General features: G+C 36.5%; 4 protein-coding genes and 1 pseudogene across 10 annotated transcripts; 2 read left to right on the forward strand and 3 right to left on the reverse strand.

Annotated features, from left to right (window-relative positions):
* The first annotated feature begins 3,103 nt into the window (after nucleotides 1–3,103).
* On the forward strand, nucleotides 3,104–8,936 carry LOC114173492 (WAT1-related protein At3g30340-like). Of its 2 annotated transcripts, XM_028057941.2 has the most exons (7): nucleotides 3,104–3,334; nucleotides 3,937–3,993; nucleotides 4,340–4,456; nucleotides 5,460–5,720; nucleotides 5,805–5,862; nucleotides 6,680–6,831; nucleotides 6,928–8,936. In XM_028057941.2, exons 1-7 carry the CDS (start codon nucleotides 3,168–3,170, stop codon nucleotides 7,148–7,150), a joined length of 1,035 nt encoding a protein of 344 aa, XP_027913742.2. In that variant the 5' UTR covers nucleotides 3,104–3,167; the 3' UTR covers nucleotides 7,151–8,936. The 2 variants fall into 2 exon arrangements, with proteins under 2 accessions (XP_027913742.2, XP_027913741.2); XM_028057940.2 differs by having other exon boundaries at nucleotides 5,460–5,862; nucleotides 6,928–8,930.
* A 741-nt stretch (nucleotides 8,937–9,677) lies between these two features.
* Nucleotides 9,678–28,467, reverse strand: AUG3 (HAUS augmin-like complex subunit). 6 transcript variants are annotated; one of them, XM_028057934.2, is made up of 20 exons: nucleotides 28,275–28,467; nucleotides 27,807–28,048; nucleotides 27,680–27,716; nucleotides 27,480–27,583; nucleotides 26,947–27,142; nucleotides 26,565–26,631; nucleotides 26,044–26,147; nucleotides 24,866–24,950; nucleotides 24,289–24,346; nucleotides 23,610–23,741; nucleotides 23,068–23,137; nucleotides 22,044–22,101; nucleotides 21,879–21,934; nucleotides 20,612–20,764; nucleotides 19,633–19,744; nucleotides 19,384–19,525; nucleotides 13,345–13,420; nucleotides 12,861–12,956; nucleotides 10,079–10,218; nucleotides 9,678–9,957 (listed from the first exon to the last, which is right to left on the reverse strand). In XM_028057934.2, the coding sequence occupies exons 2-19, from the start codon at nucleotides 27,980–27,982 to the stop codon at nucleotides 10,087–10,089; spliced, it is 1,854 nt and encodes a 617-aa protein (XP_027913735.1). In that variant the 5' UTR covers nucleotides 27,983–28,048; nucleotides 28,275–28,467; the 3' UTR covers nucleotides 9,678–9,957; nucleotides 10,079–10,086. The 6 variants fall into 6 exon arrangements, with proteins under 6 accessions (XP_027913735.1, XP_085525867.1, XP_027913738.1 ...); XM_085669741.1 differs by having other exon boundaries at nucleotides 9,678–10,218; nucleotides 27,833–28,048; XM_028057937.1 differs by having other exon boundaries at nucleotides 9,678–10,218; nucleotides 26,044–26,144.
* A 21,965-nt stretch (nucleotides 28,468–50,432) lies between these two features.
* On the forward strand, nucleotides 50,433–50,975 carry LOC114174374 (uncharacterized). The gene has a single exon (XM_028059213.1). The coding sequence runs from the start codon at nucleotides 50,433–50,435 to the stop codon at nucleotides 50,973–50,975; it is 543 nt and encodes a 180-aa protein (XP_027915014.1).
* Nucleotides 50,976–62,479: 11,504 nt separating this feature from the next.
* On the reverse strand, nucleotides 62,480–67,223 carry LOC114174375 (endoglucanase 17-like; annotated as a pseudogene).
* A 1,487-nt stretch (nucleotides 67,224–68,710) lies between these two features.
* On the reverse strand, nucleotides 68,711–70,660 carry LOC146888215 (uncharacterized). Its single transcript, XM_085670005.1, has one exon. It carries the CDS (start codon nucleotides 70,658–70,660, stop codon nucleotides 68,711–68,713), a length of 1,950 nt encoding a protein of 649 aa, XP_085526131.1.
* Nucleotides 70,661–72,089: the final 1,429 nt, after the last annotated feature.

Consider the following 72,089-nt stretch of genomic DNA (forward strand, 5'->3'; position numbering starts at 1 on the left):
TACTAAACAAAACATTATATCATGATCAAGCAAAGCAGATAGTGGAAAAAGGCCAATAGAAAGTATTCATACAGTCATCCACGTAACCATAGGGAAATACCAGCTACAAGCACACTATACCAGGAACAGACCAACAAAGGTCCCCTTTTACAAATCACAACAAGAACTACTGTCAAAGCGCCATACTACTGTCAACTCCTATCTAGGAGAGGAGTATCTTCACCTGCATCTTTCTCTGCTCACACCCATTAATAAATGATCATTGCAAAGGAGAAATCACACTAAGAGAACAGACACAAGCAAGAAAGGTAAGCTAACTTAATTAAAAGTAATCATGCAGTTCAATTATGAATACCAAGCAAGAACTTTTCCATTTATCAGAATTACTTAAACCACCACCACACAACACAGATACATGACTATAGACTCAATATCCGGATTATGTAAGCGACATTGGATCTCTTGGTGGCATGCACCTGTGACGGTTCCCAAACTCTACAGAGTTTGGGCTCAACGGGTTATCACCCAACCACTCCCAGGGTAAGTCCCCTTCGCATCTAAGACTGATCAAGTCTAAAGACTAGGACTTCCTGCTACTCCTCACGACATAATCCATTATGCTCTATCTGAGCATGAATGATTATTGGAGTTTCAGGATACCAACCAATCGTGAGTCCTCATGTCCTTACACACACTAACATACTCTTTGCAATTTCCCTTGAAATTCTAGTTCAACCACATCTTTTCATAATCCAAACTCATACAATTTGACCACGCATACTACCAGCCATAACAATCCAACCATAGTATAAAAAAAATTCACATTATCTTATTTAAACGCGGCTTCATCCATTTAAAACAAAGAAATAAACATTCAGCTGCAGTGGTTCTCGCTCAAGCTAGAAGATCTCGCCCAGGCGAGAGGGCTATCTCGCTTAGGCATATCATTCTCGCCTGAGCGAGGCTCCAAACAGAGGCAACTCAAAAATCTGAGTGAATTCTCGCTCAGGCTAAGTTGTTTCGCTTAAACGAGAGTGTCTCTCGCTCAGGCGAAACCAGCTCGCCTAAGCGACAATTCGCATAGGAACAGGGGTGGGTTTCTTGTGTTTTCGCTTAGGCAAGAGCTGCTCGCTTGGGCGAAAACATCACATTTCCAATCTGTTCTTACATGAAAAAGTCCAGAATTCATGCCTAAATTCGATCACAAACCCAAACATGCAATTTCAGCATCAATTTAACATACAAGCATGCATTCAAGATCATCAAGAATGGTTCTCATGCGAATTTCTAGCAATTAGTTAGCTTCCCTTACCTTTTTCTGATTAAAGCTTGGTGAAACACCACCTCAAACAGTGAGACCACGAAACCTCTATTCAACCTATGAAAATGCAACACAATGTTGTAGGAGAAGGATTAGACTTCGATCAACTCAAAGCAAATGACGAATTTGCTAGAAACTAGAAATTTTAGGGAGAATTGGGAACTGAATTTGACTTACGAGAAGGTGATGGATGCTCAACTTGGATGAGGGATTCTGAACTGGTCCCAATTCTGCTGGCTGAAACAAGAAGAAGAGAAAATTCAGATGATGAATCAAGGTTGTGATGCTAGAGACTAGTGAGGAAATTGAGAGGAAGAGAGACTTTTGGAAAATGAAAAAGTGTTCTGTGATGGAGGTGACTTAGTGCCCTTGAGAAAGAGTTAGTGGAAACAAAAAGGCGTCTCATAATCTTTACTAAAAATTCTCATATTACATGAGAATTTTCTTGTAAATTTATTAAAAAATTTGCAAGAAAAAACTTTTTTTGCTATTTTTTCTAAGAATTTTAAATGGCAGGTAATTCTTTTATGGGTAATTATTTCCTACAAAATTATAAAATTCGAAAATATTTCCTACAACATTTGTTGCGAAAAGTGTTTTATACAAAATATTTTGCAAAAAAATTGGCAATAATTTTCTGCAATTTTTTGCAATTTTTTTTCATAACAAAATTTATAAATATTTTCTAAAAAAGAATTTCAAAATAAAATTGACAAATATGAATGTTTTTAATAGTGAATTATATATTGTTTTAGAAAATCATTGTCGTTCCTATATATATCAACAAGATTTTCTCAACCAAGAAATTTGTGGAGTGTGAACTAGATATTTTCTATTAAAATTTGTTTTTTATTATCAATATTAAAAAAGCAGTTAATTCAATTAAAATAAAAATTATTTTGAAAATGTAAAATTTATAATGTATCCTATGTTTTCTTTCTATTAGCCGTCGTACATAGAATATGTGTAGTAATTAAAAGAATATCAGTACTTACATCTATTTTTCTATTAATTTGCCATTTGTTAGCTAAATGTGGAAACCTATAACCCTTGGACTACCTGACTTTCCATAGACCTAATTTATATAAGTCAACTTCTAAGTAGGTCAATTTAGGTTTTGCTTTATATACAATTCACACATCAAACTTGTAATAAGTTGAGTTGATTGGTAGGTTTCAATTAATTTTGAACTTTCAAAATGAATTTTTCTTAAACAAAAGCTTGTTATCTCAATTTTATATTAAATTTCCAAAAAAAAAAAATGGTAAATTTGATTTTTATTAACTATTTTGTTGCTGTTAAGATTGTAGGCATATTATTATTATTATTATTTAAGTTGAAATAAAAAAAATTAACAAATGTGGACTCAACTCTTGAGATAAACTGAAATTAAAGTTCCAATTGGTGAAAAGTGTTTTAGGATAGAGTTAGGATTTCCTATACGTAGGGCAGTACATAAGGGATTATACCCTATAATTTGTATCTCCTATTGGAAAGAAAACAAATATCTTTGAGAAGACACGAGTGGGCATGCTTTAGAGATTTGATTAATGTATTTTACAAATCAATGTTTGTTCCCACTAATGAAAAGTTTGAGAAGGTGATGTCAATCAACATGACGATTAACGATTATGGCATGAAAATTCCCACCAAACAAAAGAAAATGGAAAAAATATTGGAATGGAATATATCACATCTTTTTGATTTGTTCTTCTCTTTTTAGGGTTAATTCCTCGATATATATATATATATATATATTGAACAAGATATCGTTCATGTCTTCCCATTCTTCAACACCTAAACAAACGATAAGTATAATTAAGAGAGTAAAACAACAAAAATCACGATGTGGAAGCCCGTTTTGGTGATGATTATTGTTAACCTAGCTTTGGCTTTTGTCAATATATTTCTTAAGAAAGTGCTTAATGAAGGAGTGGATTACTTCACCATCTTAACATATCGACAAGCAACTTCAGCCATTTCCTTAGCACCTATTGCTTGCTTCTATGAAAGGTACCATTTACTTCAATCAACTCTTAGGTTTTGTTCTCTCGGTTACTAGATGCTTGTTAGGGATGTTTCAATAAATTTCATAATAAATAATCTAAAAGAAAAAAAAATGTAAAATTTTTTCTTTTAGTTCTTAAAAAGGATTTGTTTAAAGAGATTTTAAATATGGACATTTTTTTCCTACACCTCCATATGTTTCTTTCTCTAGATTTTTTTATTTATTTTGTCTTCGGATAGTACAATTTGAAAATTAAGAATGACTTTCCAATTATATAATTTTAAAATTATCTTTTTTTAAAAAAATTATTTTTAGAACTTTCGGTCTGTGCAATATGAAAGCTAAAAATAACTTTAAAAAGTTCGAAAAAGTTAAAAAAAAAATTAAATTATACAATTCAGAAGTCATTTAATTTTCGGATTGGATAATCCAAAAGTTAATTTTAACTTCTAAATTACACAATCTAAAAATTATATTTTGCTTTTGGATTACAAATTGAAAGTCATTTATTTTCTCACTTCAAAATTACACCATCTAAACAAAATTGATTTCTTTTATACGATTGATTCCTAATTTAGTCATTTTGTTTGTTGATTTAATTTTACAGGGAAAGGAAGCTGGAGGGTCACATAATATGTCTGCTTTTCATAAGTGCTCTTGTGGGGTAAGCATTCTATACACATTGAGAATATTAATTTTTTGAATACATCCTTTTATTAAACATGTGCGTGTCAAGTTATTTTTAGTAAATATGTGTGTGCTTCATTCCTTATTTGAGAGAATTTATTTTAAATCAATGAACCCCACATGAATTTGTAAACATGACAGTGATTTTGGAAAATACACATTTGAGATTATATATAGTATATATTTGAAAACATTTTTCTCTATAAAAACTTGTATGAATGAGAAGTTAATTTTATGTTTTTTACCACTAAAAGTGGTAATGGGAGAAGCTGAAATATTATACTGATAAAAAAAAATTGTGAATTTGTTTGATTTATTTGCAGGGTTACCTTCACACAATACCTGTTTCTTATGGGACTGGAATATACATCTACAACTTTCTCATGTGCATTTCTAAATATGGTGCCTGTATTTACCTTTATTATGGCACTGCCACTCAGGTAAGTCAAAACAAATAATGAATAGTATAGGTTCTTTTTCACCTCATAATTTTTTTAAATTTTAGAGTATGCAGTTCGGAATTCATTTTTTTTTCTTTAAAAACTTTTAGATTGTATAATTTGTCATTTAAAAATATCTTTCAGATTTTACAATCTAAAAGTTAAATGATTTTCAGATTGTATAATTTAAAAATAATTTTTTGGCAAAACAAATAACTTTCAAAATACACAATTTGAAAATCTTTTTTGGTTTTTATGCGACCCAAAAATCACTTTTCTAAAAATAAAATAACTTCTAAATTACACAATAAAGAAAATTTATAAAGTCATTTTTTATTTTTGGATTGCATAATCAAGGACAAAATGGGAAATTTCTCGTGAAAAAGAAACATGGAAGTAGAAGAAGAAACTATCCAATAATTTATTTTAACGTATTAATTCTTAGAAAATAATACATTTAAACACATTTCTGAACTATGTATGTGTTTTAAAAGGAAAAATAAAATATGAATCCTAAATTTAATTTAATTGATCAAGTGAATCTTTTGATAGAAGAAGTTCAAAATGAATTTGAATCCTATTATTTTTCATTTGAATATTCTTTTAATCTTATACATATGATTGATACATATCATGATAATATGTTTTATAATCACGAAAATTAAAATATTGGACACAAAACACGAAATTTATAGAAGTTCTTTCATTGAAATATTATAAATAAATTAGTATTTTAAATGTTTAATTAGAATTTACAAGAGTGGCAAAACAAAAACAGTCTATCATGAAGTAAAATCTAACAGAAGTTGAAGGATTTGCTATTCCTCATTTGTTCTTCATCCAAAAAATTATGTATTTTATTGGTTGATTAAAACTAAAAGATTGAAATCACAGAAAATGTCTTATCTTGTGAGAGTTTTATGCAGCAAATTTTGTGTGCTTATAGATCAGTAGATGCTACAGTGATTGTGACCCTTTTTATCTTGAAACTTGAAATTGTAAGGATAGAGAAGTTAAACATGAGAAAAGTGAGTGCTAAGGCAAAGGTTTTGGGAACTTTTGTGTGTATTGGTGGAGCTTTGGTGTTGATCCTTTACAAAGGAATGCCCATAGTCAAGCAAGAACAAGAGCACATTGCAGACAAAGACACAACAACACCATCAGCTTCCAAGTTAAAGAAATGGATAATAGGTTCACTGCTTCTCACTGCAGGATGTGGCTTGTGGTCTTCATGGTTTCTCATACAAGCAAGGATTAGCAGAAAGTATCCATGTCAATACTCTAGCACAGCCCTTTTGTCCTTTTTTGCTGCCATTCAATCAGCAATTTTAACTTTGCTCATTGACAGAAGTAAGACCAAATGGATTCTCAGAGGAAAGTTAGAGATTCTCACTGTTGTATATTCTGTAAGTATACATATCCTTTATCACATAATTCCACATTTAGAAATGTACGTGGAAGTTAACATACCTTAAACAAGAAAATATCTTATTAAGAACCAACTTTAGTGATAAAAAATTGTTAGTTATTATACTGACCAATTTAGATATCAATTTACAAAATAAAAAATTGTTGGTTACTAAAATAGTTACTATTATAAATAAAAAATATAATTGGTCTTTAAATTGATTTCTAAAATTTAACTACCATAATTTTAACTACTAAAAGAAATTTATCAATCAACATTAGCTACCAAAGGAATTGGTTTCTAAATTAGTCTCTAATTAATGAGTGACCAATTATAATTTTTTATTCATAATAGTAACAAAAAATATTTTATTTTGTAAATTAATATCTAAATTAGTTACTAAAGTGACTAATAATCTTTTATCACTAAAATTGGTTATTAACGAGACATTTTCTTCCGGTGAAATCCAATGCTAAATCATTATTTCAATCCTTGAAAGTCTCATTAGTGTCTAAAATTGAAGAAATTATAAAATAAGTTTTTAGAAGTAAAATCGTCAATTATATTAGTTTGAGTTTAGTTTGATCCATTTTGGGGGACGAAAATGAAGTTTAGTCTCAGATTTGAATTTCAATTCACATTTTGTTGAAGGTCTCGTACTAATTAGACATAAAACAAATTTATAATATATAAGTGAATACAAATCTTATATTATTAGTCATCGGAAGGTTAAATTTGACTTCACTTCTTAATACACAACAAGTTTGCACTATTTACACAAAATTTTGCATTAAAAGTTAGCTGTGTGGAGGCAGGGGCTGGTTGGATCAGGCTTGTGCTATGTGGCAATGTCGTGGTGTGTGAAACAAAGAGGTCCAGTTTTCACTTCAGCATTCACCCCTCTTCTGCAGATGTTTGTGGCAGTGCTTGATTTCTCTATATTACAAGAGGAAATTTATTTGGGAAGGTTGGTTTTGGTTATTATCATTCTCTTTTCTTTTTCTGTTTCATTCACTTTTTTACATTGCATGGCCTCTGATGCATCCCTGCATGCAATGAGCAGTGTTGCGGGATCAGTGTTGGTTATTTCTGGCACTTATATTCTACTTTGGGGTAAAAGTAAAGAGGAAGAACAAAATGCCATGAGGGATACTCAAGAAGATGAAGAATGTATGAATAGTTTTGAGGCCAATCCAAATGTAGCCTCTAAGCTAATGCCTAGAGGGGAACAAGGATTATCTGAATTACAAGTGAAGCAGTTGGCCATTGCAGTAACTAGAAGTTGATAAAATTCTCAAGAGAGAATGTTAAGAAATTTAGCTTGAGTATCAATTTGTCAATTACTCATGCGTATGTGTACATAATGCAAAGCTTTCATATGCATTCATGTAATGTATTGGTTGATTTGCACATGTAAAACCTAACTTGTAATTTCACATTGATAGATATTTTATGAATATCCATTGAGTCTTATTTCCATTGTAGTTTTCCTTGTAGCTTTAATAGTAAACTGTTAAGGATATGTTTGGACTTCAATTGGAAGACTAACCAATTTTAATTTCCAATGCATATTGAGCTAACATGTTTGACACTTTTTTCAAAGTAAACTATAAACAGAATCCACTTCAAATTCAGGTTAAGTTAAAAATTACAATAAGTTATTTTGTTTTCAACTTCAATTGAGTTCAACTCAACTTAGTTCCCTACTTGAAATTCATACAGTTTCCTTTAATAGTTCATAGTATTACCATTGGTACACTCTTTTGCATCCTAAGAGAAATGGTTTTCATTATAAGAATGGAATACATTATTGTTGTTGAAATCAAGAACAGGGTCACTATGGAGACTGAGGGTGCCTTTCTTATTTGCTTGAAGCTGAAGTACCCAATTAATTAATATACTACTATTTGACAATATTTCAAAGAACATAAAAGAAATGGTGTACATGTTATAGCATTATAGGGAAAAGAGAGGGTTACATCATTTTTCATTGCAACTTTCATTTTGATGGAGTCCTCACATCCTTAAATGTGCTCTCATCTTTAGTCATGTAATTATTGTAATTGCTATCCAAGTAATAGTTTTCACCACTTTATCACTAGAACCTTTGGAAACAGAAAAGTTGTTGCTAATGATCATATTCTTTATTACATTTTCTTGGTGTTAATTTTTGTTGGAATCATTTTTTTTTTCACTTGACCAAATTTCTTCTAATTTCGCATGGTAGTTTTTCACAATTCTAATTGCCTTTTTTTCCAATAATTTGTTTCCTTGCACATACCACATGGATAATATGTCTTGGAAAAAATTATAGTTCTCCCTATTTATAAAAAATTGCATCACATTTATTTTTTCTATGTTCTCTATTTGTAGTTCGCAATTTGAACTTGAAAGAAATTTTTGACGGAATCTTGGTCGTGTATCACTAATGATTCAATTAAATCCACTCATTTTGACACCAACAAAGTAGAAACATTCTTCTTTTTTCTATCTCAGGAAAATAGTCTTTTATGGTTGCAAACTCTTCCATTTTTATTAAATTTGAATTATAACGACACAAACAATAGTATTTTCTTGAAATTCCTATGGTAGAATACACATGCATCTTGAGAATAGTGTTAGCTACTGCCTGTTTCAAAATAAATAAAACTTTTGTATTTTTTCTCTTATTTTCCTTCAGATATTTTTTTCTGAGCTGCACAAATGTAAACAAAAGCAATGAGTCTTTTTTAGTAAGGTCCCGTATACCTTTAGAACACAAAAAAGAAAAAAAAGTCTTCTTTATTATCTCTAAACCTCAACTTTCATGGGAGAAAGTAGGATAGGAATATGTTAGATATTACTTGATATTATTAAGATAGTGTTAGATATTGTTAATCACAATATCTTCTATTTACTTTATTTATTTTTAATTACTCTTTCTAATTACACCTCTCTATTATAAATAGATTACCCTGTGTAATTTATACACAATAATTTATACACAAAGGAGATTAATCTCAATCTTTATTTTCTTTATTCTCAATAGAATAGATAACGGTATTACACTTGTCGTAAATTAAGAAAAAAATATATATAAACGGCACAGTATATATAGTAGGGTTTCTTTTTGAAATAATTGGGTAAATATCAACATTTAGCGTATGATCTAACATCCTGTGATGTCACTGTTAGAGTAAGGGTAGTATTTGGTCGATTAGTTGAGATGATGTGAGCAAATGTTGATAAAGAGAAATATCTAAAAACAGCTTCAGTGAGAATAATGGAGTAGTAGATAAGGAGAAGCATTTCCTAAGAAGTGGTTTTGGGCAAATTCCATTTTATTTATTACAATAGATTCAACAGTACTTTTTTTTTTCAAGTTCTAGGATTCGTAAATGTAGAGACTACTCGTATATTAGAGAATAATCCCTTTATTCTACAAATTTTTAGCATCCATACACTAAGCTTTTTTACTCAATTCTAGAATATTCAACAAATTTGATGAAGCAGCAGGGATCAAGAAAGCTCATGATCCCAATCTCCGTCTGGAAAGTGTTGCCTTGCTTATTTGCAACTTATGGCACTGGTCGCATCCCAATTTATAGGGATGACCAAGTTATGCACACCATCTTGCCACTTGGGTTAAGAGAAACTCACAATAACCTAACATGGCCTAATTCTAGTCCTATCTGGTGAAGGATACAAGAAAACAAAAGCGAATAATGTATGAATAATTCTGAGAGCACTCCGAAAAAGGATTCTCTGAAATGCTATGGTAACTACAGTACACAAATATTTAAATACTTAGGTGCATAACAAATGATCAACAAATTTGGGTTGAGAAGTAATTCATCAATTACTCGGGCAAGCGGAACATGCCAATTCTTTAATCACAGTTTTTCATCTACATATATATGTAATGTATTTGCTAATTTGCACATGTAAAGTACAACAATTCCAATTTTCATAGGGAGGGATGATACAGCATACACTAACAAATATCTACACTACCATAATGAAAGAAGTATTTGATTGCATCCTTTTAAAATCAAGAAAAGAAAGGAAAGAATATTGCTTGAGCCAACGCTCCATACTAGAAAGTTAAATCAATCTGGACAAGAAAAACACTTGTATAAAAAAACGACAGCACATTGCCCATTTGGATAAGAAACCATATAGAAAATAATAATAATAATAATAACACAAGTAGAGAGTGAAACAAAGGATAATACTTGGATTGCTATGAAATTTGCAAGGCTCTGACCCGAGCAGTCAGTTCCCTGACTTGGCTTCTTAATCGCTCAGGATTGCAGAAGAAATCAACAAAGACTCGTCTTTGAAGTCCAATTTCTTGTGAATGATGTTTTACAATCTGAATGCCAGTGTGAACAAAGTTTCAGTCATCACAACAATAGGTTCAGAATCTTTGAAATGCTTGTGGAATATGTACACATTCATGTAAAACTTGACAATAGATATGTGGTTCAATATAATGGGGACGAGATGGAAATGAAAGAATAAAAGAAACTACATTTTATCAAGAAAAAACCTTGGTATATGTCAAGAGTGACTACATGGATTTGAACTTAAAAACTATCAACTAATTTACTTTCCTTTTTCAGTAAGGCCAAGGCCAAGGCTCAATTTTCAGGATTAATGAACTATTGTCCTCACATTTTAAGTTTTCAGATTCAATAAGTATGAAAATAATTATGCCAAAGATATATTTTCATGAAAGTTGTAAGTGAAAGGAAATACTAAGAGAAGCGTGTTAGGTAAGAAGAGTAGAAAAATCTGGTCAAGAGTATCAAAGATTCTTAGGCCTTTTTCTTGGGGGGTAGAAGCGGGTGGAAATTAAGGAGTTCCAGCATTTTATCATGCTTATGCTGTTGTTGGTGTTTCACTGCACTGAGTAAATACTTCAGAAAATATTAACTCTCCTCAACGACAAGCAGGGAATGGAACGACTTGAGTAATCAAATAGGAGTAGACTTAAGAATAGGGAGAAAAAACAATCTAGTTAATTGGATCATGTTAGTATAAAAAAAAAAAATAGCATAAACATGCATATTGACTCTTAACAATGAATTTACTTTAATCCAATATAGTTGGCCTAGATAAAATTCAACAAACTATTCCCCAGATTCCCACCAACCAATTAGAAGATGCCCAATAACAGGGTTTGATATTATTAATCACAATATCAAACAATATCTTCTATTTACTCTATTTATTTTTAGTTACTCTTTTAAACTGTACCTCTCTATTATAAATAGATTATCCTATGTGTGGTTTATACACAAGGGAGATTAATCTCAAAATCTATTTTCTTTATTCTCAACATGGTATCTAGAGCTTAAGGTATTTTTTGGCATTTTTTCGTCACTGCCTCCGCCGTCGCCGCCATCACTGTCGTCGCCGCCATCACTATCGTCGTCGGAAGTGTCAGTTTCGACCGGTGACCACATGGTTCTGATCGCCCTGGCCAGGCAACCTCAACGCCGCCAGAATTGTCGCCATCGGAGTAGCAACGCTCCCTCACGCGTCGTCCGAAGCCGCACCTCTTCCCGTTTCGCCGCCGCGCATGGCGGCGCATCACCCACCTTCTCCGACAGCAATCACCTGTGCCGAAATCGTCTCGTCCTGCTCTTTCTGGATCTAGTATTGTTGATTCAATCAGACCTCTTTGGTATTTTAGGTTTTTTTTTCCTCTCTCTTCTCTTCCTCCATAGGTCATTACCTTTTTATACATGTCTTTCCTCTCTTTCTTCTGTGACCATTCCAAAAACTGTCCGTGAAGATTTAGCCCATCTTGGTTGGCATCAGACCATGACAGATAAACTAAGTGTTCTTCATAATAGTGAAACTTAGGAACTAGTCCCGTACCGTCTGGGAAATTTGTTGTTGGTTGCAGGTGGGTGTTTGCTATCAAAGTTGGACCTAATGGTACTATTGATCGCCTCAAAGCTCGTCTTGTGGCCAAAGGTTATACTCAAATTTTTGGGTTGGATTATTGAGATACCTTTTCTCCCATGGCAAAGATGGCTTATGTTCATTTATTTATCACCATGGCTGCTTTTGAACAATGGCCTCTTTATCAACTGGATGTTAAAAATGTTTTCCTCAATGGTGATTTGCAAGAAGAAATCTATATGGAGCAACCTCTTGGGTTTGTTGCTCAGGGGGAGGCTTCAGGAATGGTATATCGTTTTCGCAAATCCCTATATAACCTAAAACAATCTCCTAAGGTCTGGTTTGGAAAGTTTAGCAATGTTGTTCAACAATTTGGTATGACTCAGTGTGAAGCAGATCATTCTGTCTTTTATCAACACTAGAGTGCTGGATGTGTTTACTTGATAGTATATGTTGATGACATCGTTCTTACAAAGAGTAAAAACCATGACAGCTCTCAGTTGAAACAACATCTCTATCACCATTTTCAGACCAAAGATCTTGGCAAACTCAGATATTTCTTGGAGATGTTACTCAAACGACACTTGTGTGTGACAATCAGACTGCTCTTTATATTAGCTCTAATCATGTCTTTCATGAGAGGACCAAACACATTGAGATTGATTGTCATTTCATTCGGGAAAAGATCATGTATGGAGACATGAAGACTGAGTTTATTAACTCAAGTGATCAGTTAGCAGATATTTTTACTAAGTCTTTACGGGGGGCTGGGGGCTAGAATTGATTATATTTGTAACAAGCTTGGCACATACGATTTGTATGCTCCAGCTTGAGGGAGACTGTTAGATATTGTTTAGATTTTGTTTGATATTATTAAGATATTGTTAATCACAATATCAAACAATATATTTTATTTACTCTATTTATTTTCAGTTACTCTTTTTAATTGTACCCCTCTCTATTATAAATAGATTACCCTATGTGTGGTTTATACACAAGGGAGAATAATCTCAAATCCTATTTTCTTTATTCTCAACAGAAATCAATGACTTGGGGAAATTACTAACCAGATGACATGATAAAAGGTTCAGATCGATGTACCTCATTTTTCTTGACATGCTCGTGTGTCACCTCTTCAACAGCAGCAGACAGCTTAGCATTAATCTTTTCCATTTCATCAAGCTCTTTCATTAATGGCTAAATAATATTGGATGGAACAAGGAAAAATGTCAAAACACACAATATAAACAAAAAAGTAAGAAACTGACATGCCCATTCTGATAAAACTTAGATTCAGATATGTAATCAAAATGCTATTACTTTACTTCACCAAGGTCCACATCACAACTACACCGTCAAAAACTAATCCATTCCCTTAAAACCCTAATAATGGAACACCTATTTTGATTTTATTCTTTACAGAGGACATGACAAATACTCTACCTTTCAGGAAAAGGCTTTGGTTGTAATTAATGGACATGAAAAGTACAGTTAATATATTGTTTATAAAGAAATACAAAAACCACTGCAACAATTATGTCTTACAAATTAAAACCAAGCCACAGTATAGATCTGGGAGTCATACCCGAGGGGTCAGTATTGGTTGTGCTGTAGTTGAAGATGCAAAGAGCAGTTGTTGCAGGCTTTGAATAAGGTTGCACCTATAGATTCGAAAATTGACATGAACAATTGCAGTAAATCAGGAACAAAACAACACTCCAAACTAGAGAATTAAATAAAAGAAAACCCATTGCTATCTCACTAAACAATTGCAAAAACTTTATACACTGAATGTAAAAGTGTACAGATATGAACCCCAAATATTGACAATGCAAATAGAATGTCACAAACGACAATATTTTACAGTTAAGCCTACAGCACAGATGATTAATTTATATATTAAGGAAATGGAATCAATAAAATAAATAGAAAAGATTTGATATTCTCTAATAATAATGCTATGACACACAAACACAAACAGAGCCAGAGCCAGAGCCAGACAAAACAAACTCAAGCTGGAGCATACAAATTGTATGTCCCAAGGTTGGACCATATAAACTCAATTTGAGGTCCCCTTAAGGACTGAGTTAATACATTTGCAAGCTGACTATTTCATCTGACAAACTCAGGACAAATCTCTTTCGACAACTTTTCCTGAAAAAAATGGCAGTCAATTTATGTGTTTAGTTCTTTCATGGAATAATGGATTGGATGCAATGTGGAGAACAACTTGATTATCACAATACATCTTCATGGTCTGGATCTCAAAATTTTTACCCATACAAGTTCACAAGTAAGATGTCATTGCCCTATATTTAGCTTTAGCAGATGATCGAGCAACAACATTTTGCTTTTTGCTTATCCGTGACATAATATTTCCTCCAAGCAAAACGCAATACTCAGTGGTAGAGCGTTTATCCATAGGAGAACCGACCCTATCAGCATCACAATATCCAAACACTTTTATCTTCATAAAGTAGTCCCTATCCTAGAGCCCTTTTAAGATACCTTAGAATATGAATAACAACATTCCAGTGATCAACACAAGGATTTTGCATGAATTGACTTACAACACCAACTACAAAGGACAAATCTAGACTACTTATAGTAAGGTAAATAAGTTTCCCAACCAATCTTCTACACCTTTCTGGATCAGAGAAAACTTCTCCTTGATCTGCCATTAATTTCTGATTTGGGTCCATGGGGCAGTCCACCGGTTAACAATCCACCATACATGTCTCTTTAAGAATATCAAGAGCATATTTTCTTTGAGACAACAACTCCTTCCTTTCATTGGGCTACCTCTATGCCTAGAAAAATATTTTAGATTTCCAAGATCCTTAGTCTTAAAATGTTTGCATAAGTGTCTCTTTAACTGACATATTTTAACAACATCATTTCCTATGATCACTATATCATCAACGTACACTATTAAGTACACGCTTTCTAGGGCAGTGTGACAGTAGAAAATACAGTGATCTACCTTGCTACATTCCAGTCCAAAAGATTGAACAATGTAGTTGAACTTTCCAAACCATGCACGAGAAGATTGCTTGAGACCGTAGAGAGATCGATGCAACTTACAAACCAAACCAGACTCCCCCTGATAAAAAAACCCAAGAGGTTGCTCCATGTAGACCTCTTCCTCTAGATCACCATGCAAAAAAGCACTTTTAATATCTAATTGATGAAGGGGTCAATCCCAAATAACTGCCATGGCAAGGAAAAATCTGATAGTGGTCATTTTGGCCACCAAAGTAAAAGTATCATTGTAGTTCAGCCCATATATTTGAGTATATCCTTTTGCTACCACTTGAGCTTTAAGGAGATCAATTTAACCATTAGGTCCAACTTTGATGGAATAGACCCAACGACAACCAATCGTCTTCTTTCCAAATGGAAGAGGAACTAATTCCTACATACCATTTTGTTCAAAGGCTTGCATTTAAACAATCATGGCTTTTCGCCATCCAGGATGATCAAGAGCCTCTTTCACAATTTTAGGAATGGTAATAGACTATGATGCTCTGACACGCCTTGTAAATGGCGTATCCCGTGTATGATACGTATCGGACACCAATACTCGTACGATACTTGTAGGACACACTATGTCCAATTTGAAAGATATTTTTTTATCCTTGACATGATTTTGACAATTAAAATAAGGAACAAATCTTATACTATCACTACATTTGGCATTTTGGATATTAGATAGATAGACTAGATTCATTTTTGTGTTAGTTGTCAGTTTCAAACTTAACATGTATATACATGCCGTGTCCCGTGTCCTATATTTTTTCAATTTAACCGTATATACATGGGGCAGTCCACCGGTTAAAAGAATAATGTGATGGAGACACACAATGATAACTTTGAAAATTATAAATAGGATAAGGGTTCTAAGTAGAGCGAGTACCTTGTGAATGGCAATAGGCCAACCAGAATCCCATTATCAGGAGTCATAGCGTGGGACAATGATGCTGAAGGACTTGATGAAAGGGACTCATTATGTGGTATTTGACTAGTCATTGGAGTGGGAGGTGATGGACCAGGAGAACTAGGTGGATGTGAGGAATTTGGAATATTGGAAGAAGATGGAATAGTGTTTGGAATTGTATTTATAGAGAGGTCAACAAAAGGTATAGGCAAGACCTGTTGGAAAAAAATTGCATCTTGAGAAGAGGAAGGAAAGAAAGGTGTTTTTTCAAAAAAGTTGACACTTGCAAACATGTAATATTTCTTAGTGTTAGGCGAACAACATCGATACCCTTTTTCAAGACGAGAATATTCTAAGAAGACACATTTGATGGCTCTAGCTGAAAGTTTATTTAACCCTAGAGTTACATCACAGACAAAACATACACAACCAAAGACTCGATGAGGAGTGTGAAATAAGGGTTCATTAGGAAATACAGAACTTTATTCTTCAAAGAAGAGGGCACTCTATTAATATGATAACATGCAAAACAGAATGGCATCACCCTAGTGATGGGTAGGAACATTGCACCCAACAAGGTACTAGCAGTTTCAACCAAGTCTCTATTCTTCTTCTCTGCTATACCATTTTGCTGAGGTGTATGAGGACATGTGGATTGATGTAAAATGCCATGTGAGTTTAAAAGAGTGGAAAACCATAAGAGAAGTATTCTTTGGCCTTATCACTCCTTAAAACTTTGATCACTTTCCCAAATTGTTTTTTGATTTCATTAAGGAATGACATGAAGATATTCAAAAGTTCAGATCGATTTTTAATTAAGTAAACCCCCAATACACCAAGAATATTCATCAATAGAGGTGAGTAAATAACAAAACCCAAAGGAAGAGACCCGACTCGGATCCCAAATGTCAAAATGAATCAAAGAAAAGATAGAGTTGCATGTTGTTTCAATTCTTATTGGAAAAGAAGAACGAACATGCTTACTGAATTGACATGATTCACATTCTAAGACTTGTAGTTTGCTAAGCTCATGAATCATCCTTTTTAATTTTGATAAACTTGGATGACCTAAGGATCATGTAAAAGCTTAAGAGATTGGGAAGCTAAAAACATACAGATAGTCTAGTACCAAGATAGTAGTAGAGTCCTTTGTAAGGGTGGCAATACAGGGCAGTCAGGCCCGTTTAGGCCTGGCTCGCATTAGGCCTGCACATTGCGAGTCGGGCTAGCTCGCCCCACAGAAAAAACGTTGGCTGAAATAAGTGGCTTGTCCCGCATTCCTTTTGACCCGTAGGCCTGTGGGTTGGCCCACATATTTGGGAAATCACAAATTAAAAAGAAAAGCAAGTCCTGGAGCATCACAATTTTAATAATTGAAGCATCATAATTAATAAAAAACAGACAATAATAGTACAATAACAAATGCGCATGCCCAACAAAACTATATTCTAAAAACTATATTTTGAGATAAAGAAAATAGTGGAAATAGGAATTGAGTGTTGTTTGGGCAAATTGATAGATAAGACCAAGAGTTATTGCTCTCATTAATAAGAGGACAACATCTTTTTCTAGAATTTGGGCTAAAAATTTGATAGATAAGACCAAGAGTTATTGCTCTTATTAATAAGAGGACATCTTTTTTCTAGAATTTGGGCTGATTAAGTCGTAGGATCATGTTGTTGTAAACTTTGACTATTGTTTCTCATCTTTTTGTGTGGACAAATTTACGTTTTAATGGTCTTTTACTTCTGGAGGTATAAAATATGATATTGGTATGAATTATTTAAGTTATATGATTAGCATTGCGTTTAATATACAAGTGCATAAAACTTTAATCTATAAGAGGGTTAGGTTACGCAGGCTTGCAGACCAGCCAACCTTGCCCCGCATTTGGCTCACACGGGTTGCAGGTTATGCACGCTAGGCTTTTTGAGGGCTAGCGGGCCCAATACCTCAGCCCACCCTACATTTATTTTGTGGGCCTACGGGCCGACCCACCGGGCCAAGCCCATATTGCCATCCTCCGGATTCATGTCCTTCACCAATCAATCGTCTTGTACTACGATCTTGAATAACGAAGGAATTGGCATCAAAAGTTATAGAGCAATTTAAAGATTTAGTTAATTGACTTAAAGAAATTAGGTTAAAAGGACAATTAGGAACAAGAACATTCTTAAGGTTTAAGGAGGAAGAAAAGGAAATTTAACCAACTCCTTGAGAAGTAACTTTGGAACCATTGGCTAAAGTAATAACACAAGGAGTTTTAGGATGAGAAATAGAGGAAAATAATGAAACATTACTAGAGATATGATCAGAGGCACTTGAATCAATTATCCATGAACTTTGACACTCCAAGGTTTGAGAAATGCAAGCTTTTGACAAAATAGAGTGGGTGAAAGATGGTGCTTGGCTGCAAGACTTTAACTTGAGATATTCCTTATATTCTTCATCGGAGAACTTGGGCTCAGAAATTCCAGACAAGAAAATGTTGGCTGCCTTTTTAGGAAAACCATGTAAAGAGTAACAATTTCTTTGGGTGTGATTGATTCTTCTACAATATGAGCATTGAGGGTGTCCTCCTCTATTGCAATTATCTCCTCTTTTACAAATAGGTATGTTAAGCGAAACTAGGGATGTAGTCCACAAAAGCAACAGAAAAACCTAGGGTCTTAAGAGATAGAAACCTAGGGTTTTGAGTGAGACTCAATTTTAGCACTTGGAATGAAAAACAGAGGGTGGATACGGATTCAAATGCTCCAACGAGTCAGACGACGTTGGTCTGGGAATATTCCGACCACAGGAAGCTAGCGCGTGAGAGATACACACCTAGGGTGGCCCAACATTTGACTGAAGCGTGACAGCGTATCAGCAAAAGATAGGAGGTCCACTCACCAAGGTTGGGTCGCGCTCCTCGAGGCGCACCGAACCGAGGCTTCAAAAGACAGGAGACCGGCGACGGACAGTGACAAACAATGGCAGGTAATGTTGGACAGTGTTGGATAGTTGCAAACAGTGGTGGACAGAATTGAACAGTGCTGAACAGAGGCGAACAACAGTAGATAGTAGGCGGACAGATACACAATGAAACAGAAACCAGCAGAGCGGGATCGACTAACTCTGATACCAAGTTAAGAATAAAAAGATAATATTAAATTGGAGGGCTTGCTAGATCCCTCTTGTGATCCTCTATTTATCATGATAGAAAACTAATACAATGGGAAGAGTAAAAGATTATTCTAGAGTATTCTAGACTCCTAGGTACAACCCATAGAGTACACCACTTATTACTTATTTCAACAGTAAGCATATCAGATCATGTATATAGGAATAAAATCTCAAATAGCTTTGTATTTATCGTAATCAGCTCATATAAAATGGACTCTGTTGTGTAGTCCATACACACATTTTTCAGAATCTATTGCATCTATTTTCCTCTTTCAACACAAACTTTCCATTCAATAGAGTTTTGTGAGAAATTCATTAAGAAAAACAGTTACGGATAGCATTAAATTAACTTTGATTTACTCCACGGTACATATCCTAACTTAACCCTATGATTGCAATAGGAGGAATATATTGGTGACATCCAAAAGAGCGTTAATTAAACAAGGTCAGTGAAGCATAAGCGTTCATAATTTTACAGCATATCATAAATAGTAGTACATTGATTTTAATCACAATACTTACAGTTCATTAATACACCTATTTCTGTCTTCGGGAAGAGAATTCTCAAGGTCGGACTGAAGGCTCATCAAATCCGAATGAAGAGCTGAGATCTGCTTGACAATGCCAGGAGCTGATACATATGTCGACAGTGAAACTTGTGTATCTAGGAAAAAATGTAGAGCACCAGGAAAATGGTACAGGATAGCATATTAGAAGGAGAATAGGAGCACTCTAAAATAAATCATAATATTTTGATGAATAAATACTCACTCGAATATATTTTTAGCAGGTCTCTAATAGCATGCAAAAAATGATCACTGTCATGTACTCCTCCTTGTTCTTGAACATCAGAGGCAGCTTGGATCAGGGCCAAGCAATGACCCTGCAAACCATAAAGGGAAGTTCAAAAGATAAAAGTAGAGGTGTGATGTAAAACTGGACTTTGGACCTAGGGTTCTGAAGGAAAATATAGGAAAATATAAAGAAGATATTCAATAGTCTTTTAGAGGGTGATTTGACTCCTCAAAGGTGAGAGGAGAATACTTGATAGGATTGTGATAAAATCAATGATGTTTAATTGAAGGAGCCAAATAAATTCAACAATTGTGAGTTCACTTTGTTCTCTAAAGTACATCTCCTACTTTTAAAGGAGCCAAATTTCCTTAGCAGAGGACAAAAGGTAGAATTTAGATAAGAAACTATACTTAGCGTGACTCTAATAAAACCACATTGCATCTATTTCATGTTGATCACCAATATTTCTTAAGAGCAAGCAACAAGTCATGAATGATAAGACCTAACGTTGTATCCTATGCCTTCACTCTCACATTGGATTAGACATATGAAAAATACTTGGACCTATAATTTCATAAACATTTTAATAGAGTAATTCTATCTGTTTGTATGATTTCACTATACTACTACGAAAGAAGAAACAAGAACAGGAGCAGAAGCTCCTCATGATCAAAGATCACTCAATGACCCCTTTTCCATATGACAACTCTTGTTTTCTCTCCACAGCTAACCATCCTCCATGCCATCTCACTACTCACCTAAAAGAAAGTTAAGGGGGTCTAAGATAACCAATCACACCATATGTAAGAAAAGAAAATCAGACACTTTAAATTGGAAGGGGTAAATGGGAATTTTGAAATAAGAAATATACCACTACAAGTGAAAGCAATGAAAAAAAAAAATAATCACTCAAAATTAAAGAATAGATGCAATGCAAAATTCTAAGGATACATACCACCCGTCCCTCAGTTGCAGACAAGTATGCTTGAAGCTCAGACTCAATAACCTTGAGCAACGAAAATGCTCCAAGCATGTTCTTCTTTTCCAATTGGCAGGCTATCTTTAAGAACTGATGCCTGGCGAGGAGATTGATGAGATGGTTTATGAACTGCCAAAAGAATGGAGAGGTTTGTTATCAATAGAAGTACTTGATCAATTAAGACAAATCCAAACAGCCTGATAGAATATGTAAAATTCATTGACTTTAAAGAAAGAGATAAGTAGTCTGAACTGTTTCATTATTATTTGATTTGAGTGGAGAAGTAATTTATAGAATACAGATACAGAATCCTAGCTCTGACTAACTGAAAGCTGTCACAACTGAGAGATGCAGCTCTAAGCTATTCAATGGTCTATATTACTTGCAGTGTAACCTATACAACATATACACTTTCAGAAGAGAAAACAAGAAACAGCAACACAATTTAAAAGTTAGCTATGAGCGAGAACAGAAACTTGGAGAACCAATCTAAAATTGGAGAATGTGCACAAAAATCTAACCAGCATATCCCAACACATTAGGACATAATTATAAATAACAAGATTGAAACTGGCTTCTAGAATGAAACTGCCAAAGGACAGCAGAGTGCACCCTGTCTTTCATGTGTCTATTGAAGCCCACTGTGACAGCTGATGTTGTTGTCCAACCTCTACCACAGTATGTGACTGAGGAGTTGGAGTTACAAGTTCAACCAGAAAATGTGTTAGCCGTGAGAGGAGAGAGTGATCAATCCTTAGAACTGTTAGTGAAGTGAAAGAACATGCCAGATTATGAGAATTCTTGGAAATCCATGAGTAGAATGATGGAAGCCTTTCCTGAACTCCACCGAGGACAAGGTGAACTTTAAAGGTGTTGATACAAAGAAAGAATTAGAGGGGCAAATTAGGAAGGCCCAAAAGGTGTATGAGAGGCAGAAATGGAAACCCATTGCATGGGGTCCACAAGCAAACACACTATGATTCTGTTCTAACAGAATGATCTACGTGTCTTTTTGGAGAGAGAAATAGGCAATGAGAGTATGTGGGAGAGTTTACGTGTTTAGTGAAAGGGGGGATGGTTTTTGGGGAGAAAAACCAGATTTCTGGATTGGGTCTTTGGGAAGAGGAATGTTTTTTCCTCTTTGTTTTGGATACTGAAATAATAAGAGGAATTTTTTTCTCCTATTAATTACTGTTTTACTGTTCTTATCACAATCATAGTAGAAAGAGATGGCTAAACTTACTGCTTTCTGCCGATTAATGTAGTACTCTTGTCGCATGACCTTCAAATCATAATCACCTAGAGGATAAAAAATGTTAGAATACAAAATTAAAAAAATGAATCATACAAAACAAATTAATGAAATAAAATTGAATTTCTTCTCAATAGTTGAGAGTTAAGAAAATACCTTGTAAAATGTATGTATCTTGAAGTTGAGCTAGCTCCCAGCACAAATCTGAAATAGTCTGAAAAGGGTAAAAAAAATGATAAGGCATTGGACCACACACAGACCAATTATTTAGAAAATTTATTATAGGACTTAATTTTAATAAAAATAACTGTCCTTTAAAAGCCTCTAAAGAGAATAATTAAGTACTTTTGTTCATATTGGTGTAGGAGTTAAGGGACAATTAAGTCGTGTGTTTGCTAGTTTTTTTGAACAGAATAACATTTCTAGGAGCTTCTGAACTCTGGGAGAGCAAGACTAATGTAATTTCCGTAATCTAGTGATTAGTGGAGACAATCAGTTTGTTGGGGATGGATTAACTATGTTAGAGGAGAAGATAGCAGAGTGGGTTTTGGAGAAACATCAAAATCTAAAGTAGACTTATTTTCATTTTCTTTGCATACAAATCACAATATTGACGAGCTTATTTCCAATCAGAAGTACTGCCTTTATTAGAAAACTACGTCTAAGTCCACCTCACAAAACCCACTTGAAAGTTGAAATATACAGCTACTTAGAGAATAGCCTGACTCACTTTATATTGGAAATATCGATTGTACCACACATCTTCTCTTCATTATTTGATGAAGTGAATGAAGGTCATTGAATTTTTTAAATACATACAACTGAAAGTCACTAACACTCCATCTACAGGAGTAATAGGCCTAAGTAATGCCCCCTTTCTTTTGGGTCTGAATAGAAGAGTGGGCAGAAGAATAAGATTTCATAATGAGGCTATAAAACGTACCAACTTACCAAAATATCAGATAAAACAAAGAGTGAACTATGAAAATAATGAAGAATGTAAATCGCAATGCCTTGAAGATTCACGTATCATAACACTCAAATCCCCAAATGCTACATTGGTAACTAAATGATCCTTTAGACAGGGAAGTCCAGGCATTTTCAATGGAAAAATCAATGGTATAATAGCATAAGCTAGAAGATACAACAATTCTAGAATAAAAACTATCTAGTAACAAACCTCTGATAGCAGCTTCTCTTCATGGTTATAAAGATTTGAAAGTTCCCCTTTCAATTCTGAATGCTTTCTCCTGTACTCACAGGTAGCAATATCACATAAGAAAAAGTGTAACTTAATGAAAAACATTTATGGTCAAAAGAATTTTATGTTAACATTTCCTTAAGAATGCAACAGATAACCACCACACCCCCTGAAAATCCATAATCTATGTACAACTCTGCAATAGTGTGTTTTGTCACTATTATTCAAAAATAAGGTGTGGCATAAGGTGTTTCGTACGGGTTTCACAAATTGAGAATTTCAAGCAAGTAGGATAAAATAGAAGAGGTTTATAATAAAGAATGCTGTTATAAATTGATTTTGTGTGCACTGTCAGTACTTTACAATAAGGATCGCTAATAGAGTTATCAAGGCTACTAATAATCAATGCAAAAGCCCGTGGTTTAGACTTGAGAAAATAGACGTGTGGAGGTCAAAATTTTAAAAGTACAGCACCAGGAAACATAAAGGCACAATATAGATTATATCAACATTATTAGTACCTAAGAGAATGAAGATCAAGATGAATATGAGCTTCATCTGATGATACTTGTGATTTAAGCGTCATTAAAATAGCCTGCTGCTTGGCATTCTTGACCTGTGCTTCAACCCATTGTTTTTCACTAACTCCAAATCTGACAAAGTTTACACAGACCATTAACATTAAAAGATTGGTGAAATTTTAGAAACATAAGTCTCGCAGCCATTCTAATTAGATCAAAAAGAGGAACTACTAAAAAGTGTTCTGTATACCTTCTGTAGGACCACATGAATCACAGATGGTCAGACATAGGATTACACACATAGGATTACACACAGGATAAACATGATTTTATGTCAGCTTCCTATAATCCTCAGCTATCCTATAAACCACATCAAATAAAAAAAAAAACTACAAACTGATTATGATTAACATGGTACTAATATAGGCATGATTATCAAGCACACTGCCTGGGCTGGGTAGAATTCAAGGTTGAGTTTGCTATGCAAAACAATTGACAATTTATACGACATGAGCTCATCATAATTGTTAATATATAGATAACCACCCTACACCATAATAGACTAATAGCATATAAATATCCATATATAGAACTCTGGAAGTACAACTCGGTGCACATTAGACCAATCAACAATGTACCATAATAAGTAATCTGCAATGTTATCAAAAGAAGCACATACATTGAGCGAAGCCGGCGTAGCTCAGATACACGTTGATGATGTGATTTTTCCAAATCTGCTGAACAACCATAAATAAACAAATGGGCTCAACAGGTCCAGTTAACAATATTCATGGTCATACATATATTCTGCGTGTAAGCCACAGCATAGTAGTATAGTATCTAACATGTAGAGTGAACTACATATAGAGTTTTTAAGAGCCTTCCTTTTGTCCACACTCCAGATACTCTAGATGCATCTTATTTTGTAAGTACAGGGATTTTAAGTGAATTAAGGTGTGTATAATTTTAACAGACTTTTAAAAACAGTTTTAAACTTACAGGGTTTGGTACAGGATGCCAGAATTTTTAAGAAGTTCATTCCTATACCACTTCAATAAAGATCTAATATCAGTAGGAAAATAATTAGCATATTATCATATAAAAAATAAAAAAAAATATTTACATAGATAAGAATAAAGTAAAAACTAAAAATGCTCGCATTTACTGCCAATGAGGAAATAAACAAATCCAATTAAAATTTGGGACTTGTGAGCTGAAGAAAAAAATAAGTGAATTGTAAGGACCAGCATGTACACCTCTAACATAGGTATTTGAGATCTCATCAAGATTCACCCAAGAGCATTTAGATTTCCCCTCCTCAGCAACAAGTCGGAATGGACCCTGTCATTGAATTAAAAAAAGAAGTCATAAAAGGGTATGAAGAACTTGAGAGAAAATAAATCAATAAAAATAATTAAAACATCATTATCAGAAGTACAAAACACAAAGGTAACTTGAAGATAATAATACGGAACTGAGAAAGAGAAAAGAAGAGAATTTGAATAAACTGAAAAAATGGTTTCTTGCACTAGAGTATACACTCACTTAAGTCCACATTTTGATTAGGGGTCATAAAATATGAGAGGTCATATAATAAGCCCCATATTTACTTAAAAAGCAATTTACCTCATCACGAAAGATGAGAAGTAAGGGTATCACAAAAATCAAAGGCCAAGGTCTACATTTGGAGATTATTGCTTTGTTAGAGCAATCCAAACTACAGTCCATATGAAATATTGCTCGACAATAAAGAGTTGATGAGAAAGTCATTCGAAACTTGAAACTAAACAAAGATGTGGTTCGCGAGCGATCCCAGAGAGTGGATCAAGCCACTCAAGAAACGACATTTCAAGGTATTGCAAACCATGTTTATGTGATTTTTTTCTAACAATAAAATCACAAAATGATTGATCCGAGATTTTTCTCTTGCGGATTTAGACAGGATGCAAACTTAAATGAGTGCAGACAGACTTAAGCGAGAGTATATTGTTCTTGTTTGAAGTACATATTTTAATTTTTATACAGACGTAGTAGCTTGCTCTGCAAGCTCTGCTGACTAGACTATAGATCTAGCTAGCTGGCTGCTCAGTATAAGTGACTTCAGTAAGTTAGTTACAACAAATGCTGACAAAGAACCTACAATACTAGTTAGCTTAGCTAGTATCACACCTATATAGTGAAGTCCACAGCAACACCCATATCACGCATAGCAGGATCAGGAACAATCAGCAAGAGAAGTATAAAACAACTCATAAGTTATCAACCTTTATCAGTGCACCAAGTCTTACCCTCTAAAGGGGACCTACTAATCCTTCTAAGTTACGTATATTATCAATTTGTTATAATTAATAGTAAAATAGTATTTGAAAATATATTTGTCTCAGAAAAAAATATAGACCAAGAAGACAGTAAAGAAAAAACACAGCCCACTTACTGTGTCCAGTTGCTTAGCAAACCACTGATTTAGCTCTTTTAGACATGAAGAGTCTCCAAGCAAGAATTGGTTGAAGTCTGAGTATGCCAAATATATACCATCTTCTGCATCTCAAAGTAGATAAATTCATCAGAAGAAATATCAAAACTCATCATGAGTTTTCAGCATACTATACCACAACAACAACCATGCATTATTTCATTAGATGGGGTTAGACACACATATCAAACAACACCATCGTGCTCTATCAAAAACCAAATTTTCAGGAAGATGAGACTTCAACAAAATTCATATCTCCTTTAAAACTGTCCACATTTAATCTCTTCCATTTAACAAATTCATGAGCCATGGATCGTGGAAATTAAAATTTTATCTCAATGCCTGACACAGTTGAACAACAAAACTTCTAATTATACAGCCAATAAATTTCACACTGGCACTTAGGGATAACAAAAATGAAATTTATAAAAATGAGTAGAACTAGAAAATCATCCAAGAGAAACAAGGAAAAGAAAAAGTACCATCTCCCGAATGATAATGTGCCAACTCATGCGCTGTGGAAGCAATTCTTTCAAGAACGGCTTTCATCTAAACAATGAAGAAATTTAATGAAAACAAACCACCATGAGATGATAACTGAGGCGAAAAGAAATACAGATTTCTCACAAGAACATTGAACAAAAACTCAAATTATCAATGGTTCTCATATACTTTTCAAGCTTACAAATGTTCCACTAAGAAACATTATTGGACTTACAGTTTCCTAAAAGGTACACCACTTCTATAAAAGAACTTAATCACATTTCAGACAACATTATCAAACATCAAACTTACATGGGAAACAAAATAATCCGTAACAGAGAGCATGGAAATAATATACTACACGTGGAAGCACTGACTTGCCTGTAAGTTTCGGACAGAAAGGCTATCGTCAATATTAGACAGGTGTCCTTTAACAATAGAAGTTGCAGCAAGGCGTGGTCGTCTTCCTTGTGTCAAGGCTGAGCCCTGCCCCGAAAGCATGTCAAACTGAGATTGTAGATGGCTCAGCTGCCTCTGCAAGGCCAAAGCCTCTTCTCTATACACCAGAGTTCCCTCTCTAAAGCCAAAAACACAAACAATAAGGCAATGCTCCATATTCATTGCATTGAACATACACCCTGTTTGGATAAATTTCTCTACCACCACCTACAGGAAAAGAAAACAGAAAGGTATAATGAACTGTACTTCCCCCATAAGTTAAAATCAACTTATGCACTTAACTTTAACAAAAAGTTCTCTTGTCTAACTTCTCCAATAGTTGAGATGCATATAATTGATTTTAACTCACAAGTGGAACTCAATTCATTTTACCTTCTTATTTTCTTCTACTGTCAAATGAATTTTATCCACAGAAGGGCATAATAGAGATCATTCGAAGTTATCAGTAGAAGTACTTGATATCTTTCACCCCCTCCTCAGCACCAAAAACCGCCTCCTGATTGTCTCTCCTTTCAGAGAAGGCAGAAATGCTGTGGTAAGCAAAGTCCAAATCCTCACCCTGCTTAATTCAACTTATTTCAGATTCACTAAGTAATAACTTACTAGTTTATTTCCAATTCCAAAACTAAGAACTCAATACAGTGCAATTTATCACCTCTAACAGCTTCCCTTCTTGCTTGAACTGCTCGTACCTGAAACAAGGAGAGAAACCATTCACATTCTATGATTATCAATAATTCATAATGAAAAAGTAATGGATAATTGGGAAAGAGAGAGGTAACTGGGAAAGCTCAGAGAGGGAAAGGACATTGGAGGTACGAAGATTGGAGCAGATCCAGTTGAGAAGGGGGCGAGTGTCTTCATACTGAAACGGCCATTCGAAGCTATCAGGGTCCAATGCTTCCCATCCTTCGTACCCCAATTCTCCCAACAATGTGCAAAGTCGACCACCGCTCATTCTTCCTCAGATTTGACGCAGTCCCTTTCCTCCTTTCTATTTGGTTTTGGCCTCCTCTGCTTCACACTGAAGAAAAGAAAGAGATCCACCAAAATTTGAAATTTGAACACGACAGAACATGAAAAGCAAGAAATAACAAAATTTAAAATTGTTCGTTGAATTCCGATGAAAATATCATTATCAACGCTTTCAAACCGTCTAGGTAATTTTTCAAAAGATTTACCCAAAAGCGTAAAGAAAAATTCGACGACAACAATAATTAATGTGTATTTCCCGGAAAAGCATAACATACTCATTTGCAGTGGACGGATTGCGGTGGCTCGACGGCGGACGGAGGTGGTTGGGTGGTTCCACGGCGGGAGCTTTAGAGGCTAGGGTTTGACTGTTGTAAATTGCAGCGGTGTATACTTCTTTTTTAATTTGTACTTTACTACGCCGTTTTAGTAATTCCTACTAGAAGTTACTCCCTCTGTTTAGTTTACTCATTTATGTTTTGTTTGCTAGAAATTATCTATGAAATTAAATGAGATCGATTTGGGAAGATATTTCAAAATGGTATTTGTTATAAAATAAAGATAATAAGATAGAGAAAAGGAGAGGAAGAATAGAGAATGAGAGAGTACGGAGTAACTTCTGTTTGTATGTGTGTCTTATTACTGATAGGACGAGTCCTATTTATATATACAACATGGTAACCCAGGAAGGATATAAAATCAAATAGTAAATACAAAATATTACATAAAGAGTAAATGAATGATATGATTATCAATCATACGAGTAATTGTATCAACTCAATGGACGATCATTAATTCATAACACTCCCCCTTGGATGTTCATTGATGAAAGAATGTGTCTCGTTAAAACCTTACTAGGAAAAACACTTTGGGATAAAAACCTAGTGAAGAAAAAGAGTACATCATTCTATATAATATTGTTCTTTGCATCTTCTATTTTTCCCCCTCATGTAAACTTACATCATCAAGATGACGGAGTCCAATCTTGTGAACCAATGCTCAAAAGTTCTCCTTGGCAAAGACTTTGTAAATAAATCTGCTAGATTTTCACATGAGCGAGTCTTTTGGATCTCTACATCACCATTTCTTTGAAGATCATGAGTGAAAAAGAATTTTGGAAGAATATGTTTTGTTTTGTCTCCTTAATATATCATTCTTTCAATTGAGCAATACATGCACTATTGTCTTTATATATTGTTGTTGGTTTCATTTTTCCCTAGGATAAACCACAAGTTTGTCGCACATGTTGAATTATAGACCTTATTCAAACGCATTCACGACTTGCCTCATGTAATGCTAAAATTTCTGCATGATTTGACAATGTTGCTGTTATTGTTTGTTTCACAGATTGCCATGAAATCGTTGTGCCACCACATGTGAACAAATATCCTTTTTGTGATCAACCATTATGAGGATCTGATAAATAACCTACATTTACATAACCCATTAGATCTAATTTTGAATCATTTGGGTAAAATAAACCCATATTCATAGTGCCCTTAAGGTAATGGAGTATTTGTTTTACTCCATTCCAATGTCTTCTTGTAGGTGAAGAACTATATCTTGCTAACAAATTTACAGCAAATGCTATATCAGGTCGAGTATAATTAGCAAGATACATTAGTGCTCCTATAGCACTAAGATACGGTACTTCAAGACCAAGTAGTTCTTCATCTTTTTCTTGAGGTCTAAAAGGGTCTTTATCAACATTTAATGACCTCACCACCATTGGAGTGCATAATGAATGTGATTTGTCCATATAGAACTTTTTAAGCACTTTCGTTATATAAGCTTCTTGATGTACAAAAACACCTTTGTTGAAATACTCAATTTGTAATACCAAACAAAACTTTGTCCTTCCAAGATCCTTCATCTCAAATTCTTTCTTTAAACAATCAAATGCCTTTGTGAGCTCATTAGGAGTTCCAACTATGTTTATGTCATCTACATAAACAACAATTGTGGCAAATTCATTCTCGGATCTTTTCATATAAATACAAGGACAAATAGGGTCATTTTTTGTACCCTTCATTTAACAAGTATTCACTTAAACGGTTATACCACATACATCCTGATTGTTTCAATCCATAAAGGGACTTATTCAATTTTAGTGAATAATCCTCTTTAGAATTTTCCTTTTTTGGGCAAATTAAATCCTTCAGGGAGTTTCATATAAATATCATTCTCCAAAGAGCCATACAAATAGGCTGTAACAACATCCATGAGGTGCAAATTCAGACCTTCTTGTGCAATAAGACTAATTAAATATCTAAATGTTGTTGCATCCAATACTGGAGAATATGTCTCCTCAAAATCAATACCAGGTCTTTGTGAAAAACCTTGAGCAACTAATCGTGCTTTGCATCTAACAATTTAACCATTCTCATTTCGTTTTTGTACAAAAACCCATTTGTACCCAATAGGTTTTACACCCTCATGTGTGCGAAATACAGGTCTAAAAACCTTTCGTTTAGCAAGCGAATCTAATTCTGCTTGGATTGCATCTTTCCATTTTGGCCAATCATTTCTTTGCCGATAATCTTCAATTGTCATTGGTTCTTGATCCTCATTATCACTTATAACATCCTTTGCTACATTATATGCAAAAACTTCGTCAATATTGACTTTATTTCAATTCCATATTTTATGATTCATGACATAATTTATTGAGATCTCATCATTTTCAACAATTTCAGGTACCTGAGGTTCTTCTGGAACCGAATCATTAATTATGTCAAAAGAATCTTTTGGGACTTTTACCTCCTCGATTAGGTCATCTTGCCTTTTTTCTCTTTCTCTCACCCGAGAATTTTTATCTTTGGAACCAATAGGCCTACCACGCTTTAGGCGTGTTTGAGATTCATTTGTTATATTAGATTGTCCAACAGGAATATCAACTCTGATTGGAGCATTAGTAGCAGGTATATGCGACTTAGTTACCCTTTTTGTGTCAGTAAAAGCATCTGGTAATTGGTTGGCCAACTTTTGTAAATGAATTATCCGTTGAACTTCTAGTTCACATTCTTTTGTACGATAATCAAGATGAGATAATGATAATTCATTCCAACCAATATCCTTTTCCAGGTTCTTTCTTTCTCCCCCTAACGTTGGAAAAACTGATTCATCAAAATGACTATCAGCAAATCAAGTTGTAAATAAGTCTCATGTTGATGGTTCAAGATATTTTATTATCGATGGAGAATCATATCCAACATATATTCCCAAACGTCTTTGAGGACCCATCATAGTCCTTTTTGGTGGGGAAATTGGGATATATACAGCACACCCAAAAATTCTTAAAATACAAATATTAGGTTGTTGACCAAAAACCAACTATAAAGGAGAGTATTTGTGATAACTTGTCAGTCTGATGCGAATCAATACTGCAGCATGTAGAATTGCATATGCCCAAGTAGTCATTGGAAGATTAGCTTTCATAAGTAAATGTCTTGCAATCAATTTTAGACGTTTTATCAATAATTCTGCAAGTCCATTTTGAGTATGAACATATGCTACTAGATGTTCAACTTCAATTCCAATTGACATACAATATTCATTAAAAGCATGAGATGTAAATTCACCAGCATTATCAAGACGAATTTTCTTAATTGGATAATCTGGGAAATGAGATGTAATACCACTATACCCTTCTTGGGTGGGGTTGAGGGGAGGAAACTCCAGGACGTCAATTCGTTTCAGCCACATTCTTTTAATGCGTGGGCATTACATCTGCGTTTTGGGTAGCTCTGAACTAGGTCTTCCTGCTGCAATGTATTTCGTTATCGTTCTCCATTTGTCAACTATAGCATATATGTTGTTCTAGTATATGGTTACAAGGTGGAAAATTCTCAATCTACTTACTATTATAACTGTTCTTTCATTCTGGTCTTTGAAATTTAAAATGACGTTTCATGCATTGGAAATCGAAAGGCAAGGAGTTAAAGTGGCTCTTGGGTGTTGAAAGTCTATGATATATGCTTTTTCGTGCTTAGTATTTATACTTTTATTCATTATTTAAGAAAATGTTAATTTTTTTTGTAAGGAAAATGCTTTATAAATCGATATCACACGGTTCAGAAGTTATTTTCATTAACACCAGTCAAGTTCAAGAATAAAATAACTTGTAATAGATAGATTAACTTTATATTTTGTTATTAATCATGAGAACTGTATCATGAATTTCAAAGTTTGATGCATGGTGTGTGAGTCCACTTGACTCATCAAGATGCATTTTGGCATCAACGTCACTCGCAACAGTCTAGGAGTTCACATGTGACAAGTGTGATGGTGACCAGATTGGTACCATAAACCACCATGAGTTTCGAGAGGAAATGAAAAAGATCATGCTCGTCATCACTTACGACCTTAGATCCTTCTCTATTTATCCGGAAAGTTTCAACCTGAACAAAAATGGTGGTGTTTCTAAGCTTACAACATGTGAATATCATGAGAGTGTGAGAGGTTTGATCATGATGAAGAAATCCATTCTATTATGGCCAGCCATGGTGGCCACATACCATGGATTATGGCAAGCATCTAAAAACGTTTTAGCGTTTAAACACAACGCATAATAAGCTCAGATGGAAAGTCATTCGAGAACTATCTCAAAGGCATAAGCTCAGATGGAAAGTCATTCGAGAACTATCTCAAAGGCACAAGCTCAAATGGAAACTCATTCGAGAACTATCTCAAAGGCACAAGCTCAAATGGAAACTCATTCGAGAACTATCTCAAAGGCATAATCTCGGATGGAAAGTCATTCGAGAACTATCACAAAGGCACAAGCTCGAACGAAAAATCATTCGAGAACTATCTCAAAGGCACAAGCTAAGATGGAAAGCCATTCGAGAACTATCTCAAAGGCACAAGCTTGGATGAAAAGTCATTCGAGAACAATCTCAAAGGCACAAGCTCAGATGGAAAGTCATTTGAGAAGGATCACAAAGGCACAAGCTTAGATAGAAAGTCATTCAAGAACAATCTCAAAGCTACAAACTCGAATGAAAATCATTCAAGAACTATCTCAAAGGCACAAGCTTGAATAAGAAGTCATTTGAGAACTATCTCAAAGGCACAAGCTCAGATGAAAAGTCACCGAGAACTATCTCAAAGGCACAAGCTTGGATAAAAAGTAATTTGAGAACTATCTTAAGGCACAAGCTCGAATGAAAAGTCATCGAGAACTATCTCAAAGGCATAAGATTGGATGAAAAGTCATTCGAGAATTATCTCAAAGGCATAAGCTCGGATGAAAGTTAGACTCCTAAAAGTTCATATTTACATTTTCTGCATATTATCTTCCAATTCCATTTCTGATCATTGCATTCAGTCCATTCATGCATTAGGAATCATATATTGATTAGGTTGTCCATAATTTCACAATTTTGAGTGATTATCATGCATTGGTAGCTTAGGCATTTCATCAGACACCATACGTGCGTTTCATTTTGCTTAGTATTTTCATCAAACACCTTAAATTCATACACATTCAATATCATTTTAAGTTCATTTTAGTATCAATTTTAATAGATTTTGTATAGATTTCTTCCATTTCACAAAGTATATTCAAGAATCATTTAAATCCCTTGCCTATCATAGGATTGATCCTTGGTTGATCACTATACTATATTAGTTAGTGAGGAAATCAAGTTTGACTAACTCTTTGCACGACTAGAGATTTATCAGTCTACGAGAAGTAAGGTGACAAGTACAACAAAGGATTGAAACCCCTATAGTAAGATGGTCATACTAATGATATTGCAAAAGAACTTTGTTGACATCTCAACCTTGAATTCTTATCCTTGATCTTAGACTTGAAGTTCTCATCCTTGCCACGTCAACCTTTATATCTCATCCTTGCCTATGTTGGCTTGATACATCTAAGCCTATATTGGCCTAATAATTCTCAGCATGTGGTGGCCGGATACATCTCGTCCTATGTTAGCTTGATATATCTCAACCTATAGTTGCCTAGTAAATCTCACCCTATAGTGGCCATATACATCTTAGCTTATGGTGGCTTCGTACATATTAGCCTATTGTGGCATGATACATCATATCCTATGATGGTTTGGTATGTTTAAGCCTATAGTGGCTTTGTAAATCTCATCCTATGTTGGCTTGATACATCTCAACCTATGTTAGCCTAATACATCTCAGCCTATGGTGGCTTGGTACATCTCAACCTATGATGGCCTGATACATCCTAGCCTATGGTGGCTTGGTACATCTTAACCTATGGTGGCCTGCACATCTCAACCTATGAAGGCTTTATACATCTCAGCCTATGGTGGTTGGATACATCTCAACTTATGGTGGCCTGATACATTTATGCCTATGGTGGCTTGATACTTATAAGTCTATGGTGGCATGGTACATCTCAACCTATTATGCTTGGTGTATCTCAACCTATGGTGGCTTGATACGTCTCAGCCTTTGTTGGCTTGATATATCTCATCTTATGGTGGCTGGTACATCTCAGCCTATGTTGGCTTGAGACATCTTAGTGTACGGTGGCTTGGCACATTTAAGCCTATGGTGTCTTGGAAAGTCTCAACCTATGGTGGTGTGGTACATCTCAGCCTATGTTCACCTTATACATCTCAACTTATGTTGGTCTGATACATCTCAACCTATGTTGGCCTCGTACATCTCAGCTTATGGTGGCTGGTACATCTCAACCTATGATGGCTTGGTAAGCCTATGGTGGCATGGTACATCTCAACTCTTGGTGGCTTGGTATGTTTACGCCTATGGTGGCCAGATACATCTTAGCCTACGTTGGCTTGATACATCTCAGCTATGATAACTTGCTACATCTCAGCTTATGGTGGCTTGATACATCTCAGCCTATTGTCTCTTGGTACATGTTTGTCTATGATGGCATTGTGCATCTCAATGTATGGTGTCCTGATACATCTCAACCTATGGTGACTTGGTACATCTAATCCTATCGTGTCCTAGTACATCTAAGCCTATGGTTTCTTAATACATCTCAACCTATGTTGGCCTGGTAAATCTCACCCTATGGTGACTTGGTACATCTCAACCTTTGATGACTTGGTACATTTCAGCATGTGTTGATCTAATGCATCCCATCCTTTGGTGGCATGGTACGTTCATCTTATGGTGGTTTGGTACATCTAGCTTATGTTGGCATGATACATCTCAACCTATGGTGGCCCGGTACATCTCAACCTATGGTGGCTTGGTACATATCAACTTGTATGGGCCTGATACATCTCAAGCAATGGTAGCCTGGTACATCTCAGCCTATGTTGATTTGATACATCTTAACCTATAATGGCCTGGTACAACTTAGTCAATAATGGCCTAAAACATCTTGGCTTAAGATGGCTTGTAACATCTTAACTCATGATTGAAATTTTTTAACGAAGCAGTTAATCAATAAAATGAGAGGTCTCACCCATGTATTGAACTCTTATTAAAGATTTCTTTACTCAAAATATTCTACATACTTTCATAATTTTGTGGCTCCCACCTATGCAATCTTGGTTTAACTCCTACGTAGTTCGTTGCTTGCTACCTAGGTTGTCTTGGTTAGACACCTTCATAGTTGAATACCTTTGTAGTTCCGTGTCGGCTAACTAGGCGGTCCTTGTTGAACATCTTTGTAGTTTTCTACCACTTGTCTAAGCAGTCTTAGTTGAACACCTTCATAGTTCCTTGTCTCCTACTAGGCAATCCTAGTTGAACACCTTCAAAGTTCCTAACCACCTACCTAAATGGTGTTGGTTGAACACTTTCAAAGTTTCCTATCGCCTACTTAGGCGATCCTAGTTGAACTCTTTCGTAGTTCCATGTCGCCTACCTAGTCAGTCCTGGTTGAACACCTTCATAGTTTCCTACTGCCTACCTATACGATCCTAGTTGAACACCTTCGTAGTTCCCTAATTCCTACCTAGGCACTCATGGTTGAACACTTTTGAGTTCCCTACTGCCTACCTAGGTAGTCCTGGTTGAACATCTTCATAGTTCCCTACCGCCTACCTAGGCAGTCCTGGTTGAACATCTTCATAGTCCCTACTGGGAGAACACTTTCATAGTTCCCTGTTGTAAGACCCACGAAATTTAATTAATTAAATAAATAATTAATTAATAAATGTGGGTAGTGGAAGCCTTTATGACATTAAATGTTGATTATTGTGATGTGGAAAAATATTAGCTCAAATGATTGAGAGTACTTGATTGTGTGAAAGGACTTAGGTTCAAGTCCTATGTATGTCATTTATGTGTTATGTAATTGATTTTTATTTTAATAATATGCTTGATCATGGTTAGTGATAATATAATCCTAGAATTATAGGAATTATCACGAAACATGAATTGGTTGAATGATTGTGCATTTGCTTGACATTGACATGGTTATGGGTTTGAACCTTAGTAGAGACAAATTACGCTTTCTTTTTGCCATGTCTCTTTTTGGCATGAATGTGAAAAGGCATAGATAACCCTAGCCGTCAAAAGGGTCAGCCAAGAGGGTTAGAAAACCACCTAGTAATGGTTCTTGAATGACCATTAATCCAGGCATTAATCCATTTTCGTTTTTTTATTAATTTCATGAAATAAATGGCTAAAAACTTGAGAGTAGAAGGTTTTCTGGAAAAATTTGGCATAGCAACTAAGAGTGAGTGGTGAGGTTGTATTGAGTGGGTGCAAAGAGAGAGAAGTGAGAGTGGAGAAGGAGTCTTGAAGGAGGAATCACGAGCTAAGGTGAATTGAGATCAAAGACTTAAGGATTTGTACACATTTGAGCAAGGAATCCAGGTTAGGGGTGCTGAACTCATAATGCTATTGTGCTTAGTTTAATTGTATGTTGTATGACATGAGTGTACTTTATACATCTCTGCCAAAAATCTTGATTTTTTGAAAATTTTCCAGGAATCGATGGCGGCTCATTCAAAGTCGTCAAGCGACGCATACGAGTTTCTACTAGAAATCGCCTGGCGGCAAGAATGGCTCGCCAAGCGATACACCCTATTCAACCCAAATTTATGGGTTTTTGGATGAACTGCCTGGCGCTGATGAACAATCGCTAGGCGACGCAAGCCAATTTGGCACGAATTGAGGGTTATGTGAGTTCTGGGTTGATTCTGGCTGTACAAAAATGATTATTTTGGGATATTGGAAGTTTGATTATAAATGATTGGTGAATTGCGAGGGGATTTGGGATTAATTTAATGAAAAGAATAAATATGCCTTTTATGGTTTGGAAAATTGAGGGTTCTAACTTTAGGAAGGATTGGTTACCTAATTATAATGAAAACTTGAATGGTTATGTTTGGAGTGAATATTAATAATTCCTGATGGGATGATTGATGGTTGGGTTGTGTGCGTGACCAGAGTAATAGAGTTTGGGGTTGCGGGACTTCGCAGGTGCAAGAACATTCTGTGTTTTTCCCAAGAATGCATGCATTACCTAACGGCCTGTGGCTTGCTGCCAGGCGCCAACACATAGAAGATGACTCTGCGTGGCTGTGAGGTGCAGTCTTGGGTATGGAAAGATCATTTGAGGTCAGTTTTGGGTTATGTAAAAGTAGAGTGGAAATGTGTTGGCTATGGTATTAGGAGGAGTGAGTAATTCATGGGATGAGATTAGAAAGAATTCTAAATGCTGAGTTATGTTAAAAGATCTGAATATAATGACTGTATAGTAAAGGTCAATGTAAACCAGAATCTTGCTGAATGATGAGCCATAAGCTGATTTAAGAGTTAGGTTGTAAGGTGGAGTTGCCTAAGATAAATATGTGTTAAAATTCTAAGATAACGTATAATTGGTATGTTACTTGTAATTGAATAGAGATTGATGTAACAGTGGGACACCGTGATAGGTTTCAGGTATGTTCGTGACTCTAGCCTATAGTTGAGTGATACGCTTTACCATTAGTTGATTCTAAGGGATTGATGTAGTCAAGGGAGTGACTCTAGCAATGAGAATGAGTTTGATAGAAAGACGTGAGAGATGCGAAGTTCAAGACCAGGGAATGGAACTTATGTGAGCAGAAATTTTGCGATGTGTTGTGAATATGTTGCGAAGGATTTGGAATCAAAATTGAGATGTCTCAACCAATAGAATTCGTTGTACTGGTGTACCACCTGGCAGTGGTGTAGGACTCGCCAAGCGATAGCTACTTCCTAGGGGGCTGAGCTTACGCGTTGCGCTTGGCGGTGAGGGTTGTCCCGCCAGGTGATACCTGTAGTGGCAAAGGCATCAGAGGTGCTAGGCACTTGGAGGTACGTGTCCCCCGCCAAGCGGTTTGGGAGCGCATTTCGCCTGGCGGCTCAGGAGCAGCGCCAAGAGATGACGCAAAGTCAGGAACGTTGTCTGCTTTGATGTACGTGGTCTACAAGACTTTAGTGATACCTTGAAGGTTGGTTTGCTGGTGTTCCTTGAATTGTGACTCAGAATGTATCCTTTAGTTGTGCCTCAGGATAGGGGTTAAACACGTGGCATTCCTTGAGTTGTGGCTCAGGATGGCAGATGAACACGAGGAACTCTTGAGTTGTGGTTCGGGTTGGCGAGTGTTGCCGATGTGAGTGTGCGAGTCATGGCTCGTATGGATGGGTCCAGATAGATTGCCTTCCTCAGTATGTGGTTGACGAGTTTGCTAGTTTTAGGACGTTACGAACTATGTTTGTATTGGGAACTCCACCTGGCGTTACGGAGTATGGTCCGTAGTTGGTTTCCCGCACGTGTTCTACAAGTTGTGGCTTGTAGGTGTGGCGGCAAGACATCTTGAGGTATTCATCTAAAGACATAGAACATGGGTAACATGGTGGTGGCCATGTAGTTTGGAATCAAAGGATGAAGTTCCTTTGATGTTTGTGTATTTATATATCTGAATTGTAGATGTTTTATATACTATTAGCTCACCCTATCTCCTTGTGTTTGGTGATTATCGTGTACGCAGTACGCGAAAGCAGAAGATGTTGTAGGTGGGAAAAAATTTTATTAGAGTTTTGATATTTTATGGTTTTGGAATAATTTTATAAACTTTGATGTTACAAGACTTGATTATTGTAATTGAGTTTTATATAGTATGGATTTTTGGAATAAATTATTATGTAATAAATGTTGTAAATTTCCCGTCTTTTTGGGAAATGAACTTAAATAAATGAGGTATGATTAATATGTTTTTATTTTATTATTTAAAATCAGTAATATCCGGATGGGATGTTACACCTGCTACCTTCCTAGATAGTCTTGGTGTTGTTACTATATCAAAGAAGATCAAAATGTAGTTTTTAATTATGTCCAACGAATGACTTGGAATAAGTAAATCTTAATTCTTAATAAGTAAAAACATGTTGCCATGAACAATTATTGTGTATTGTATATAGTGAATATGCAAACATAGTCAGTAAAATACAAAAACAAATAATAAAAAACACATAATTGTGTAAGGTTAACAAATTATAGCAGTGCGACGAACAAATAAATATGGTCCGACAAACAAACAAATGGGATGGAAAGAATGAAAACAAGGATGTGTGTGGAGTAACCCACTATGTCAGGATAATAAAGCATAAAGAGGTGCACACAATAATGATCCAATCAACAAATAAACAAGAAGAAAACATTAGGGGTGCATAATGTTAAGAAAGTGGTTCATGGATTAAGAATTGGCCCTTACTCAATTTTTCTTCTATATTCAAAACCCTAAGACATAAGGGTCTCATCTTCTTCACGTGTAGATGTGATTCTCTCCTCAACTAGCCATTGATGCGCCCTCTACCTTGGCGAGCCAAGCCACCATCGTTGGGGCCATCTTTGGCACTAACACCGTGATATCGCTGTCGTTAGGCGATCAAATTACCACTACTTTAGCAACTTCAGTATTGCCAGTTAGTAGTGAACAAAATAGTTAGGGTTAAGATAACCCTGAGTCGTCTCACAACGAATACGGAATTGATCTCAAATATTCGATTCTTAAAAATGCAATTAGCAATTATAAAAATAGGGGGTTTTGATATGCAAAGAAAATGACACGGAAGATTGTAAACACAGTAATAGTAAATAGGTCAATTCCACTGCTTTTTCTAAATAAGATTCTTCATTGGTTATCTAGAGATTATTGTTAAATTAATTATTGTTGTTGATTTACAAATAAATCAATGTAAAGACTCAATTCATTTGTTGGCATCCTCACTTTTAATCAAAGTACAGTCTCAATTAAAAGTGAGAATTTTTAGATTGTCCATAGTAAATTTAATCAAAGTACAGTCTCAATTAATTTTACTATGCCTAATCATGTCTATTCCTTTGTTTCTTTACCAAATAGAAAACTTAATTAATCAAAGTAAAGTCTTGACTAATTTTAGTTAAAGTAATTACCTCTAATCAAATTAAAGTCTCAATTATTGGCAAAAACTTATCTAATCAAATGAAAGTTTCTAAACAAAATCAAAGTAAAGTCTCAATTTAATTTAAAAACCTTTTAACTCATATGATTAGCATGCATGTAGATTTAAAATCATTATTTTCTATTCGATTAAGAAGCAAAGGACATAGATAAACAAAAACCACAACAATAATCAAAATAACAAAACATATAAATTCATCTAACCTCAAAATCCATTTAAGAAATTACAGTGGAATCAACCCTAAAAGCTTAGCCCTCCATGGCTTTGATGGAATACATGATGATATGAAAGAAAGAAAATAAAAGAAAGAATGAGAGATGTGGTGGAGACGGTATCTGCCAAAATCAGAGAGTTCTAAGTGTCTAAGCTGTGAGTTGTAAATTGTAAGTCCCTAAGTTCCCCCTTCTGCTCCCTTAAGTCTCTTTATATAGGCTTCCACTGGACTTTGGGCTTTATCTGTCAGTTGCTAAAATCTTTTATTTTTATTTAATTAATTAGCAACTTAATTTCTGTCCAATTTCCAATTCTGCCCCTCGCATTTAACCATATTTGCAGTTTTGACCAGAGTTGACTGCTGACTTTGACCAGTTGACCATAGTTGACCAGTTGACCAGAGTTGACCAGTTTGACTGTCCTATCAGATGCTGACACGTGGCAGTGCAGATTCTCTCTCCAGAATTAGGGTTTCACTCTCACACTCTTCTCCCTCCCTCGTGACGGCGGCTGCTGCCGTTTTCCGATGAGTGCGGTGGCTGCCATGGTTCGTTCTCGCTCATGGTGGCATGGACGGCGCTGCAATGCGTGAAGGAAGAAGATGCGCGGTGGTGTTCGCTGCTGTTGCGGATGGAGTTGCGTGTTTTGGCTCGCAGGTGCGAATCTACTAGTGGTGGTGCGCGGAGCTGCGATGGAGGCGAGAACGATGCAGGTGCGGTGGAACGTGCCTGGTTCAGGTGGTGTGCGATGGCTGCGGAAGCTGCTGCCATTGTTGTGCGCGAGGAAGAAGAATCGCTGGTGGCTCGCGCGTTTGCAGGTGCAGTGGTGAAGATGGTGGTGGCGTCGCTGTGCGAACGAAGATGGTTGACAATGGAAGAAGATGGCGTCGCGATGATGGTGGCGCTGCGGAGAAGATGATCGCGAGTGGCACCGTTGGATGGTTCGTCGTGGCTGTTGCGTCGCCGGCAATGGTGTGATGGTGATGCAGTGGTGGCTAGCGAGGTGAGGAGGTGCGGCGGCGGCTGCCATGGTGGTGGAAGGAGAGAAGAAAATTAGGGTTAGGGTTTCATGAGTGAGATGGAGGAGATGATGACGTGGCAGAATCTGAGTGGTCAATTTGGTGAGTGGAGGATTATGACACGTGGCAGCTTATGGTTGGCTAATTTTAAAAGGTGGGGATTGCCACATGGCATGATCTGGTTGAGTGGAGTTTAAGTGGTAGGAGGGGTGCAACTTAGTGAAAACTAGGGGTGCAGAACAGGTTTTTGTGGTCCACTTAAGGGAGGAGTGTGCAAATAAAATCTGGGGGTGCATTTAGCTCCTGATTTATTCTTTTTCAGAATTTCTTGATTTTGGACTTATTTTGTAACTTTGAATATTTTAAAATCACACTATTAATTGACCAAAAATAAATTCCAGCTGCATTAACAAACGTTAGAATATCCAATAATATTTTATGCAACTAAAATCAATTTTTACGCCACTTTTACCAAACTTACTCAATAAATCCAATAATCACAAATCTTAATTAAATCAATCTTTAAGCACAGAAAATTCAATTAAATCCCCAAATTTAAATATTAAATGAGGGCAAAAATTTGAACTCATCACACCGGTATCATCACGTTTGGAGTCTCCCACTCCATATTCTTCTTTTCTAACAGGTGCAGGGGAAGGGCTATTCTTTTACTCTCCCCTTTTCATGCAAGGGCGCATCCAAGCTAGGTCTATCGCCACCATGTCACGCACAACCGTGGCGGTCCATTACCAGTGCAGCTAAAGCTGCCGAATAGAGGGGTTGAAGTTGATTCTCTTATGTTGGGTGGTTTGTATTAATGATGAAGAATGTGGGTGTATCTGTTGGTTTATGTGTGTTCATTGTTTGCAGGTTAATGGTATTGAGGAAGAAGAGAAAAATGATGCAGAAAAGATGATGAGCTTGACAGGGGTAGTGGTGGATGATTGATAAAATGAAATTAGGCTTGTGTGGTGGTCCTTTTTGGAGGGATAGAAGTGTTGTGTGTTTATTGTCTTGGAATGACTTCATAATGGTTGGTGAAAATGAAGAATATGGAGATGGTATTGTCTAGTCTGTTGTGTGTTTTCTATTGATTGGTTTTCATGGAGAAATGTGTGGTTGGATGAAGCTTGTCATGTTCGGTTCATGGAGAGGCAATGTAAGGTGGATGTTTGGTTTGTGATTAGAGGGGATGAAGGTGTGGATTTTGCTGTTTGGTTTTTTTTTTTTTTTTATGGAGGAAGTGAGAAGATGAATCATGGTCTAATGTCATGTGGAGGAAATGATAAAGTTATGGTGATATTGTGTGTTGTGTCGGGTAAAGTGAAGATGGATTTGTGTATGATTGGTGTTTTGTGTGGATGAAAAATAGAGTGCAAAAGGGAGGTTATGATTATATGATGGTGTTAGTTTTAGGAAGAAGAATGGTGAAAGAAGAATGTTTTTTTTTTTTCAATTCTAGGTCACTTTTCAATTGGAAATTATAAAATGGTGTTGTTTGACCAGGTATTTATAAATTAGGGTTATGCCGGACTGATTCCGGGTGACTTTATAGGTGAAGTCGCTATGTTTCAAAATGGTTTATTCACGAATCATGAGAGAAGCAAAGTCGCTAGGAGTGATAAAAATTTCTCTTTCCTAAGCCCAAAAGAAGTTGCCATGAGTCCTAGCGACATTGAGATGAAGTCGTTCATAGTCTTGGCAACTTCAGTTTGATTATTATTATTTTTATTTTAGTTATTTTTTTTGCATGTACAAGCGTGGAACTAAGGTAACATAATAATTAGTATGTATTTAAATGAATTAAAGCTGAATTGTTTAGAAAGAATAAATTTTGAAAATTTTCATAAAACTAGAATTAATAAGATGTTTATTTCATAATATAGCAAAAAATACAAGCCTGATTGAAATACTAAATATAGCAAAAATTACTAACGGTAGGGACAATTGCCCCCGTGATGTCCTTCATTTCTATAATATGAACATTTATTTATTCTATTGGGATTTGGCTGATCCATTTCGTTGTGGATACTTGTAATTGGAGGTCTTCCGTGTAAGACCCGTGGAAATTAATTAATTAATTAAATAATTAATTAATAAATGCGGGTGGTGGGAACTTGATGACATTAAATGTTAATTGGTATGGCGTGGAAAAGTACTAGCTCAAGTGGTTGAGAGTACTTGATTGTATGAGAGGACTTGAGTTCAAGTTTTATGTATGCCAATTGTGTGTTATTTGATTTATTATTATTTTTGATATTATATTTGAGCCTGTTTAGTGATAGTATAATCAAGAGATTATAGTAATTATCATTAAAGATGATTTGGTTGATTGGTGATGAATTGATTTAACATTAGGAGGGTCACGAGTTCAAACCTTGATAGACATGAATTAACTTTATACTTTTTGCTTTTATAAGAAGCAACTTTGGCTTGAATGTGAAAGGGTAGAGAAAACCTAGTAGAAAGGGGCTGAAAAACCACTAAGTAATTACCCTTGAATGGAAATTAAACACACCATTAAGCCCATCTCGTTTTAGCACTTAAACCCCTAATTAAGACACATATAAAAGGTCATTTTAAGAGAAAAGAAATTAGAGAGTGAGAGATGAGTTTTTGGGTGCACAAGAGGCTGAATTGGGAGAAAGTTGAGGCAAAGCTTGGTGAACAAAGGAACACTAATTTTCCCAATTTTAAGCAAGGATTCTAGGTTAGGGGAAGTTTACACTTTGTGTATAAATCGCATGTGTTGTAATTTTCGATTATGCTATTTTCAATTGATGTTTGTGTGTTGGGAATTTCGTATTAACTGTGATGAGACTGAGAATAGGTTCATTTGATGTTATTTGCAAAGTCTTCTTTAAGATTTTAGGATGAATGGAATGAGGGTTTTGGGTACAGGATGATGGGTTATGGTCGAGTACTAAGCTTTTGTGATTCTAATGTGTGTAAAACATGTTCTTGTGGTTGCTTGTTAATATGGAGTGCTTGGTAGTGATTAAATTGGGTTTTTGGTATGGTTTTGGTTGATTTCACGCATGAACAGGGGAAAACCTCTGTAATTTTCCCCCAAGCGAGTCCCTCTCGCCTAAGAAAACGTTGCAGAAACTCGTTACTAGTGTTGGTTCGAGCGTTTCGCTTAGGCGACCCCCTTTATTGTTGAGCAACACAATCTCTCGCTTAAGCAAGAGTAGCTCGCCTAGGCGAGGTCACGATGAAAATCGTCACACATTGATTTTAAATCCTCGTCCAGGCGAGGGGTTGTGTGTTGAGCGAATGAGGGTCTCGCTCAGGCGAGAAGGTCTCGCCTAAGCGAGAGATCGTGGTGAAGCCACTATTTCAAACTCGTTCAGGCGAGGTGGTTCAGCTTAAGCGAGACAGATGGACTCGCTTGGGCGAAGACCCTTAACTTAAGCGAGAATGGTGAGAAGTCAGGTTTAGGTGTACTATTTGAGATGGTTTGGTTGATATTTCCTAATTATGGGAATTATAGGCATGTGTTTGTGGTGTTTGGGCTTGAAAGACTAAGTCCATAGGATCTGGGATGTGCTTGGATTGAGTCGCGAGCTAGGAGTTCGTGATTGGTTGACCGCATGCAGAACGTGAACAATTTAGTTCACTAGAGGTACTCTCGTTGGGATGAGTGAGCGAGGGAGTTCATCTCATGCTCAACTTGAGAATGCTATGAGCGAGGGAGTTCATAATAGCAAAAGGCGGGTATGCGGTCTGGGTCTAAGCGAGGAGTTCGAATGACGATTAAGGGAGTTCATGAAGCAGGAGTACGAGCAGGATAGGCTTGTAGGTTGGACCACGAGCGAGGAGGGTCGTGGAAGCATAGGAAGTCCCATGATATATAGTACATGCATGAACTCATAATGATTATGAGTGTGGGAAAGTGGGTGTTTCCATTACTTTAATAGTTAAACAATTATGAGATAGTTGGGTGGGTTTATTTTCATATTTATTTATATCTATGTGTGTAAGACCCGTAGAATTTAATTAATTAAATAAATAAATAATTAATAAATGCGGGTAGAGAAAGCCTTTATGACATTAAATTCTAATCTGTATGATGTGGAAAAGTACTAGCTCAAGTGGTTGAGAGTACTTAATTGTGTGTAAGGACTTGGTTTCAAGTCCTATGTATGCCATTTGTGTGTATTTATTTGTTATTGTTTTAAATATATGTTAATCATGTAGTGGAATAATATAATACTTGAATTATATTAGTTAGCAAGAAGCATTTATTGGCTTGATGGTTTAGCATTGATTTGGCTTTGGTATGGTTGTGGGTTCGAGCGTTGGAGAATCCAAATTAAACTTCGTTTTTGCTATTTTTTTTTTTTGCTTTGGCTTGAACTTGAAGGGTTAAAGGAAAACCCTAATGGACATGGCAGCCAAGGGTGGCTTGAAAAGAGAATTGAATTAGGACATTGAATGGTAATTAAATTAGGATTAATGCCATTTTCGTTTTTTTTTTTACATTAAACCCACATTAAGACCATTTTAAAGGCCATTTTGAGGTAAGAGAGAAGGTTTGGTTGGGCTGTCATTGTGGTTGCAAAAGAGAGCACAAATTTTTGAGTTTTGGTGAGTTTTGAGTGAGGTTTTGAGGACTGAGTTGAGAGAAAAAAACAAAGGAGGACATTGGTGATCAAGAGAGAGCTTGCAAGAGTCAAAGCTAAGCTAAAGAAACCAGGTTAGGGGAGCTTTACGCGTTAACTTTATTTTAAATTGGAATGGGATGCTAAATAGGGTAATTTCATGCGTTGATTAATTTAATTTTGATTAGTATGTTGTATTTGGTATGATCATGATTGATATTTTATTTCCTTTTTAATTTATGGTTTCTGGAAATTTCCAGAAACAGTCTGGTTGGCAATGAATTGCCGTCAGACTATCTTTTCCTTTCTAGGCCATTTAGGGTTTCTGTAGAGGAACCACCTGCCAAAAATAGCGTAAAATAGACAATTTGGCCAATGTTGACCGCCCTTGCCAGAGTTGACTGGTTGACCAGTCTTGACTTTCTAACAGTCTATTGAGAGACTGCTACGTGTCAGGGAAGTCTCTCCATTAGGATTTGACTGCCATGAGTGGTTGCGCGAAGGTTACCGGGGTTGCCGCGATGGCGGCAGAAACGCCGAAGGGGCTGATTCCACTGCTGTTGCGGAAAAGTGGAGATGGGTTCGCGTTCTAGAACTGCAGCGATGGTCGCACGAATGGCCGAGGTTGCAGGTGACGGTGATGCTGCCAAGAACGTGTTGAGCATGGTGCTGTGGCGATGGGTTCGCGTTCCAAAACTTGCAGCAGCAATTGGGATATCCCCCTTTTGATGGCACACTTGTATCTTTGTTGGAAAACTTGAAGGGTAAAAAAGGGGAGAAACATAATTTAAATTTGATGCAACGACCTGGTTCTTAGAAGGTACAGAATCAGGTTCGGAATTAGAGATAAGGGTGAAAGCTTTCCCTGAACCACCATGTGGAACTTTGTCTGGCTGCTTCCCATATTATTTATTTTGCACCTGGTATGCTGGCACGGAGGTGCTGCCGGAGGCGCGTGCCAGAGACATCAATGCGAGAAGACGGTGGTCGTTGTCCCTACAATTGTCGTCACGGCGTGGTGGTGGCTGCAGGACGTGCGGAGGAGACAAAGCAGGCGCAGACTCCGATTGCAGTAGCGGTGTGGGCTTTGGTTTCCGTGATGGTGCGACAGGGGCTGCGTCCGACGAGCTGCAGCGACAGTCGAACGTGGATGGCGGCCATGGAAGATGACAACTGCGGAGTGTAGCGGCTGCAGAGTGTGGCGATTGCGAAGTGGATTGGTGCAGAAGAGAGAGAAGGAAAGATTAGGGTTAGGGTTTGTGTTGGGAAGGAGATGATGATGTGGCAAACATTGATTGGTTATTTGAGTCAGTGGAGGATTGATGATGTGGCAAACTGTCATTGGTTAATTTAGTAAGTGGAGGATTGCCACGTGGCGAAATCTACTGGACTAGATTTTAAGTGACATTAGGGATGCAACTTAGTAAAAAGGAGGGGTGCAGAACATAAATTGAAAGTTAAATTACAGAAGGGGGTGTAAACCTGAAAATAGGGGGTGTAGTTAGCTCCAGAAATGTCTTTTTCTCTGAAATAATTATTCTAATTGAACAAAAAGGGGTGTAAACATGAGAATTGGGGGTGCATTTAGTACCTAAACTATTCCTCTCCAAAATTATTTTGGGACTTATTTTATGACTTAAAATATTCACTATTCATAATCTTAAGGACTTAAATCAAATTCTAGTTGCATTATTTAACTTAAGATTATCCAAACAAATATGATGCAACTAATATCATTTCTTAAGCGTGAAAATAATGTTAACTTCCCAAAATTTAAATATTTAATATGAACAAAGGTTCGACCCATCACACCTTCCAGGCGGTCTAGAAGCGCGTAGCGTCTGGTGGTATGTGTCCCCTGGCAGGCGATTTTTACTACAACAGTATTGGTGTTCTTGATTCTGTGGGCGTGATCTACAAGGCTTATGGTGAGGCTTCAAAGGTGAGATTGCTGATGTTCCTTGAGTTGTGGCTTAGAACGTATACCTTGAGTTGTGGCTCGGGATAGGGGTTAAAGCACATGGTATTCCTTGAGTTGTAGCTCGGAATAACATCTCTTGAGTTGTGGCTCGGGATGGCGAATGAACACGAGGAACTCTTGAGTTGTGGCTTGGGTTGGCGAGTGTGCTGGTTGTGGCCAGTACGGATGGGTCCAGAAAGATTACCCTCCTCAATAGTTGACTTACGAGTTTGGTAGTCTTGGGACGTTGCGAACTATGTTCGTATTTGGGAACTCCACCTAGCATTACGGTGTATCATCTGTAACATGGTTTCCCGCATGTGCTCTATCGGTTGTGGCTGATAGGTATGGTAGCAAGTCACCTCGAAGTAATCACTAAAAGATGTAGAACACGAATAACCTGGTTGTGGCCAGGTGGTATGAATTAAAAGGGATGGAATTCATTTGGGATGAATGTGTTGCCTATATATAAATGTGTTGTATATGTGCATATATATTGGTATATGTTTTATCTGTTAAGCTCACCCTATCTGCTTGTGTTTGGCGATGATCGTGTACGTGGTACACGAGAGCAGATGATGTTGATGCAGGTGGTCCTAGTGAGACTTAGCCACGAAGCGGGGATAGCATGGGAGCTTTAGATATATTTTATGTTTTGGAATTAAATTGTAAACTCTTATGAGAGGTTTTTGTATCATTTTCAGTTTTATAGACTATGAATTTTGGAATTTTATTTGGAAGTAATAAAGTTTTAAATTTGCCGCGCTTTATGGGAAATGAAGTATTATTAATTGCGATGTAATTATTGTTTTATCTATTTTATTTATTTAAATCCGTAATATCCTGACGGGGTGTTACAATGTGCATTGCTCACCCTATCTGTTTGTGTGTGGCAATGATCGGGTAACTTGTTATCCAGGAGCAAATGATGTTTCAGGTGAGCCAGGAGATGCTTAGTGGCGGAGAGTGGGAGCAGAGTACAAGGATTGTTTATAAAGACTTTTATTTAATTTCCATGTAATTAGATTATAGTTTTCATTACTTTGGATTTAGAAACTGTAAAAGTGAATTGTGAGTAATATGACTATTTATAGCGATTATTCAACTTTAAAGTTTTAAATTTTTCCCGCGTTTTAGGGAAATGGTTTAATAATAAATGAGGAATTTATTTTTGTTGTGTTTACTTTTTTTTAAGTAATATCCTACTAGGATGTTACAGTTGGTATTAGAGCAAAAGTTTTGAAAATATTTTAAATATTTTGGGGCTTTTGGAGAATGAGCTTACTGTTTGACCGTTTTGTGTTTATGTTGAAAGTACTTAAATGTGTGAGTGACTTTGCTTAAACCAAGTGAATTGATTCTTAACAGTTGATGTGGCGTATCTAGGCTATGGCTGCTAACAGGAGGAGAAGGAATGGAAATGGAGCTGATGACATTGCGGAGGCCATTCATCGGATGATGGATGCGATGCAGCCTCCTGTAGCAGCACAGCCCAGGGCAGTGATTGCGCCAGTCAGGGTGCCAACTATGGAGGATTTCTTGCGACACATGCCAGTAGAGTTCACTAGCAAAGTCTCTCCCGATGAAGCGGATGCGTGGCTACACAAATGTGAGAAAATATTCAAGGTCATGAACTGCGAGGATGAGCAGAAGCTCCTATTTGCCACCTATTTGCTGAATGAGGATACAAAGTATTGGTGGGCAGGAATGTAACAACAGATGCAGACCCGAGAGGAACAGGTAGACTGGACTAGCTTCCGGACTCGTTCCTGGAGAAATACTTTCCTGACACGGCTAGGCAGGACAGGGAAGCTGAGTTCCTCACACTACAACAAGGAGATATGATAGTGCAGGAGTATGTGAACAAATTTGAGCATCTGGCCAGGTATTACTCACAGACCATTATAGAGGAATGAAAGTGTCTAAAGTTTAAGCGAGGACTTAAACATGAGCTGAAGAAGGTGGTGATGCCTTTAAGGGAGAGAAGATTCCCAGTCTTAGTGGAACAGGCCAAGAGTGCTAAGCACCTAGAGAAGGGCCCTGGTCTAGTTGTTCGACATCAGAGGAATGTCGCAGAGGCTAAATAGATGAAGAAGCCTTATAGCCGTCCTCCTACCATCTCTGGAGACTTTAAATGCTTCCAATATGGGGGAACACACTTGAAGAGGAATTGTCCCTAGTTGAAGAGTCAAACCAGTGGACAAGGGAGCAGTCGCCATTGCTTCATATGTGATCAGGTGGGGCATTTTGCTAACCAATGCCCAGAAAAGAGACTAGTGCGACGAAGAAACCATCAGTCTCTGGAGTAGAGAGATCTAGAGCTACTGGGAGGGTCTTTGCTATGACCTCTATAGAAGCTACACAATTAGTTAATCTCATCATGCAATCTTGTTTACTTGGGAGGCATAATGTGCTTGTATTATTCGACTCTAGAGCAACGCATTCTTTTATTTCTGATGCATGTGCGGCGAAACTGAGCTTGAAGAGACGTGACTTGGACTGTGAGTTGCTGGTTTCAACTCCATCTTCGGGTCAGGTGGCTACTAGTTCAGTCTGTGTTGGGTGTGTGATTGAAGTGGCAGGTCGCAGATTCAAAGTGAACCTGGTGTACTTGCCTCTAGAGGGGTTGGACGTTATATTGGGGATGGACTGGCTGTTTAACAACCACATCATGATCTACCGTGGACGGCACAATTTGGTATTCCCAAAACATGCAGGGTTAGAGTTGATCTCCACTCAGTTGGTATTGATGGAACTGCAAAGAGGGGCCATATGTTTTTTGGTGGTGGCCAAACCATAGAAGAAAAATGCTTCAAAGATGATCCAATCTATACCGATGGCTAGTGAATATGCGGATGTTTTTTCGGATAAAGTGCCAAGATTGCCGCCGAGTCGAGACATCGACTTCACAATTGATCTAATTCTTGGTGTGGGTCTAGTGTCGATGGCTCCATACAGAATGACACCTACAAAACTGGCAGAACTCAAGAAGCAAATTGAGGAGTTATTAGAAAAGCAGTTTATTTGACCAAGCCCATCACCATGGGGAGCTCCAGTTTTATTGGTGAAGAAGAAGGACGGGAGTTCGCGACTTTGTGTGGATTATAGGCAACTGATTAAACTGACAATTAAAAACAAATATCCGCTGCCAAGGATTGACGATTTGTTAGACCAGTTGAAGGGAGCAAGGGTGTTCTCCAAAATAGATTTGAGGTCGGGATATCACCAGATTCTGGTTAAATTGGAAGATGTGCAAAAACGACATTTAGGTCCATATATGGTTACTATGAATATGTGGTGATGCCATTTGGAGTGACGAATGCACCAGCGGTATTCATGGATTACATGAATAGGATTTTTCGACCCTGGTTGGATAAGTTTTTTATCGTCTTCATTGATGACATTCTTATCCACTCGAGGACTCTGGAAGAACATGCTGATCACTTGAGGGTGGTATTGGAGGTACTCAGAGAACACCAACTGTGTGGCAAGTTGTCCAAGTGCGAGTTTTGGCTTGAAGAAATACAATTTCTTGGACATGTCATCTCAGCCAAGGGTATTGTAGTGGACTTGACTAAGATTGAAACAATACTTAAGTGGGAAAGGCCTAAGACAGTAACAGAGGTGAGAAGTTTCTTGGGCTTGACAGGTTATTACAGGAGGATTGTAGAGGGGTTCTCAAAGAAGGTGAGTCCATTGACACAACTCACAAGGAAGGATCAGTCATTCTCTTGGACTGAATAGTGCGAAGAATGTTTTGAGGAGATGAAAAGGTGTTTGACTACCGCCCTAGTGTTGGTAATTCCTGATATTGAAAAGAAGTTTGAAGTGTACTGTGATGCGTCATATCAAGGTTTGGGGTGTGTATTGATGCAAGAAGGGAGACTGGTAGCGTATGCTTCTCGTCAGCTGAAGGTGCTTAAGAAAAATTATCTGACTCATGACTTGGAGCTAGCAGCTATTGTGTTTGCTCTTAAGTCTTGGAGGCACTACCTGTACGACTCCCAATTTCAAGTATACAGTGATCACAAAAGTCTGAAATACTTGTTTAATCAGAAGGAGTTAAATATGAGGTAGTGCAGGTGGATGGAGTACTTGAAGGACTACGACTTTGAATTGCTCTATCACCCGGGCAAGGCAAATGTTGCCGACGCTTTGAGTTGAAAGAAGATGCACATTTCTTGCATTATGGTAAATGAGTTGGAGCTGATTGAGAAACTCCGCGATATGAATCTAGGAATGCAGTTTGGGCAAGATTTCATACAATGTAGCTTGTTGAAAGTCACCAATGAGTTTTTGAATGAAATCCGTGAGGCTTAGGGACATGATATGGAATTACAACAATTTATCGGATGGTTGGATACAGATAAGGGGAAGGACTATCAAATAGGAGCAGACGATATCCTACGGTTTAAAGGTAGAGTGTGTGTACCTGGAGGACCTCTATTTAGGAGACAGATTTTGAAGGAGAGCCATCACAGTCGTCTTAGCATACATCCAAGTATTGTAAGATCCGCATAATTTAATTAATTAAATCAATAATTAATTAATAAATGCGGGTAGGTAGTGTATTTATGACATTAAATTCGGTTGTGTATGACGTGGAAAAGTACTAGCTCAAGTGATTGAGAGTACTTTGATTATGTGAGAGGACTTGGGTTCGAGTCTTATGTATGCCTTTGTGTGTTATTTAGTTATTATTATTTTAATAATATGTTGGGACACATTTCGTATGATATAATACTTGAATTGTGTGTGTTAGCAAGAAACATGAGTTGGCCTAATGGTTTAGTATTGATTTGGCTTTGGCATGGTGTGGGTTCGAAACTTGGTGGACTCAAATTTAACTTTATTTTTGCTAAAAAGTTAGTGTGGCATGAATATGAAAGGGGTAGAGACAACCCTAGCAGAAGGGGCAATTTTTGCCATCAACCACATTAAGGGACTCTTTAAAAGGCAAAATTTGAGAAGGAAAGAGGGTTTTAGAGGCTGTTTTCTAATAAGCTTAGAAGGAGTGCGAAAATTGAGAGTGAATAGTGAGGTTTGGAGCGATTGAGAGCCATTTGGGGGAGAAGCTAAGATAGGGCATTGGTGTTCCGGGAAAGGTCCCCAAATTCAAGTTTTAAGCAAGGAAAATTCCAAGTTAGGGGAGCTGAACCCGAATTTCTATCTTAGTTGCATTGTCCTGATTGATTTTGATGAAGTTATGCCTGAATTTCGTGCTGCACATGAGGGAAATTGAGGTTGTGGGTTTTGGGTACTGTTTCATTGGAGTTTAACCTAAATGCATGTATATATTGGGGTTATGTTCTGTATATTCAGTGATTATGCAAGGTTGGGTGGTTGGGGCATATTTTCGTGTCCAAATGTGCTCATAGGTATAATGAAATGGTGCTGAATGAATTGGTATGTTTTGAATTGTGTTTTGAGTCTCTGACGCAGTGTTTATGTGCGTGAATCAGTGCCAGAACCTGTAATTCTCGCTCAGGCGAGCTAGGCTCGCCCAGGCGAGACATGTAGAGACTCGTAGTCTTCATCTGCTCGAGGCTATCGCTCAGGCGGAGGGTTTTTAGTTTGGGCGAAGATTATCTCGCTTAGGCGAGTGAGTCTCGCCTAAGCGAGAACTCGAAAGGGTTGGGTGGTTTGGCTTGGGCATTCCGCCCAGGCGGGAACTCCCTTGTGTTGAGCGGAAGAGTATCTCGCTCAGGCGAGAGTCTCTCGCCTAAGCGAGAACGCGAAGGATGTTTTGATGGTAGCTTAACTTGCAGCCCAGGCGAAAGGTGCGATTCTTGGGCGAAATGTAATCTCGCCCAAGCGAGTGTAACTCGCCCAAGCGAGAGTTCGAGGTTGGTTTTGTCTGTTGTGCTCACTTGGGCGAGGTAATCTAACTTAAGCGAGATGGACTAGGGTGCTTAGGTAAAGGCTTGAACCTTAACAAAGAATGGTAGTATTATGTGTTTAAAGGCATATGATTATGAGGTATTAAACTGATTGACGGTGGACTTGGGAATGTATGAACTATCATGCTTCTAGGGTATCTTAATGGTGGGCTTGCTGGTGTTCCATGGGTTGCGGCCCGGAACGTATCCCTGGGTTGTGGCTCAGGATAGGGGATAAGCACGTGGCATTCTATGGGTTGTGGCCCGGAATGACTTCCCTTGAGTTGTGGCTCGGGATAGTGGATGAACACGAGGAACCTTTGAGTTATGGCTCAGGTTGGCGAGTGTGCCGGTGTGAGTGTGCTGGTTGTGGCCAGTACGGATGGGTCCAGATGGATTGCCCTCCTCAGTGATTCACTGACGAGTTTGGTAGTCATGGGACGTTACAGACTATGTTCGTATTTGGGAACTCCACCTGGCGTTACGGTATGTGATCCGTAGCATGGTATCCGCACGTGCTCTATCGGTTCTAGCCGATAGGTGTGGCAGCAAAACGCCTTGAGTTACTTAATAGAAGATGTAGAACACTGCTAGCATGGTTGTGGCCATGTGGAAGGAAGGTAACAAGTCTTCTGCGAGGTGCATCGATATACATGGTTATGGCCATGCGGGATAAGAGAAAAGTGGGTGTTATTGGTGTATTTATTTTTTGATACATACATATATGGTGTTTTATGTACTTTTATGTTTTATCTTTTAGCTCACCCTATCTGCTTGTGTTTGGCGATGATCATGTACGCGGTACACGGGAGCAGATGATGTTGCAGATGGAACTGGTGAGGCTTAGCCGCTGAGTGGGGGAAAAGCCTGGGAGTTTTATATTATTCGACTTTGATATATTTTGTAAACTCTGATGAAAGGCTTTTTAGTTATGTACAATTTTTATGGTTTATGAACTTTGGTAATGTTTGGAATTAATAAAAAGGTTTAAATTTCCCGTGTTTTTGGGAAATGAGGTATTATTAAATGTTATGTGATTAATTATTTTATTTTATTTTTATTAAATTCGTAATATCCTAACGGGATGTTACAAGTATGACTAAGATGTATAAGGATTTGGAGGAGTCCTTTTGGTGGAATGGAATGAAGACGGGTGTAGCAGACTTTGATGCTCAATGTTTGGTTTGTCAAAAGGCCAAAATTGAACATCAAAGGCCAGGCGGTACACTGCAACCACTAAATGTACCTAAGTGGAAGTGGGACAATATCTCTATGGATTTTGTGACGCATCTACCAAGGTCGACAAGGGGCCATGATACAGTTTGGGTAATAGTAGACTGTCTGACAAAGTGTGCACATTTCTTGCCTATGAATCAGAAGTGGTCGATCGACAAGCTAGCAGAATTGTATGTGCGAGAAGTAGTGAGGTTGCATGGAGTACCCGAGAGCATAGTGTCAGATCGGGATCCTAGATTCCCATCACGGTTTTGGCAATCTTTGCAAGCTGCATTGGGTACACAGTTGAGAATAAGCTCAGCTTATCACCCTCAAATGGATGGTCAGTCTGAGCGGACCATCAAATCTTTAGAAAATTTATTGAGGTCATGTGTGCTAGACCACTTAGAAAACTGGAATGATGTGTTACCCTTAGTGGAATTCACCTACAATAACAATTACCACTCTAGTATTGGCATGGCTCCATATGAAGCATTGTATGGGAGGAGGTGTAGAACTCCATTATGATGGTATCAGGATGGTGAAGCTTTTGTACTTGGTCCTGAGTTTCTGCAACAAACGACTAGTAAAGTTAGATTAATCCAGGATCGGATGCGAGCCACCCCAGAGCAGGCAGAAGTCTTATGCCGATAAGAGAAGATGGCCATTGGTGTTTGATGAAGGAGATAATGTATTCCTCTGGGTTACTCCAACCACAGGTATTGGAAGAGTTCTTAAATCAAGGAAGTTGACTCCGAGATTTATAGGACCTTATCAGATTACACGGAGGATTGGAGCAGTGGCATTGAGATTGCCTTACCACCTCACCTGGCCAACTTGCATAATGTATTCCATGTCTCATAATTGAGGAAGTACATTGCAAGTCTAGATCATGTGTTGGAAGCAATTGAGGTGCAGGTGCGAGAGGATCTGACCATGCCAGTCGAACCGATTCATATATTAGATGCTCAAGTCAAGCAAGTAAGGGGGAAGGAGATAAGGACGGTGAAGGTGCTTTGGGATGAGATGACACAAGAAATGATGTAGGTCTCATGAGGAGGTCTTGTCCTCACTTGTTTCTTGGTAAGTTCTATTTTCGAGGACGAAAACTCTTTTAAGGTGGGGGGAATGTAAGACTCATGAAAATTAATTAATTAATTAATTAATTAATTAATTAATGCGAGTGGTGGGAACTTGATGGAATTAAATGTTAATTGGTATGGCGTAGAAAAGTACTAGCTCAAGTGGTTGAGAGTACTTGATTGTATGAGAGGACTTGGGTTCAAGTCCTATGTATGCCAATTGTGTGTTATTTGATTTATTATTAATTTTGATATTATATTTGAGCCTGTTTAGTGATAGTATAATCAAGAGATTATAATAATTATCATCAAAGATAATTTGGTTGAATGGTGATGAATTGATTTAACATTAGGAGGGTCACGGATTCAAACCTTGATAGACATGAATTAACTTTATTTTTTTTATAAGAAGCAGACGAAGTGAGAGGTTATGGGAAGTTGTCTCTTTGTGTATAAATCGCATGTGTTGTAATTTTCGATTATGCTATTTTCAATTGATGTTTGTGTGTTTGGAATTTCATATTAACTGTGATGAGACTGAGAATGGGTTCATTTGATGTTGTTTGCAAAGTCTCTTTTAAGCTTTTGGGATGAATGGAATGAGGGTTTTGGGTACAGGATGATGGGATATGGTCGAGTACTAAGCTTTTGTGATTCCAATGTGTGTAAAACATGTTATTGTGGTTGCTTGTTAATATGGAGTGCTTGGTAGTGATTAAATTGGGTTTTTGGTATGGTTTTGGTTGATTTCACGCATGAACAGGGGAAAACCTCTGCAATTTTCGCCCAAGCGAGTCCCTCTCGCCTAAGCGAAAGTTGCAGAAACTCGTTATTGGTGTTGGTTCGAGCATTTCGCTCAGGCGACCCCCTTTAGTGTTGAGTGACACAATCTCTCACTTAAGCGAGAGAAGCTCGCCTAGGTGAGGTCACGATGAAAATCGTCACACGTTATTTTTGAATCCTCGTCCAGGCGAGGGGTTGTGTGTTGAGCAAATGAGGGTCTCGCTCAGGCGAGAAGTAAAGATGGCAAATAAACCCGGTCCCGTGGGTATTGCCCGAACCCGTCCCCGTTTTGACGTGGAATCCTCGCATTGACTTGGTATGGGTATGGGTATGGGAAATCCCCGACCTTTTCAATTGGGTATGGGGATGGATATGTGGATGTACATATCCCTGCCATAATACCAGTCCCCATTTAAATTATTAAATTATTCACAATTAATTAAGTAACCATATATATATATATATATATACTTACTATTATTTATTTCTTCTAATTATTTGGTTTGTCATGAAACTCATTCACATCTTCATTACATTTTTATCTTAGCATAACCTTTATGTAATTATGTTAAAAAGATGTATATGTCAATTAAAAAAAATTTATGTCTCACATTTGAATATTTCTATTATTTTTTAATATTCTTATTTATTGTACATTTTCCTTTCATATGAGAAAGTGTAATACTCTAAATTTAAGTAATTAATAGCACAAACATTTCGTTTACTAGGTAATATATAAAAAAATTCTTTACTTATTATTATTAGTTTTTGTTTCATTTGAAGAACTCTTTTGTTTAACTAAAACAATTTTTGTTATTTTTCAACCATTGAGTATATATGTTGATATTTGAAAACTTTGCTTAGATTGTTTTTCATCTTATCATACCCTTAATTATACATTTGTTGTCCTTTGTGCGATTTCTTTCAATAGTCTCTCAAATTGTTTTTAAATATTTGTTAATTTTTTAATATTTTTATTTGTTGTTTATTTTCATTGTGTAGAATACTATTTCAATATATTTTATCTAATTATTTCTTTTTATTTTCTAACTCATTATCAATCATATTGTAATTTTTTCACTATAATTATATAAATAACTTTTATTTCTACAATATAAAAATTTAATGTAATTGTCATGAATAATTTTTTATCACCATCCAACATAATTGAAGTTTAAAAGATACAAGATCTATGTTAAAATTTTATTATTATGACTATTATTTATTCTTTGTATCATTTTGATCAAGTGATGTATTATAACTTTTATTAGTGCATAAAAAAGAGATTCATTAAAATTTAAACGATTGAAGCAAACAAACATTTAAAATATATTTTAATTTGAATATTTGTTTTTCTTTTATATTTTTTTAAAATTATTTTTAAATTTTAAATTTTATTTGTTTGCAAATTTAATAAATGTTTTGGTTCTCATGAAATTTTATTTGGTATTATAATCTAAAATGTAAATAATTATAATTTTTTTAAACTTTTATTATGATTATTATTTGTTTTTTGTATCATTTTAATCAAATGATGTATTATAACTTTTATTAGTGTATAAAAAAGAGATCATTAGAAAACAAACATTTAAAATATATTTTAATTTGAATATTTGTTTTCCTTTTATATTTTTTAAAAATTATTTTTAAATTTTATCAACTATTTTTCATTAATATTTGCAAATTTAATAAATGTTTTGGTTCTCATGAAATTTTATTTGGTATTATAATCTAAAATGTAAACAATTATAATTTATTTTAAAGTATTTAATATCGAAGAAACAAACAACCATCCTTCTAATATTGAATATTTGACAACATTATGTTTCCTTTACCATAATTTTTTATTATTTTATAAAAAATAATATTGAAGTAGTAAGAAAATGAGTATGGGTATGGGTACGAGATTATACCCGTTACCCTTGTGGGGATGGGGATGGGACAAAAGTTTGATACCCGTTGGATTTGAGTACGGGGATGGAGATGAATTTTTTCTACGGGGATGGGTATGGGATAGCGAAACCCGTCTCCGCCCCGTACCGTTGCCATCCCTAGCGAGAAGGTCTCGCCTGAGCGAGAGATCGTGGTGAAGCCACTGTTTCACACTCGCTTAGGCGAGGTGGTTCAGCTTAAGCAAGACAGATGGACTCACTTGGGCAAGACCCCTGGCTTAAGCGAGAATGGTGTGAAGTCAGGTTTGTGTGTACTGTTTGAGATGGTTTGGTTGATATTTAATAATTATGGGAATTATAGGCATGTGTTTGTGGTGTTTGGGCTTGAAGTGACTAAGTCCATAGGATCTGGGATGTGCTTGAATTGAGTCGCGAGCTAGGAGTTCGTGATGGGTGGACCACATGCGGAATGTGAACAGTTTAGTTCATCGGAGGTACTCTCGTTGGGATGAGTGAGCGAGGGAGTTCATCTCATGCTCAACTTGAGAATGCTATGAGCGAGGGAGTTCATAGTAGGAAAGGTGGATATGCGGGTCCGGTTCGAGCAAGGAGTTCAGATGACGGGTGAAGGAGTTTGTGAAGCACAACTACGAGCGGGATATACTTGTAGGTTGGACCACGAGCGAGGAGGGTCGTGGAAGCACAAGAAGTCCCATGATATATAGTACATGCATGAACTCATAATGATTATGAGTGTGGGAAAGTGGGTGTTTTCATTGCTTTAATAGTTAAACAATTATGAGATAGTTGGGTGGGTTTATTTTAATATTTATTTATATCTATGTGCATAGCTTACCCTATCTGTTTGTGTGGCAATGATCGAGTAACTTGTTATCCGGGAGCAGATGATGTTTCAGATGAGCCAGGAGATGCTTAGTGGCGGAGAGTGGGAGTAGATTATAGGGATTATTTATAAAGACTTTTATTTAATTTCCATGTAATTTGATTAGAGTTTTCATTACTTTGGATTTAGAAACTGTAAAAGTGAATTGTGAGAAATATGACAATTTATAGCGATTATTCAACTTTAAAGTTTTAAATTTTTCCTGCGTTTTAGGGAAATGATTTAATAATAAATGAGGAATTTATTTTGTGTGTGTTTACTTTATATATATATATATATATATATATATATATATATATATATATATATATATATATATTTTAAGTAATATCCTATTGGGATGTTACATTCCGGGTGCCCTATGACACATTTTTGGGTTTGGAATGAAATTAGGTTCGGTGTATGTGAACTAATAATCTTTATTCTTAATCAAATGAAACCGGAGTTCATATGCTTTGTTGATTGTGTAGAGGCTCTAAACTAGATGAATGTATGTGGTCAGGTCTATATTGGAGAAAGAGCAAACAACTACGACATGATGACAAGGTAGTCAGAGAGCTTAGAAATTACCACAATCACACCACCAGTCATTTAATTTAACTGTGAAAGACATTTGTTGGCAGTGATCACGGGGAGAGTACATCTCTTGAACCTTAAATTCATAATTTCTTCTTGAGTATTTGTGCACTTGACTTATTCTCGCTTGTTGTTGATTTTTTCTAATAATAGAATTTATGTGTTCGGGATATTGGTGGTCTGCTGGTAACATTGATTCTGCTTTAATGCCTCGCTAAACAAACCATGATGCAGTCCTTTCAAATGTTGCCCTAATTAAAGCATAAATTAGTAATGAACAAGCTCGTTTTAGAACATAATTCATACATTCAACCAAGTTTGTTGTCATATGACCGAATCTACTGCCCTCATTGTATGCTTGAGTCCACTTTTTTAATGGTATCCTATTGATCCAAGAAGCCACTTATGATGAATGAGATTTGAATGCCGACAAATTTGCATCCAGTATAGGTTTTTTGACCTCGAAATTTAGCACAATTCCAACGAGATTAGTTAGTTTAATATGAAATACAATTGTGAATGAAAGAGTAAGAATTGTGAATTAAGTAGTAATTGTATTACCCATGTTAATTAAGTTGTTCTTCAACTCGTGATTTTTGAACTTGTTGTTGAAGTTTGAAGCGATATGACATATGCAATATACTGATTATAGCCCATCTTCTTCCCGTCCTACTTTATAACATTGTAGAGTTGCCAATATGCCTTTCCTCATGTCCGTTATCAAGCAGAGGTTTGATTGTGGTGTGACATGCTCTCGTAAGGGCTAAAAAAACCATATCAAAGCCTCCTTTGTCTTTGCTTCCATTATCACGAAGGCTGGAGGAAATATGTTATGACACCCATCTTAGTGATTGTTAGAGCAATGTCCCTTGATAACTTACAGTGAGAAATGTCCCATCTACTTGTACAATAGGCTTACAATAGTTAAACCCTTAGATGCATGGTCCAAATGACCAAAATACTCGTTCCAAAATGTAGCAAGAAGGGTCAGACTGACCATTAACTACTACAGGAGAACTGATGCATTGAATTATTGTGCCTGAATTTTTTTCTTTAAGAGCTTGATACCACCTTGGAAGTTCATTGTAGGACTCTTCCCAATCTCCAAATTCCTTAGCAAGTGCCTTTTGTTTACCATTCCATGCCTTCATATATGTCACTAAATATTTGAAACGATTTTTTATTTTAGATATCAAACTTTTGATTTATATAGAAGGGTTTGTCTTCATAGAGTTTAACACAATCGAAGCAATTTGGTTCAAATAAAGATTGACATGATCCGTAGGTACATTTGTAGACAAGAACATATGTTCTCCGTCAATCTTTCTTATTTCCCACTTAAAACTACGTTTGCTATAACCTGCTCGTAACCGCCATTAGTAACCTTTGTTGTGGTCGATACATTGACATATATAATAATCAGATTTGCTCTCAACAACCATAAATCTATTACTGTTATCAATATGGTATTGCTCTATAAATGACAATGTAGACTCCTTTGAGTCAAATGATATGCCCACAATTAGTTGCTGTTGAGTCCCTAGAGTTGAGGTTTGGAATGATGCATGACTTTATTCACCGTTACAGCTCGAAGGTCCACCTAATGAAGACCCCAATTCCGTAGTTAGAAGTGCATATTGATTGGGTAGGTGGGTCCATGAACTGGGTTGTGTATATTGGTGACGTTTATCCAATTGAGAGGTTTAATAACGATTCTGAACTTCATCACCTACTATTTCCATATCTTCGTCTTCACTAAAATCACTAACAATACCAGGATATTAGTGTTCATTCTGTGAAGTAAGTGTGGGGTCAAACATTGTGGAAAAAGTTGTGAAAGTAAAAAAATGTATGATCAGAATGGTGCTTGAAGTAAAATTCATGAAAGAGGGTTAAAATTTTGGTTCTTCGCATGGGTCGTTGAAATAGGCAAAAACCAATTCAATTTCAACTTTGAAAGCGTTTTGCTTCATTTAACTTAGTCTAAAGGGAATCTGGCATCCATCATGGTGACTTTGCTTTAAGTTCCTTTGAAATTGTCGGGCATCTAGCAACTTTGCCTTGGAAACCATTATGCATCTTAGCAATTTGTTGTAGCATGAATGGGAAACCACAATGCATCCTAGCAACTTCACTATTTGAAATCGGCACGCATCCTAGCGACTTCACTATGCATTGCCATTGGAAACTACAAATCCTCCTAACGACTTTGCAAATGTTCCGTGATTGCAGCGTATCAGCTTCACATGAAAGCTCTGCATTTTCAATGTTCACATGCACGTTTTTTGTGAAAATGTTGGTAAAATAGTTGCATTTCAGAGATTCATGCAAAGTGTGATGAACTTAATAGTTGAAATGACCATGCATTGGTGCACAACAAAGGCAACTTTAACTCATTCATTGACTGCAAAATAACACCCTATTAATTGGCGTTTGAAAATTTGGTGAAAGGAAAAGAGTTCATGCAATAATAGCATTGTGAGGAGCACCATCAGTCCATAAAATTTATGTGCATAAAGGGCAATTTCAAAAACCATTTGCTATCACGAATTGCTCTCCATTGTCTCACTACCTAAAGGGTGCATTCATTTCTCCTACTTCTCCTACCACTCTTGTATTTTTAAGACAACATTGCCAAGGTATATCTTTGCATAAGTTCCATTCAAATTATGTATTCACTTTTCGTGGTGTTCCTATTATACGTGGCATGGCCATAACCTAATTATTTACACGTTCTATTTATTTTTAGCATGGCGTATAATCCACACCTTCCTAGAGATATGTATTTATTGTGTTTACAACACAAACATATTACGAAGGACTTATGGAAAGGAAATGAACGTGTGTTAAGATCGAGATGCACAAGAATTTGGCTTCTGAATAACAAAGACTTAATAGATGGTCGAGTTGAAACTTTAATTCAAGAAGGTGGCTTTGGACACATCTTGAATTTACCGGACATGGACGTGAACCATTTATTACTCACCGCATTATTAGAAAGGTGGAGGTAAGAAACACACACCTTCCATTTCCCTTATGGAGAGACGATTGTCACACTGGAGGATGTGGTGGTGCTCCTAGGCCTCCCCATAGATGGTGATGTGGTTACCAATCCGACAACAGTAGAAGATATATTTTCCACCTTCCACCAACATCTAGGGATCCTTCCCCCAACCAAGACAATAAGAGGAAAGGCAATGAAAGTTTCTTGGCTAAATAGTACATTCTAGGAGCTTCCATAATTTGCAAACGATAATGTAATCGCTCCATATGCAAGAGCGTACATGTTGACTTTGTAATGGATTATGTCAGGATTGGTTGGGGACTAATGTATATGGGTGAGTACCTTACCCAAAAAATTAATAAAAATGTCAAAAGGAAAAATTGTTGATGAAAGAATGTTGAAATGAAAATTAATTGCTTTCTAAAAAGAGCAACAAAGGATAAAAGGAAAATATTGGTTTTTGGAATTATGCTCCGTTATTCTTTCTATATTTATTTCAAAAGCTCAAAAATCCTAATCAAGCATTGCAAGAAGAATGCAAGAAAAGCTTGAAAAAGTGAAGAAGTTTGGCTAAGCCAAGAAGAGGGAATAGGCAATAAAAATTGGACCTTGCGGTTTTCTCTATCTTTTTTACAGCAAAAGGCTATGATAATTGATAAATATTCATGACAAAAAATAATTTTGGGAAAATATATCTTTAGATATTTTATTTGATATTTTAAAATAATATTATTTAATTAGATCATAAAATATCAAAAGATAATAACTACCAAATCATTTTAAATATACAAGATCTTCTTAAATCTTTTTAGATCTCCATAACAAACAAATATATCTTAAAGATATTGGATGATTTAGGAGATAATTGGAAGAGATTACAAAGGATTGATTTGAAAAAATTATTGCAAATATTAGTTGGTGATAATTTATCATATATCTTTAAATAATTAATTAATTTAATTATATCATAAATTTTCAACCAACTATATTTGTCAAATAATTTTAAAACTGACTATATTTCTCTAAATATTTTTAAATATTCATAATCACCATAAAAAAATAATATTTATCTTTAACTTTATTTTAAAAGATATTTGAGAGATTTTAGCAATAGAAAAACCCAGTCCAAATCCTATATAAAGAGACCAATACTACAAAAAATATTAACATTTGTGACGATCAAATTTACAAATTTTAGCGGTTAAAAACTGTCACAAATAAAATTTTTGATGATTAAAATAACCGTTAGAATTACACATGTCAAAAACCGTTTGTGACAAAAATATTCTAACCGCTGGTATTGCTATCAGAAAAGAAAAAAAAATAATAGCGGTTAGAAACTGCTACAAAATGTTGTCTAATTTGATTATATTTTATCATATTTTGACGGTTAAAAAACCAACACAAAATATATCATATTTTGACGGTTAAAGACTGTCACAAAATATATCATTTTTTGACAATTAAAAACCGCTACAAAATATATCACATATTCACATTCAAAACTGCCAAAAAATTATTTGAAATATTTTTTAAACCATTAAAATAGAGTGAATAAAAGTATTTAATCCAACCATTCACACATAGACACTAGTCCATGGTCTACCTAACATATTTATCATAAACACTTCCATCATCTCTAACTTACAGAGAAAAGTACAATAGTTTGTGATTGAAATCCTAGGACATGGTTTGCAGCCGCAAAATGTACACAAAATATACATTCAATGCTCTTCCTTGTTGTAATAAAACTATAAATTTGAACTAGGAATTCCTAAAACCAAGAAAATAAAACTATAAATTTGAAAACATTATGTTTCTAGTTTTGTTTGCAGTACAGTGAAGGATAGAAACCTTGGAAAGAAATATTCTACTCTAACATGCTTGTTATCCCACCCAAAGGTGTTGTCAAACTCTGCAGCTCCAAGGATCTGGCCATTAACTTTATGTAGTTTAGGTACATTGGATTCTTGGTAGCCTTGTGTAGCTTGGTAGCACCCCACAACAACTATTCCTACCATATTATTCACCAAAACAATTTGAGTAATGAGTATGTCTCCTCTTGCTAAACTAAACATCCCTTAACAGTTGAAATTCTTACCTGACAACCAGAGTAAGAGCAGTAGAAGGGGCACACAAAGGGTTTCAAGGCATTGCTGTAGGACCCCATATACTTATCAACAAATTGGAAGACCTAAACCCACAAATAAAATATAGTGTTCAGATTTAGTGGAGAGTTATTTTCTGTACTGAAAATTGCTTCTGAAAACTGAACCAAAGGCTTACCTTGATGGCCTTTCTAGCTAAAACTTTTGAGTATGTGGGGTCAGTTCTTCTAAAAACCAGAGAAGCAGTTGCAAGAGCCACAACAGTTTCTGTGACAAATTTTGAACCAGGTGTGTTTGCATCTATTTTGAACACGCTTCTTGGAGTGTCCATGTCCTCTGGTCTCTCCCAACAAGAATGGTCCTTCTTAGCATCCCTTACCTGCAACGTCAATCCAAACCAAGATCAGAATTTAAACTCTACCTAAAGAAGACTAACTAACTCCATTTTTATACCAAAATAAAAAAGGTAAAATACACAAAAATTAAATGAATCAACTTTGAAAAGGGTACGTGTTAGTTGATTTCAGTAAGAGTGTAGCAGAACTGACTTGAACATAAATGGTGTTAGGATGTGCAGTAGCTTTGAGAAGATAATCAGTGGCCCAGCGAATGGCCACTCTGGCATTCTGCAACTCACCTTTCATAAGCCCACCAAACTCAATGACGCTCCATGAGAGCATGGTGGTAGTGAAGGCCAAGGGGAAGCCAAATTTGACATTGTCCCCAACATCATAGTTGTTAGCAAAGACACTCTATCTCTGTAAATATGATTTATTTCACTTGTGTATTTCATATGAGCAAGACACTACAATTTATAGGACTTACATTTGGCTTTTCATCTACAAGCCATAATGTCTCCAATTATTATAAAAACATAACACTAATCACCATTAACATCCAAAACATAAAACATAAAACTTTTGAATTTTCCTCTCCTAAAACATCACAAATGTAACCACTCATAAAGTCTGCTCAATAACTCCTAATTTAAGTTTATCCTAACAAAACTCCCCCGTAAACTTAAATACTTCTTCCATCCTTCATTCCGATTAGATTTTTATAGTTATTGAACAAAACAATTGGCAATGGCTGTGTAAATAAGTCTGCAATTTGATCTCTGCTTCCCACGTGCACCATCTCTACATTACCTTCCTTCACCTATTCTCGGATGGAATGAAATTTCACATCAATGTGCTTATTCCTTCCATGGTTGACCGAATTCTTTGCCAACTCAATAGCCGACTTGTTATCTACTCGAATTATAGTCCCTCCTTTTTGTTTCATCTCCAGTTTGCTTAGAAGATTTCTAAGCCATATTGCATGACATACACTCAATGATGCTGCAACGTACTCAGCTTCGCATGTTGACAATGTCACTATAGGTTGCTTCTTTGAGAGCCAGGTAAACACCGTGTTGCTCATGAAGAATACATACCCGGATGTGCTTTTCCGATCATCTACATCTCCGCACCAATCACTGTCCAAGTACCCTACTAATCGGTAATCGTCTGACCTAATGTAGTATAATCCAAGTGATGTTGTTCCCCGCACATACCTCAATATTCTTTTCAGTGCTCTCCAATGTGTGTAGGTCAGCTCCTCCATGTATCGACTTACTATACCAACGCTTAGTAACAAATTCGGCCTTGTACTCGTCAAGTAACAAAGACTTCCAACCAAGCTTCTATATTTGTTGGCATCTACGTGATCTCCTCCATCAAACTTTGAAAGTTTTGTACCTGGTTCCATTGGGGTTGAAACCTAGCTGCACCTCGCCATCTTGAATTTACTCAAAATGTCCTCGGCATACCTTTCTTGAGACACAAAGATGCCTGTCTCAAGTTGTTTGACTTTCAGCCCGAGAAAGTATCTCATGTATCCCAAGTCTGTCATTTCAAACTCTTTCTCCATGGTTCTTTTGAACTTCTTGATTAATTCTGCATCATTACCCATGAACACAAGGTCATCAACATAAAGAGCTATAAACATTATCCTACCTCCATGCTTCTTTATATATAGTGCGTGTTCAACCGGACATTGTTCATATTTATTTTCCACGAAATAAGTGTGGATTCGGTCATTCCACGCCCTTGGAGCTTGCTTCAGGCCATAAAGAGCCTTCTTCAGCCTCAACACCTTCTTTTCTTCACCTCTCCTCATGTATCCGAGTGGTTGCTCAATGTAGACCTCTTCCTTTAACACACCATTTAGAAAAGCCGACTTTACGTCCATTTGGAAAATGGGCCATTTGTTCTGAGCTGCTATAGAAATTAGTAGACGAATAGTCTCCATCCTAGTAACAGGTGCAAACACCTCGGCATAGTCAACTCCTTCCATCTGTCTATAGCCTTTTGCCACCAATCGAGCTTTATATCGCTTTATCTCACCTTGTGCGTTCATTTTCTTCTTGAAAACCCACTTTACTCCAATGGTCCGAGCTCCTTGTGGTAACTCAGATAGTTCCCACGTGTTGTTACATTCTATAACAGCAATCTTCTCGTCCATTGCCTTCTTCCATTTCTCATCCACCACGGCTTCTTCAAATCTAACATCTTCCGATTCTGCCAAAAGACACACAACATGTACCTCGTTAGTTGTATTATATATGTCTTGTAGGCTCTGAGTTTTAGGCTGCAATGGTTCTTCTTCCTCGTCGGAGACCTCCTGTTGTTTTGCTGGTACATTGTCCAAATTTCTTCTTTCACTTCTCGGGCTTCCAAAGGTAGTTTCTGAGCTCCCACTTGTCGTTGCATTGCTCTTAACTGCACTACTGAGTTGTTCCATTCGTTCTCCTCATCTATTACAACATCTCGACTCACAAGAACTTTGTTTGTTACTGGATTAAACAATTTATAGCCCTTTGTTTTTTCATCATATCCAATAAAAACAAGTTTCTTACTCATGTCCTCGAGCTTGGTTCTTTGTTGTGCTGAAACATGAGCATATGCTACACTGCCAAATACCTTCAAGTGAGATACACATGGTTTCTTTCCACTCCATGCTTCATGTGGTGTCTGTCCATTGAGTTTTGCATGAGGACACCTGTTCTGCACATATACTGCACACTGCACTGCTTCAGCCCAAAATTCTTTTCACATATTCTTACCTTTCAACATTGCTCGAATCATGTTGAGAATTGTCTGATTCTTCCTTTCAGCAACTCCATTCTGTTGTGGTGAGTATGAAGCTGTCAAAAATCTTCTAATGCCAAGCTCCTCACAATACCTCATGAACTCGGCTGATGTGTATTCACCTCCTCTATCTAACCGAACAACTTTAATTTTTGTGCCCGTTTCATTCTCAATCATTACTTTAAATTTCTTAAACACTCTAAATACTTCAGATTTCTCCTTCAAAAAATAAACCCATGTCTTCCGAGAGAAATCATCAATAAATGTTAAAAAATACCTCTTACCACTAAAAGATACAGGAGTAATTGGTCCACAAACATCTGTATGCACCAGGCCGAGTTGTTCCTTCACCTGATACTCAGTTGTCTTTGGAAACGAGGCTCTCTGGTGCTTGCCAAGTACACAATCTTCACAAAAATTCTTCTTAAATTCTATGTTTGGCAATCCACGCACCATTTCTTTCTGTACTAGCTCGGTCAACCCTCCAAAGTGCAAATGGCCGAATCGAAAATGCCACTTCATTGCTTCATCCTCGACGTCGAGTTTCAAACACCTAAGCTTCAGTTTATACATTCTGTTTTGTTTCATTTCTACTCGGGTAATAAGGTGTCCGAGTTTATCCCTCAACTCCAGTACTCGATCTTTCATGATGACTGAGTACCCCTTTTCCATTAACTGCCCCATACTTAATATGTTGGTTTTGAGGTCGGGTACGTAGTACACATCCCGAATTGTCCCAATTCGTCCATTCTTTTGAGAAAAACATATCGGACCTCGTCCTTTTACCATCACCTTGGAAGCGTCTCCAAATGACATATGTCCAGCTTCAATTTTGGAGAGCTCATCAAACATATTTTCATCTCCGCACATATGGTTACTAGCTCCAGTGTCTAGATACCAGATCGAGTTATTTTGGACTCGCAAACAAAACTCAGTGTTTGTGCTAGAGTTCGGACCAAGCTCGATATCCGAGCTCTTTGTCAACAACATCTCATCCTCATCAATTTCCTCCCATGCCAAATTCTTCATATCATCTACCGAGCTCTTCACATCATGTGCCAAGCTCGCTTCGCTACTGGCCATCAACAATATTCCAGCTTGTTCTTCAACCTCTTCTGTAAGAAGATTGGTTGATTCATTTCTCCTATTTTGAGACCGGCAATCCTTTGCAAAATGACCAGTCTTACCACAGTTATAACACTTGACCGATCTACACTCATTTGCATAGTGATCGGGCTTGCCGCACTTGTAGCACTCACCATTGTTGCCTGACCGACCTCCTCGGCCTCCACCTCGACCTCGGCCTCGCCAATTTTGCAGGCTGGGAGCGTCGTCTTCGTAATCATCTCGACCTTGACCACTACGTCCTCGACCTTTGCCTCCAGGACCTCGGTTTTGATTCCCGTGATCTCTTCCTCCTCTGCCCCGAGTGTTCTGAGTTCCAAACGCCTTTTTCTCCTTGAAATTTGTCCTTGCTTGGAGAGCTTGGCCAAGGTAGTCCTCCTTCATCTTTCTTCTTCTTTGTTCATAGGCTCCTAGAGACCCAACAAGCTCCTCCACCGTGAGCTTTGAGAGGTCTTTGGATTTCTCTATAGCACACACAATGTTGTCGAAGTCAATTGTCATTAACCTCAAAATTTTCTCCACAACTCGGTTTGCAGGCAACGACTCCCCATTCTTGCCAAGTTGGTTTGCCACAGTCTCCACCCGAGATATGAACTCGGTTACCCCCTCGTTCTCCTTCATCAGCAACCTCTCAAACTCTCCTCTGAGAGCTTGAAGACGAACCTGTTTCACACGGTCATCTCCCTTATATGTTTTCTCCAAGATCTCCCACGCCTCTTTTGAAGTCGTAGCGTTTGCTAACTTCTCAAGGCCTGCATCGTCCACAGCTTGGTACAATGCATACATAGCTTTCCTATCTTTGACTCGTGTTTTCTTCAACGCAACAATCTAGGCAATTGTCTGTTCATCAAAATCCTCTGGCTCTTCAAAGCCACCTTGAACTACATCCCATACGTCTTAGGATCCGAGGTAGGCCTTCATCTGCATGCTCCACTTATCGTAGTCGGATTTTTGTGTCAGCTGGGGTAAGGACATATTGTTGGCCATCACTCACACTTTTTTCACTCTCAGACACTCAGGCTAACTGGCTCTTGATACCACTTTGTTAGCAAAGGCACTCTATCTTTGTAAATATGATTTATTTCACTTGTGTATTTCATATGAGCAAGACACTACAATTTAAAGGACTTACATTTGGCTTTTCATCTACAAGCCATAATGTCTCCAATTATTATAAAAACATAACACTAATCACCATTAACATCCAAAACATAACACATAAAACTTTTGACTTTTCCTCTCCTAAAACATCACAAATGTAACCACTCATAAAGTCTGCTCAATAACTCCTAATTTAAGTTTATCCTAACAATAGTACCCTCCAACCAAATCAACATGCATTCATGTTAACTCTAAAATAAGTAACCAAATACACAAAAAAAAAGAGAGGAAAACACGACAATGTGAGAGTTGGCTTGACTATGAGGTGGTTAGATATACACATACACGCATGGCTGCGCCATCAGAAAGACCAGAGTCCCTTCATATACTTCTTTGAGAATTTCTCCTCATTGTTTAGAATCACTTTTGCTGACTCCATCAGGGTAAGCCTTTGGTTCCTGATAACCTCTAGGTAGTGTAAATCAGGTGTTCCTGATAACCTCTAAGATTTTCTTAGAGGATAACATGTTAATCTCCTCTTTAAACAGATTCAATTAACATCAAGTGATAAAATATTGGAAACTCATTTTATGCTTAAAACTAGGAAAACTTAGATAGTTAGCCTAAGAATAGTAGTTAATTAGATGATTTTTAAAGGTAAGCATGATGTACACTGATGCAGTGGATCCATTTCTAGTGCCAAAAATTCCATCCAAGAGAGTCCTGAAATCCTTGAACTTCAATGAATAAGTATAATATTTTAGAAGTAAATGGACATAGAAATGTAATGTCAAAGAATCAGACATTACTTGCCAACCAACACCACAACCAAGCACAAATGGTGGAATAGGGGTTGCTTTACCTAATCTTGATGCCACAATGAATGTCCCTGTTGATTGTCCTCAAATAATGAAAATGGCAAAACTTATATCAAATACATCTAAATAAAAAAGAACATCAATAATACCCCTTAAAATTTGGAGTAGTCAAATTACAAGATAATGTTAAAAAGCCTAGGGCAAGTTCACAAATTTTTTTTAAATTTAATGTGTTGTTCACCAAGTCGTACTGATATAGGTACACAATGTCATGTGCAAAATATTGCTAGCATTAG

The sequence above is a fragment of the Vigna unguiculata genome, chromosome 2 (genome assembly GCF_037176805.1).
Source record: "Vigna unguiculata cultivar grain cowpea cultivar isolate G323 ecotype 2 chromosome 2, ASM3717680v1, whole genome shotgun sequence".
NCBI classification, from domain to species: Eukaryota; Viridiplantae; Streptophyta; class Magnoliopsida; order Fabales; family Fabaceae; genus Vigna; species Vigna unguiculata.

Excerpts from the sequence above, each read along its gene's own strand:
- LOC114173492 (XM_028057940.2), top strand. The coding sequence starts at position 3,168 with ATGTGGAAGCCCGTTTTGGTGATGATTATTGTTAACCTAGCTTTGGCT. Across the intron at positions 3,994-4,339 it reads TTCATAAGTGCTCTTGTGGG|GGTTACCTTCACACAATACC; the intron begins GTAAGCATTCTA and ends ATTTATTTGCAG. Across the intron at positions 4,457-5,459 it reads ATTATGGCACTGCCACTCAG|GATAGAGAAGTTAAACATGA; the intron begins GTAAGTCAAAAC and ends TGAAATTGTAAG.
- AUG3 (XM_028057934.2), bottom strand. The coding sequence starts at position 27,982 with ATGAGCGGTGGTCGACTTTGCACATTGTTGGGAGAATTGGGGTACGAA. Across the intron at positions 27,717-27,806 it reads TCCCTCTCTGAGCTTTCCCA|GTACGAGCAGTTCAAGCAAG; the intron begins GTTACCTCTCTC and ends TCCTTGTTTCAG. Across the intron at positions 12,957-13,344 it reads AACCAATACTGACCCCTCGG|CCATTAATGAAAGAGCTTGA; the intron begins GTATGACTCCCA and ends AATATTATTTAG.
- LOC114174374 (XM_028059213.1), top strand. The coding sequence starts at position 50,433 with ATGCCCAGAAAAGAGACTAGTGCGACGAAGAAACCATCAGTCTCTGGA.
- LOC146888215 (XM_085670005.1), bottom strand. The coding sequence starts at position 70,660 with ATGTATGCATTGTACCAAGCTGTGGACGATGCAGGCCTTGAGAAGTTA.